Source organism: Talpa europaea (assembly GCF_964194135.1).
Source record: "Talpa europaea genome assembly, chromosome: 7".
Taxonomy (NCBI): Eukaryota; Metazoa; Chordata; class Mammalia; order Eulipotyphla; family Talpidae; genus Talpa; species Talpa europaea.
In genome coordinates, this window is record NC_140074.1 from 52,623,739 (window position 1) to 52,694,943 (window position 71,205).

The 71,205-nt window shown below is 45.8% G+C and overlaps 2 protein-coding genes across 2 annotated transcripts in view; both read left to right on the top strand.

Moving 5' to 3' along the window:
• LOC311173706 (stimulated by retinoic acid gene 6 protein-like) overlaps positions 1-6,078 on the top strand; it is a gene marked incomplete at its 3' end in the record, with an annotated part of 26,246 nt that extends 20,168 nt beyond the window's left edge. The window contains exons 11-17 of the mRNA XM_084237794.1: positions 867-948; positions 1,255-1,303; positions 1,729-1,846; positions 2,886-3,005; positions 4,231-4,394; positions 5,127-5,273; positions 5,948-6,078. Of these exons, the coding sequence (XP_084093920.1) occupies positions 867-948; positions 1,255-1,303; positions 1,729-1,846; positions 2,886-3,005; positions 4,231-4,394; positions 5,127-5,273; positions 5,948-6,078 (811 nt within the window). The remainder of the gene's footprint in view (positions 1-866; positions 949-1,254; positions 1,304-1,728; positions 1,847-2,885; positions 3,006-4,230; positions 4,395-5,126; positions 5,274-5,947) is intronic.
• Positions 6,079-10,875: 4,797 nt separating this feature from the next.
• On the top strand, positions 10,876-60,451 carry CCDC180 (coiled-coil domain containing 180; the record flags this gene model as incomplete). The annotated part of the gene is made up of 38 exons (XM_084237795.1): positions 10,876-10,944; positions 12,724-12,917; positions 13,682-13,770; positions 14,785-14,894; positions 15,920-16,045; positions 16,141-16,251; positions 16,381-16,476; positions 19,117-19,280; positions 20,627-20,746; positions 21,700-21,779; positions 24,083-24,171; positions 25,556-25,678; positions 26,641-26,814; positions 27,520-27,635; positions 29,975-30,101; positions 30,824-30,863; positions 31,025-31,076; positions 31,140-31,524; positions 32,987-33,216; positions 35,422-35,597; positions 37,081-37,261; positions 38,208-38,354; positions 38,971-39,115; positions 39,288-39,404; positions 41,530-41,628; positions 43,818-43,931; positions 45,532-45,704; positions 45,951-46,006; positions 46,125-46,200; positions 49,824-49,901; positions 50,290-50,356; positions 51,140-51,281; positions 53,723-53,883; positions 54,426-54,563; positions 55,062-55,173; positions 58,225-58,330; positions 59,539-59,674; positions 60,320-60,451. 38 exons carry the CDS (start codon positions 10,876-10,878, stop codon positions 60,449-60,451), a joined length of 4,851 nt encoding a protein of 1,616 aa, XP_084093921.1.
• Positions 60,452-71,205: the final 10,754 nt, after the last annotated feature.

The window sequence follows — 71,205 nt, forward strand, 5'->3', positions numbered from 1 at the left end:
GCTGAGCATAATCCCTTCCAGTTCTATCCATGTTCCTGCAAATTGCGTGAGTTTATCTTTTTTGATTGCTGAGTAATATTCCATTGTGTATATGTGCCACACTGCAATGAGATACCATCTTACACCAGTGAGAATGGCACATATTAAAAAAAACTAGCAACAACAAATGTTGGCGAGGATGTAGAGAAAAAAGAACTCTCCTGCTTTGCTGGTGGGAGTGCAAACTGGTCCAACCACTATGGAGCGCTGTGTGAAGATTCCTCAACCTGCTAAAGATGGAGCTGCCATATAATGCAGCAATCCCACTCCTGGGTAATTACCCAAAGGACATAGAAACATTAATTCACCCCTATGTTTATAGTAGCACTATTTACAATAGCTAAGCTATGGAAACAACCCAAATGCCACCTAATCTTTATGCAAAGGGCCAGGCAGAGACTAAACATGGGGAAAACACAGTGATTTATTGGGGTGGTAGAATGATGAGGGGTTTTTTTCACTTCCCTTTATGTTGTTATGAGGTAGCAGTATCATTAAAAATGGTTCGTTTTTACCAGTTTTAAAATATTGTTACATAAGAAACATTAAAAGAAAAGCTAAGAAAGTAGAGCAAAATGAAGGCAATATAAGCCACATACACATGCTCAACCATCAAATTCAGTCACTATTAAGACTAGGAAAATATACATTATTTTCACAAAATGTATTAAATTTGGAATTTTTAAGGCCAGCCAGAGCCCTCCAACTAGCTGTGGTCAGTGCAGGGGACTGAGATGCCACCCTGCCCTCTGTTTACATCTGTTGAGCTCTGAGTGCATCAGTTGTAGTTATGATCAGTGCTAATTTCTCATGTGCTTTTTCTCTAGAAAGCATATGAAAAGGTTGTGGGCAGGAAACAAACGTTTTCTCCCTTTGAAGTGGCATAACCCTTCCTCGTCAGAGAGTGTGGTAAGTCTGCAGACTAAATGACTCTCCAGAATGGGCTCTCCAGTGCCTGGGAGGGGGCAGCCTGCTGGGAAGGAAGAGCCCCAGATTGGGAGTCCATAGGCCACGCCCCTTGTCTTGATGGGTGACTAGGGAAAGTCACTGTCCCCAACGGGCCCTTGGTTTCCTCATGTGTGAAATGATCATGACACCTGATCAGTGGGCTGGTGGTGAATCTCAAATGAAGCTGGGTTATAGGCGTGTGTTCGAGGTCATCAAGGTTTACCTCCTCTGAGACCCCTTCTTCTTTTTTTGTTTTTTTACTCTCAGGTGGCTATTGCAAGGTACTCTGGCTGGCAAATAGCTTATATTCTGTGGGGTAAGTGCCATCACATGACCCGTTCGATTCAACACACATTCCCCTGCACCTGGGGAGAGGGAGGAGGCAGGTGATGCAGAAGCAGCCCTGGCTCCTGCTGTCAGTAGACCCAGAAGAAAGAGGGAAACACACACTCATCCAGGCTGCATCACCATCTGCCCTGGGCCCACTGGGCATATGTGCGATGGGTGGAGGTGACCCAGAGGAGGTCATCCGGGGCAGGGCACGGATGCTCGTAGTGGAGTTGATATTTGAACTGCACCGAGCAGGGCGAGCAGGGAATTAGCAGGAAGAAAAGAGGAGCCAAAAGAAACAGCAAAAGCAAAAGTGCCTGGGTCTTTGGCAGGAGAAAGTTAGAGGGTGACTGCAGGGAGGGACAGGATCATGGATGGTCATGAGTGACCACTCACTGCTTGGGCCCACAGGTTACCTCATTATCCACGTGATGCAGAGCCTGTGCGGCATGGTGATCATGTACAGCCTGGTGTTGCCCATCGTCCACAATGAAGGCCTGGAGATGCTCCGAGGGCTGGGCATTGGGATGTAAGTGCTGGGCGGGCTTCCTGTCATTGGCCAGGGCTTGGGAGTTAGTGGGTTCTCGCCACTGTTCTGCAAAATGCCCCTTTCTTTCTGGACTCTCAGCAAGCCCTGGACCCGTGCTCTCAGCTCTGACCCAAGGGCCATCAGAGCAATTCACCGAGGAGGGAATCTTAGCCAATTTTCTGCTCTCACTGTCCGTGTGTGTGTGTGTGTAATACATGTACCTCCATTGTATAGCTGGAAGATTAAGGTTCAAGGGGATAAAGTGAGAGCCAGACAGATAGCGGAACGAAAGAAGGAACCTGAACTTAGGTTTTAGGTCTGTTGTTTCACTGGGGTAATTTACTTCTGTGAGCCTCAGCCTCTTCACAGGGAAGATAAAAGTGAATGCTGGCATTGTTGAGAATTTACTGTGTCCTTTCTCTTAAGAACCCTTTGAGATTGGGGCTTGTATTAGCCCCCTTTTTTTTCAGATCAGGTGACAGAAGCACAGAGAGGCTAAGCAATTTGTCCAAGGAGCGGAAGAGGCAGAACTGAGAGCTGGGCAATCTGAAACCAGAGTGCCCCACACTGCCTGCACTTAAGGGTTTCAAAGACAGGAGTAGTGCTCTCTGGGGACCTCTCTGCTCTGAGCTCCTTGCTTCCACATTTGCCTAGAGCCCCTTGTGAGGGAGAGCCCAGGGAAGTGCCTGTCCACTCTCTTATGGCCTTCATGACATCCTCTAAAACCCCCATTGCTTTCTTTGGCTTCTGTGCTGTCACACCTACCACCTCATCTGCCAGCTCTAGACAAAAGAACATCCATTTCTGGTCTGGAGCCAGAAGACCTGACTATGCAGCTTTGGGAAAATCATCTCACTTTTAGCCTCACTGTCTCATCTGTGCAGTGTGGTTAGAAGATCTCTAGGCACAAATCTTTAGCTCCTGTGGCTCTTGGTCTGCAGACCATTGGCATCTCTCTCCTCTTCATCACTAATCATTGGAGAAGGACTTGGGAAGAGTGACCAAGGCTACCTCAGGATGGTCTCGCCCTTTGTTTCAGCCTCACCATATCCGTCGTCCTGGGTCTCATGATCCTGCAGGTGTGGATAGCTGCCAGCTTTTTCCTGCAGCCCAAGATGGAAACAGCTGACAAGCAGAAGCCCTTGGCTCTCAACAACAGGTGAGGCCAAAGAAGGGAATGGGCGTTATAGGGCTCTGGTGGTCTCTTGTTCCTTTCTATTTGCCCAAGGTAGGTTCCTGGGGTGACTCTGCACTTGGGGAGGGTGAGAGGCAGTGATTCAGGTGTGGGCTCTGGAGTCAGACTGCTGGGTCCACATCCTGCCTCCATCCCCTAGGAGCTATGTGATGTGGTGTGACCTTATTAGACACCTATGAACCTCAGCTTCCTCATTCTACAAATGACTATGCATACCTCAAGGAAGTGTTCTGAGGATGAAATGGGTTTAAATATGAATTTGGAACAGTAGTGCCAGGTGCCTGCTAACTATTTTTAATCCATTCAAAGCACTCACTCATGGAGGAAACAGTATGGGCACTGAGGCAAAGAGATATCCCTGTATGACTGGCCTGAGAGCAGCCCACAGTCCATGAATGCTGACAGACACAGACATAGGGACACTAGACTTCAGAGGGTGTGTAAGGATTACAGGAGCATCACAGCGACAGAGGAGAGGCAGGGTGTGGGGAAGAGGTAGGAATGGGTATATGGCTAAAGTGGGTAGAATGGCAGGATTCTTCCAAGAAGAGCTGAGGTGAGAGCATGGCTGGGAATCCCCACTGCATGGGTGAAGGTGGGAGTCATGGGAGGAGAGGGCAGGATGTGTTGTGAGAAACATGAGAATCCAGGCGGGTGGCCGTGTAGTGCTCTCAGCTGGTGAGGGGCAGAGGGGAGCAAACTCACACCACAAAGGCCCCTCTTGGACAGCAAGAAGCTCAGTGTGCAGAGTTGGGCCTTTTCCCATAGGCACCAGGAAACCATGTGACCAGGTGGTCATTTGGGAGGTTTCATCTGGAGAACTTGGAGCAAGTCCCACTGAGGACAAGTCACTGTTATGACAGTGGAAAGGCCAAACCTCTGCTACAATTGCAAATCCCATATGGGATTTCTTACTATACAGGACACCTCAAAACCCAGGGATCCTGTGACACATTATAGTAGGCACCGGCTATAGTGGTCCTGCTCTGTGCTCGGCGCTCTCTACACTCTGGGCCAGTCCTCACTCCAGAGAAACAGGAGCAATCAGCTCTCACTTGCAGCGTGAGGTCACAGCTAGCAGATGGGCGATGGAGGATGTGACCACAGATCTGGGGGGGTCCTGAGCCCCCTGCAGAGCCACCTTCTTCTATTGAAAGGGTGCTGCCCCTCTTCTTGCTTCCTTTTGCAGGAAAGCATTCCACAACTTCAACTACTTTCTGTTCTTCTACAACGTGCTACTGGGCCTGGGTGCCTGCCTCTCCAGGCTGCTCATCAGCTGCATCCTGGGCTCGTGGCTGATCGCTCGCATCGACAGGACCATCCTACAGAATGGCTACGAGGGAGCAGACATGGGTTAGTGGGCAGTTTCTTTCCCCCCTGCCCTGTGCCCCACACATCTGGAGAGGGTGGACTTGTAGAAGCTGCCTGGAGGCCAACTATCAAGGCCAGGTGTTTACACTCTTCACTTATGCTCAGAGCTTTTCTTCCCATGCAGGTGACAGCTGAGTAGGAAAAGCACATCTGGCCCAGTTGCCTGAAGGGAGCTGAAGGCTGTTAAATAACCCATATGTTTGACCTTTGAGGCATAATAGAGGTGATATGAGGTAGTGGGGTTCTATCTGAACAGTTAGGAGTTTAACTTATGCATGCACTGCTCTGAAGAATGTGAGAAAGAGCACATCTCAGAATGATTGATGTTGTTGCTTGGAAACTTACTGAGTGAAGAAAACAACAGCCTGCTCAGCTGAAATAGCCCAAAGTCATGTCTGTGGAGCAAAGGTCGCTTTTGTTCTCTTTCCGCCCTTGTTCATTTGCTCACTCATCGTCATTCGTTATGAGTGATGCCTTCTCCAGATCGGCCACAGTGGCTCCAGCCCCTTGGAGCTTCAAATTCCCCACCAAATGGACACGTAAGGAAGTAGTCTCTAAGACCCTTCCAGCTCTTTATTCCTTATTTTCTAGATTCTCAGCAAAGACATGGGCAATATTTAGGAACAAGTTGACACTACAGATGTATCATAAAAAGCACAGACTCGGACATCATCCTGGGTCATGCCACCCCCCAACTCACCTTCTGGATTGCAGGATTCGGTGCATGGATCGGCATGCTCTACGTGGATCATTACCATACCAACCCCGTGCTCGTCAGCTTTTGTAACATCCTGATCGTAGGCCATAGGGAGAGGAGGCTGCGGCGGTCCATCAAATATTGGTACCTAAGTCAATCAGTAGGTATGTCTCCTGCTGGAACCTCCACCGAGGTGAACCCCAGGAAACCAGGACCCTAAGGGATGCCCTCCCTGCCTCCCCTCCTCCACACCACATGCGCCGTGAATCTTGCTAAGGAGATCTGGAAGCTGAGCCCTTAGTCAGCTTGCTATGGGACCCCTAAGATTTTACGTCCTTGTGCTGCCAACTGAGCTCCTCCTTAGCCCCTAGAAATGAGCTTTATTTCTGCCCAGTCCCCATTTATTTGAGACCCCACCCATCTCAGGCTGCAGGCCTAATGTTCTCCAAGATGGGCTCAGTTTTGCTTAATCTGCCGTGCTGCCTACCACAGGATCTCTGAACATCAACTCCTGCCCCCTCAAGTCTCTATTGTATATTCCCACCCCTTCCACCCCTCCCAGTGCTCCCAGCCCTCATACTCTGCTCTGCCTTCTGCTGCTTAGCCACGTTTGCATGTGCACATTCAGCACTGATTGCGACTGCTGTGCCCAACACTGCAGAGACTCAGATCTGCGGGACAAATTCACTATCCTTCTGCCTTGCTCTGTCCCAGGAGTATTGGTCCAGTTCCTTCTTCTACACATCATACCTCCTGGGCAGCTTTTCCCACAGCTTCTGAGAAGGGCTGAGATAAGCTGCGTCCTACCCCCAAGCTCTCTGCTCTGACTCTATTCTAGGTCCCCGCATCTCGGAGAGGTCCAGGACGAGGTGGCTTCTTTTGCTAACCCTGATCAACAACCCCAGACTGGTCATGCTCAGAAAATCAAAGCTAGGCCAGAGCTCCCGGGACTTGAGCCAGTTCTACTGACATGCTCATAGAGCCAACTTTGGCCTACAGCACTGCTCTCCAGCCATTCTAGGATAACTACCCTGGAGAAAAGACCTGCCCAGACAGCAGTTGTCCTCTGCAATGTGATGGGATGTGCAGCCACTCTCTGCACACATTGCACATGGCACAGGCCCCTCGGGATGGCACCGGAGCTGAACAAGCACATCTCAGGTCTAATTCACTCCTTTGGCAACATGATCAAGAACCAAAGAGAATTTCTGTTGGACAAATTTTCCCAATAATGATTTCCTCTATCCATGATTAAGAGGCAACCTTGGGGAGTCCCATGTTGAGAAGGACTTAGCTTGACTATAAGGCAGAACTTTCTGTCAACAAAGAAGGTGGTAAAATTTTTATATCAGGAGAGTTTAACCATTTGACACAATTTTTCTCTGGAAGGTAGTATGGTCTTAATCCAACAGAGTCCTTATTGCTTCCTCCTTTCCAGGCTTATTACAAAGCAGTAGTAATCAAACATGCATCACTGGCATAGAGACAGGCATATGGACTGGTAGAATAGATTGAGTCCAGAAATAAACTGTATGTCTATGCTCACATTTTCAACAAATGATTGAATATCAATAAAGGGTCAAGACCAGTGAATGTGCATAACAGTATTTTGAACAAATGGTGCTAGAAAAACTAAATAGCCACATGTATAACCATATTCAAGAATTAACTCAAAATGGAGCAAACCTAAATTTGAGAGCCAGAACTATAAAATTCTTAAACCAAAAAGGTAGATATCATGATCTTGGATTTAGTAATGAAACCTTAGATAGAATATCCAAAACACAATGAAAAAAATATAGGTAAGTTCATAAGACTTAATCTATTGAGACTTCATAAATATAATAAACTTGTGCATCACAAGACAAGATCAGGAAAGTGAAAGACAGCCCATGGGATGGGAGAACATATTTTCAAATCATCTAACTAATATTCAGAATATGTAAAGAATTTCTTACAGGTTGTGATTATTAGTCTTAAATGTCAGTCGGCTAGGTTATAGTTCCTGGTTATTTAGTCAAGCAAATCTATAACCAGTGGACTTTAGAGGATGTTACCCTGGAAAATGGGTGGGTCTCAGTCACTCAGTTGAAACCTTAAAGGGAAAACAGGTTTTCCAGGGAAGAAGAAGTCATACTTCAGATCATAGTATAAAATTCTGTTGAGTTTCTAGTCTGCAGGTCACCCCAGAGGCTTCAACCCTGCCAGCCTACACAGCACAAGAGTAACTCCATGAGTTAAATCTCTTTGTGTGTGTCTCTCTATTCAGGTACCTATACACATGCATATGTCATACACATCAAGTGTATATAGACATACATGTTCTTATTATAAATATATATGTTCTTTTTCTCTGGAGAACCCTAACTGATAGAGATTTTTTTATGCAAAGGCTGGTTCTAGAAGAACAGAATCTCAGAGCTTTTCTCAAATGGTTCTGGGGTCTCTAGAATTCGTTCTCTGACCTGAATAAATTTAAAGACACTAACAATCCTATTTCCTTGGTCAAAGTGGGCACTGATAGTTCATGCATGTGATGAATGACCAGCTTGGTGGCATTCCCCTGCTGGACCCCAGACACCCACTTCTCTTATATCTTATCACTCAGAGACCCAACTAGAATGGCTTCCACCCCCATGATATAACCAAAGCACAAGACTGAAAAGGAACACTGCCAAACCAGGGGTGAGAAGCTCTAGGGGCTCAGGCCCAGATACCCCTTTAGGACATATGAATGACAATACAACTGAGTGTGTAAACTGTCAGTTGTCTGAGGCCATGGACCACAAAACCTCAGGGCCCCTCAAAGTCACCTGGGCCAGCAAGGGAGAGAGTCTTTTGCTGGACAGAAATACAGACACTTATCCTGACAAATGAGAGCTCACCTGTGATCCATGAGGTCCCAATCAGGGAGGAGCGGAGATGATGTATCTGAAGGAGAGGCTGTGAAGGAATTTCTGCCTTAAAAAAAATGTATGAAGAAGTGCAGAGATGCTGCTAGAATTCCTGGTTCATAACGTTAATAGGACAAGGCCCAAGTAGCCTCAAAAACTGCATCTTTCCCCTGCAAACAAGACAAGCAAGAAAGGGAGTTTGGAGGTCTTGGACAAGGATTCCAAGAGGATTCGAATCTAGGTAAAGGGTGGTCACTGAGTCCCTAAAAAGAACTGAGGATGGAAATGATCTTCCTCTGAACTTGTCCTTTTCATATGCAGTTTAATCTCTTCACATTTTTTCCCTCACCCAGAGCTGATACAGTTCCAGAGATTGAACTAGAAAAAGTTCCTAATTTGGCCAAAAGAAACCTCAGTCTTAAGAGAAACAGAAATGTTTCCTTTCCTTCAAAACTGCAGAGAGGCAATTAGTGTCCCGGGACAGGAAATGGTTAGATATGTGTTTTTTTAAAGACACCCAAATTTCAGTGGTTGTTTCTCCACCCCTGGGAGAGGCAGTGAAGACATCTTCTAAAGACGGACCTACGCCATGACTCCACAATTCCACACTCGGGCTAGCATCCAACAGAAATTCTGTATGTTCACCACGCAACAGAATGTTCAGAGCAGTATTATATGGTAGAGTTTCTCTAAACAGCAGAAAACCCAATTGTGCATCAATAATAGAAAGGACAAATAAAATGGTTTTTTGTATAATGGACTACTATATACAAATAAAAATGAACTCATCACGTTCAATTATGTTTGAAATTTACAAACATAATTTGAAGAAGTACAACATAAAAGTCCTGTGTGATCCCACTTAAATGAAGTTCAAAAATAAGCAAAACTCATTCAGAAGTTAGACTATTTGTTAATCTTGGTGAAGAGAGGGCAGTGAGAGTTTCATAATTTCTGAAACTAAACAGAATAGCCAATTGTTCCAAAAGTTGTTATAGGGAGCATTTATTAGCAATCGGAACAGGGGTCCCTGGTGAGGGAAGGGATTCTCCCAGGAGTTGGGCACCCCCATGTATGGAAACCCTCAGCCAGGTTCACTGTCATCCACAGCATTTTCAGCTCTAGCCATGCAGGACTCCAGCTGGCTGTGTGGGAAAGAGCCGAACTCTGCAAGCCTCAGACCAGGCTATTCCGTTTCCTGCCTTTACCCAGGGAGCTGTCATCTGTCTCAACTATGGGTGAGGCCCTATGCTAAGGGTGCTAACTGTTGAATAACAGTCAGTAGGGTGTGCTTGCCCTCCTGGAAACAGCTTCTAGAGCACGCTCTGAACTCCTGTAGCTGACAGCAACGAACATGCAGGCACACTGAGAGAGAGGAGGTGAGGGGTGAGGGAGGTAAGATGGATATCTGGGCTACCATCTCTGGTGTTGGGCTGGAAGTCTGGGAGGGCGCTGGGTGTGTGGAGACTGAAGGATCCAGCAGAAGAGCGGGATGGCAGGGGCTTAAGCAGGAAGAGAGAGGGCTTTGTTGAAGCAGGGGCTTCTGAGGTACACGGAGGCTGTGGATTGCACTTGGCGGTTTGTGAGGGGTCCCTGAATAGCAGAGGGGGTAGTCAAAGTTATATTTTAGGAGGGTTAAGTGGCAGTGGCTGGGTGGATGGCTGGAACTCAAAGTTCATATAAATTAGTTTTTTTTATTATAATTCCATTCAAATCTTGAGATGAGAGTTCTTAACCCTCAACCTTATTTAATCTGAGCTAGAGATCATCTCCTGAGAGATGCTGACTCTCATAACCAAGCATTTCCATGCTACATCCCAGTAGAGCTTTGTTTTAACCAAGGTGAGATAGATGGGATTTTCTTGACTATAATGACTCATAACTACACCACCCACTAGTTTCCAGGTCATTTAGTGTCTCTCTCGATGCCCCCGGCAGTCCTGAGGTGTCCCTTTGCACCAAAGAGAGACCGGGCTGGAGCGAAGGCGTTCACTAGGAGTCACTCCAGCACTCGGGTCTTTCTGGATGCTAAGGGTGACCGCCTCCCTCCCCGAAAAGGAAGTGAGGGCGGAGCCAGCGGGACTCCCGCCCCTCCCGTTGCCTTGGAGACGAAACGCGTCCTGCTGCAGTTGAGGCTAGACCCGCTCTCCCGGACTCACCGGAGTGGTTTTCTCGGCTGGTGGGGGCGCGACTGGGCCCCTGGGAGAGGGGACTCCTTCCACTTGTCCAAGCTTAGAGGGGACGTCCAGGGGCTGCCCCGTTCCTTGGTGCCGTCGGGGTGGGTGCCGCGAAGAGACTGCTGGATCTTTCTAGCTCACAGTTGGGGCCCTGGTAGAACAGTCGGGTTCAGGCTTTTCCCTCCACGTCTCCCTCCCTTGACCATTCTTGGAGGGGAGCAGGGGCCCTGGATCCCTGTTTCGTGACAGGGCTTAGGGGAGAGTTCAAAGCCGGTTTGAAATCTCAGTCACACCTTGGGTGCATTGCCTTTTCCCAGGAGAGCTTGAAGAGCAGAGCACATGCACACAAAAAACTTTAATTATTTTTTGTCCCCAAATTCCGCCTTGGATTTGCACCCCATGAGACTGAGACTCAGTCACTTTCTCAGGGAATTCAGTTTTGATTTTGCTTCTTTGCCTCCTCCCTTATTTTTGCTTAAAATAAGAGAAGAGGGGGTCTCAGATCTGCTGGTCACCCCAGCTGGATGCCTGGGGGGGGGGGGCTTGTCATCTGGGGATTACTTGTCCTGCGGGTGGGGGTGGGGGGTGAGGAGGTGGGGGGTGTCAGTTATCAACCTCTGGGTGGATGTGACCCAACCCCAAATATGATTCCTGGAAACTGGATTTCCAGCAGGAGCATTCAGCCAGCGACCAAGATGTCCTCAGTGGGCAAGGTAACCAAAGTTCCCACCGGGAAATTCTACCAGCAGATCTTCAAGGCTGAGGTAGGTCTGTCCCTCTGCTCTTTCTACTCCCCCTTTCCTCTGCTCCCCAAACTTCCCTCCCTCTGAAGTTTTCCTTACCGGAGAATCTAATGAAATAAACACTTCGGAATTGCTTTGCTTATTGGTTCTGAAAATATAGGGAAAAAAAATTAGACTATCTTGTCATTTTTTAAATATTGAAGTATAATTTGCATACATTATTTTAGTTTCAGGTGTACAACATTTGTATACATTGTGAAATGATCATCAGCTATATTATTGTTTATTGATAGTCCCCGTACTGTACATACTTATTTATTTTATAACTGAAAATTTGTACTTCTTTATCCTCGATTCACATTTTGCTCCCCAAATCTCCACTTCTCTGGTAGATATCAATCTATTTTCTGTCACTATGATTCATTTTGTCTATTTTTTTAAAGATTGCATATATAAGTGAAATCATACAGTATTTGTTTCCGTCTTTCTTTAAGGTCTATCCATGTTGTCACACATGGCAAGATTTCATTCTTTTATGTGATTGAGTAGTATTCCATTATATTTCCATATATACCACATCTTCTTTATCCATTCGTCCATTGATGGACACTTAGGTTGTTCCATATCTTGGCTTTTGTTAATATTGCTGCAATGAACAGAGGTTCTGCATATATCTCTTCAAATTAGTGTTTCATTTTTTCAAGAAAGTACTTGAAGTAAATTGCTGGATCATATAGTAATTTATTTCCAATTTTTTGAGAAACCTCCTTACTGTGTTCCATAGTGACTACACCAGTGAGAATGTTTATTCTTGAAAATTAGAAAATTTAAATTACTCAGAAATAGCCAGAGTTAATCATTGGATGCCCTGGGTCTTTTGCCTTTCAAAAAGGCATTTCTAATTTTTCTGTTTAAAAACTGGGTTTGATTCTATACTACTGTTTTGAAACCAGTTTTTCACCACCAACAGTATTTTACAGACCTTTTCAGTGTCTAAGGGCATCCATGTACTTGGTGCTTAGCGACACTCTCTTTGTTGATATTGGAGCCTCATAATTTATAACAGTAATACCCTCTTGACAGACACGTAGTTTATCAGAACCACCTTGTTGTCTCTAAAATTAATTGCACAGACAAAACAATATCTCACAAGAAACACAGATTCAAACTCTTCCTTTAAAGTTCTATAATACTTATTTAAAAAGTATTTTCATTTCTACTCTGAGCTCTAAATTATGCTGATATGGAAGTTGTAAAAGCATAAAGAGACCAAGAAACAAACTACACACATAATTTTGGTCCCCTTAGTTTCTCCCAGTCATTTATTTATACATTTAAAAATTTGAGATCATACTCTATGATTTTAGTTATAATTTTTAATTCATGCTTTTAAATGGTATATTTTATGGTGTATCATATCATAGGCATCTCCTTATGACATAAAAATCCTTTGTAAGTTCATTTTTAACAATGTCTAATATCCCATCAAGGGACATAACATGTTTACTCGATCAATTCCCTATTATTGGACAGTTCCATTTTTCTAATTCCTTGTGATTATAAAAAAAAAGCTCTGGGATGAGCATCTAAATGGTCCTCATTAAAATTTCTTGAAAGCTGCCTCTGGAGGCACAGGGGTCTCCCTGCAGGGAGTGGACCCTGGGGTTGAAGGGCTCTCTGTAAAGTTCCTTTTTGCCAGCTGATTCCCACTTGAACTTCTAAGACTGCACAGCACCCTGAGGACACTAGGGAGTATCTGTAGCTCGGACCACCCCCAACTCTGGTCTTGGGTGGATTCAGATGCAGCTAATCCATACCCTGGCGGCCTCCAGGAAGCAGGCTCTGGAGCGTTCCCAGGCTCTGGTGAAGAGTGGCAGGAAACCCTTCATGAAAAAGACAGATATTCCTGAGGGGGAGATTATGTCTCATCGGCAGCGGAAGTGGGTGCACAGTCTACCCAATGACTGGATCACAGAAAACCCTGTTCTCTACAGGTAGGTTCTGGTGGCCAGGCCACACTCCCACACACTGAGGTGGGCATTGGGGGTGCCATTCCCTGCGATGGAAGCAGATGGGATGGAGCAGGGAGCTCAGGAATTCCTAGAAGTTAAACTTGAGACTTCAGAGCATACCGTTTCAGTTCCCTGAGCTCAGAGTCCCCAAGTAGGAGGAAAGGGAAAAGAGGGGAAGGGAAGGAAAGGGGAGGGGAGGGGAAGGGGAAGGGAAAGAAAAAAAATCACCGTGTGCCAACCCAGTATCTTACAAAACCAGCTGGGCTGGCCACAGGTTGGGGGGAGGGGGCACCCTTGGGCAGGTGACTGGGTACCAGGAAGGTCTGGGCAAAAGAACAGGGGGCTCCCGGATGGGAGGGGACCGATTGTCCTAATGGGCGGGGTGCAAAGGCATGTCAGAAGAAGAGGATTTGGGGCAGGACGGGTCAGTGCCTCTCCGCCAGGGCACAGTGTTGGCGGGACTCGGGGCCACCACCTGCCCACCCCTGGCACCTGGGAGAATGTAGCAGGAGCTGGACTTAAGCTCTTTAAGCTCTGCACAGACATAAACTCATCTCTGGGACTCTGGAGGGCAGAGTGGGGGGAAGTCAGTTTCTCTACTTGCCTTTGTTTCATCCTTTCACCCCCTTGGAGCAGAGATCTGGGGGCTCTGGGCTTTTGCCAATGCTCAGAAGATAACCTCCTGTGCTCAGTTGCCCTGAGGTAGTGGGATGGGAGTTTATTGTTCTCCTGGGCTTATGCCTCAGGGAAAAGGAAATGATCAAGATGGAAAAAGCTCAAGAGAGCGAGAACACCATCGCTGCCCGAGAAGTGCGGGGCCTCATGGACACCATAGGTAAGCTCTATTCAGCCTCGGGCAGGCCTGATCTGGGCAGGAGAGTACAGCATGGGTTTCCTGGGAGCTCTGCCATGGAGCACGTGAAGCCCCTGCTATGTTCCTCCACTCAGTCAGAGAACCTTCTCCCTGCCTTCTCCAGTGGGAGCTGGGGAAGAGGAGGGACTCCTGCACAGCGGACTTTTCCAAATAACAGACAGTTAGCTAAAGGGTGTTTTCTGCTTTGTTGAGATAGCAGGGGTTTTCCGCAGTCTCTGCTTTCTTCCTCCATAGAGCTTTCTCTGAGTTTAACTTTATCCCAATATGGAGGTTCTTTTCCCTTATGATGAAAAACATAATATATGTTCACTGATTAAAGCAGAAAGTAAATGCTTTCTGCAACCCCACCCTAGTACCTGCTAAGTGCTATACACCTTTATTTACTCTTATTTGCATATGTATTTGCTGCTATAAAACTTTTTTAAAAAAACAAAAATTGTCCCTTTCTATACATACTATTTTGGAAATTTTTTCAGGTGTTTAACTCAATATGGGAGACTTTATTCCCCACAAGACTTAGGATCACGTTTGTCTTTTTTTTTTTTTTTAAGATTTATTTATTTATTTATACAAACACCGGGTACAGTCAGAAGCGCGGGAGGGTGAGAGGATTCACCAGAGAAGACAAAGCAGGGAACAGAGCAGGCAGACTGAGGAAATACACTGCTGAGGGGAGCAGCGGGCACAGCAGGAGAGTCTGTCACGCCATGTGGGACCCTTGCTGGTGGCCGGGAATCTAATCGAACCAGCACGCTGCAGAGGCTGCAGGCAGCTTCTCAGTCCAGCGCTCAACCACTGCGCCACCAGGGGAGGCCGGGATCACGTTTGTCTTTGACTCTTTTTCCTGAAACCTCTGACGCTGGGGCCTGGTTTGGAGTTCCCGTCACCTTTTTTACTTTGCTGTCTTTTCCTGGGTGCTCTCCCCTCACCCTGGCACTCTGAGACCACCTCAGCACCTCTATTTTTCTCTCCCAGTTCCTGAGAGAACCAGCAACCTCACCTCTCAAGTGGAAAGAGATAGCAAGAGGAAGGGCTACGAGAGTGCTCTGGGGAACTTTAAGGAGGAGATTGCTCAGGTTGGCATGGTAAGGACCCTCCCTCTTGCTCCTCTTCTGTTCGGGGGCTATTCTGAAGGTGGGCTTGGCTTGGCACCCTCCCTTTCTTTCCCCCCAGCTCAGTGTTCCTCAGTGGCTCTCCACCCTGTAGATGGAATCACAGTGGCTGTGTCTGAGTGGCTCATTAGGAGTGTAGCCTTATTGGGGGGTAACTTTCATTACCTATTTATAGATAAGGCCCAGAAAGTGTTGCCAGGACTAAGGCTAAAGCCCAGCCTTTGCTCCTTCAATTCTGTCATACTAATGAGGGGTTAAAAGGCCTGCCCTTCCATTGACAGTCTGTACCAGCCTCACTTGGTCCCCTGTACATTTCCAGAGACCTCATTTCCAGCCACAGTATGTTCTCCAGAATGTTCCCGAATGAGACCCTTTTCCTCTTTCAGGTCTTCTCTGAACCCCACAATTCACCCCCTAATTTTCTCTGACTCACGTGGTTTCCCTTGATTTTTTGAGCTGGCTGTATACCCAAAGCACCAAGAAGACGTTCCCCCAGATGGCTCATCACCTTCTGAATACATCCCAGATGGACACGAGCTCTGATTTCACCCATGAGCTCTGTGGCTTTGGTCACACAACCTAACTGAGCCTCAGTTTCCACAGCTTATGTTACCTTGGAATTCTTTCACTGACCACTTCTTTAATGAATATATGTTGAGCCTCAACCATGGGCCTGGCCTCATATCAGCACCTCTTCCATGGGCTGAGAGGACCGAGTGAGTCTGAGGAGAAATTCTTAGCATAGAGTAGAGGACCCAGCACATGGTATTTGTCCAACATGGTGGCTGCCCTAGTGCTCTGCTTGTGAACTAATTAGCAAATCTGAACAACATAGGTCTAGCTAGTGACTATTATTTTTGACATGGGACCATAACTGGCACTTCCCCATTATGGATGGGGGAGGGGGGTGGTGTACTCCCTACTACCCTGGGGGCCAGGGTAGATGATACACATCTGGGCGCCAGATGATACACCTTCATCCTCCTGACCTATTTTAGGAAATGGAACCACTCATCTTGGAGTCAGGAGCACTTCTTTTAAAAAAACTGACTGAATCTATTGAAGACATCAACCTTCTCTTCAAAGAGGTGGAGGATGGCAACTTTGAAAGCTACACTATCCAAGTAGGAGTCCCCTTGTGGCTGTGCCTCCTCCACCCTGGTCCTGCTCTTCCTTCCTCCATCCATTCTCCCAGCCCAACCAAAACTTCTTGGCACAGCACCTGATGGAGCTGTGGGACCAAGTTACTGAGAAGTACCTGTCTCAGAAGCAGGAGGTTAAGGAGCTGGATGAGACACTGCACTCGCTTGAATTCTCCCGGGCAGACAAAGTGAGTTGATCTGCAGGTAGACTTTTGGTGATTTTCTCTAGTGGGATATTATGGGGCATCACCTATTGTCTTTTATTTCTCCAGGGGAAAAAAAAAGAGTTATTAACTATGGTGTCTTGTCCTGTTTAGCTAAAAGCGGTGTTGAAAAAATATGTGGGAATCATAGAGAAAACTTCCTATCTCATGCAGCCAGACGTGTATAGGCTGATAAATAAAGAAGCCATGGTAAGTGGTTTTCATGCACAGGGGATCAACCCATGGGAGAAGGAGCAGGACCCCAGGATGCCCCAGAGTCTGGTCAGTAATGGGCTTCTCAATGTAATACTTCCATGTAACTCAGGTTGGACACAGAGGTGCAGAACCAGAGTCTTTGTTCAGTATTTGCAATGGAAATCTTTCCAAAGCACATTTCATGCTTCTCCGCTACCTTAATCCCGGTAACCTGGTGCAGCTTCATTGGCTTGAGAGCTGAGGATTTTATGTCCACCTACTGAGCCATGTCTTAGCTACATAGGCAGCACAACTGGTGCTGTGCTCTGGAGATATCATCTTTGGCAGTTTGTGCCTCAGAAGTCATCCCACTCTCCTGCTCTGTTGTCTAACTTTTCTATGGTTTTTGTCTCTCCTGCTGCTGATTAAGGGTGCCTATTGCTGAGCCATGCCTGCCTCTTAGCTCTGTGCCCACTGGTTCCCCCATCCTCACCCTCGGCCTCCACTAACTGCTTTCTTTGGAGTAAAAACCAAGAAATGCAAGGTTGTTATGATGTCTCTCCATCAGCTGAGTACAGCCTGACTCCACTGCCGCATTGAAGGTGGATTCTTTCGGCTATGCAGAGGGCCACTTCCTTGCATGGGTGTCCTGTCTGGAAAGCTGAGCTGGTCAGAAATGGGCCTCCTGGCAGCATGCAGGGTGAAGGGACCATGACATTCAGAACCATGATAAACTCCAGTCCAGATCTGTACCTGAGAGTCGTGAGCAAAGCACAAATAGGGAGTGAGCACAGACCTCCCTTTCCACTGCCCAGACATGAAAGCTCTCAAAACAATAGCCCCTGCACCGAGAACTCCTATCGATAACATGGGGATGATGCTTCAGTGTCATTACCTATGGGAGAATGATTAAAGAGACCTGAGTGATGGTAGCAAGAGTTTTTAACGGTGTCTGCTTGATCCATTAGGGCAGTCAGAGTTAGCAGTGCCTTGGTTATGTTTCATTGTTGGACTTCTCTGTATTTATTTTACTCATCATAACAACTGGCACTTGCTACCTGTCCTATATGCGTTTATCTCATTTGATTTCACAAAATGCCTATGCTATAAATAGCATGGTCTTTATATTGTGGCTCTGAAACCAGAGGCTCAGGAAGTACACTTTCCTCCAGCTAGTACCCTCCAGAAGTGTAGCTGCCATCAAACCTCTGTTCCAATGACAAGTGTTACTGGAATTTCTATCCACTGAGATTGGTTGTTGTCAGCCTGTCCCAGGGTAATGGCTAGAGGGCTTTGGGAAATGTGGGGAGGCATTTCAGCTGTGCCAGTCTCTGGGGCATGGGAGAGGCCAATCTGATCTAAGGGGGCAGGAATGCTAAATGTTAGGACAGACCATGTAATGAATTGTCCCCACTGTCATGCCAAGGGTCCCTAGAAGAGGACCATTGAGAGGAGTGCCAAGAATGTTCTAGCTCTGACTCCATTTGGTAATTGGGTCCCGTTTCTCATCATAGTCATATGTGGCTGGCCCCTGATGGCATGAGCACTCTGCTTTTGGAACAAATTTATAAGAAAAACAGCTAAACGCTGAGGGTCCACTGGAGCACTCCCCTCCAGTGAACTGAAATCACCTATTTTTTTTTTATAAGGACTTATTTATTTATGCATACAAGAGCTGGGGTTTAGGTCAGAGGTGTGGGGACGTGAGAGGTTTCACCAGAGAAAGAGTGGGGAACAGAGCAGGCAGAAGGACCGAAAACACTGCTGAGGGGAGCAGTGGGTGAGACAGGAGAGGTCTGCTGTGCTATATGGGTTAGCTCTCTGGCTGGGGATCAAACTCCTGGTGCAGTGACTACGGATAGCTTCATAGTGCTGAGACTTAGCCCCTTGCGCCACCAGGGAGGCCCCTGAAATCACCTTCTTTAACAATCTGATGTGACCTTGCAGCTGGGTTGGCGCTCACATGTTCAGGGCGTTACAGGGCAATCCCAATGTAGAGTGGGTTGGCCTAAGTGTGGGTCCTCACTCATGCACTTAAAAAAAAAGACTTATAATGAGACCCAACTGCAGCACACACAAAAGGGTTAAATAAGGGTTTATTTACAAAAAGGGGAAATGAAGAGAGGAATAACCCAGGGAGAAAGAGAGAGAGATAAATTGGTGAATGCATCCTACCAGTTCCCCTGAGCTGGGACCCCAAGAGTACACTGAAGACTGGCAAAAAACTAGCCCCCAAGGCCCACAGGTGAACTGAAATCCTCCAGCAATCCTCCCTTCAGTGGAAATGACATTATGGGATTTGCAGTCCTTGGTGCCTTGGATCTCCTTGGCCTGGGGTGGGGGTGGAATCTATAAAACCTGAGATTGTGGAGTTCACTCAGGACTTCCTCTCCCTGGCAACAAGGGTTCAGTTAAGCCTTCAGAAAACATCCTTGTCCCTGTTCCATGGCTGCTGAGCACCAGGCAGTTTCCTTAAGTGCCCAGCGAACCCTCAGCAATCTATAGCCACTGCCCTGCTGGTTCACACTGGGTCCCAGTCGCTCCCAATCTGTACCTCAGCTGACTTCTCTCTCCAACTGAGCCTGTTCTAAAACCCCTCCCCAGACATCCCCTCCCCAGAGCCTCCTCCCATCTCCTGCCCTCCTGTGCCCTTAGATCATCAACCACGCTCTGCTGGGCAACCGGAGGGCCCTCGCCCAGCTGTTTGTCAACCTGATGGAGGCCACGCTGCAGCAGGAGCTCGAGAGCCGCCGCCGCTGGCAGGACCTGCTCGAAGTATGGAAAACTCTCAAGAAGGAGTCTGTGGTGAAGAGTTTCTGGTCAGTGGCTGCCCACCCAAATGACTGGCACAGGGAAGGGGGTGGTGGGCTGCCCCCTCTTTGTCATTACTTTAAGGTGCTGTTGTTTTTCTTGCGGTAAAATTACTATGCATTCTTTTAAAAAAAATTAAAATAGCTGAAAGTATCAAGAAGAAATTTAAAATTACTACAGATCTCTCATCACAGAGAGAAGCACAGCTGATATTTCACATATTTTCTCCCAGGCGTTTTACATCTGCAAATGTAGATGTGTACCTCATTTTCTGAGCGCAGCACAAATTGTAAGCATTAGTCTGATGAGCTGCCCAATTTCCTCTCTCTACTTAGACACACAACTCTGTAGCACTGGGCCAAGGAAAAGACCATCTTCCAGGCTTTAGCTCCATCCTCCCCTCTGCTAGAAAGTGTACCAGTGAGGAAGGCTGAAAAAGGGCCCATCTCCATGCTTCCTCTGCCAGATGGGTCTTTGGTTAATATTGACACAAGGGTGCTGGAGATTTTGGCCAAAAATTATGGCTTGATTTTGCTAAGAAAGGGACACTTTGGGCCAACATATCTGAAAGTAACAAAGGGTGTCTGTCCATTTGTACTGCAGGTCTGGGTGCAGGTATCTGTGCATGTACATTTCCAGCGGGAAAGCACCAGATCTGGATCTGGTACTGGGGGTGAAGACAAAGTGTACCAAGGTCTGGCCCCACCTGTGCTTTCCCTGTGACCTTGATCAAGCACTTGAACATTCAGAGCCTTTCTCTCCCTACGCAACGTAGGCTCCGTGATAGACCTGCATTGGGATTTCTGTGACCAACTAGATACTGTGTGAAGTGCCTGACCTGGGCCTGGGAGGTTGTTATAAATGTCAGTCACTAATCATCCACAATGATGGCAGGAGCTGACATTTTCTGGGCAGTTCCATGAACCAGGTGTGGTGCTAAGGGCTTTGCTTATAATATCTCGCTGAGTTTTCATAAGTTCCAGATGAGAAAGGCACTGTAGTAATAGTACTATAGTAGCTGTATTACAGAAGAGGACACTGGGATTCAGGGGTGGGGCAGCGACTTGCTCCAGGCCACGAGGTGGCAGGACCCACATCTGGCTTTGTGTCTGCTGGTGCCATGCTCGTAGTGCCAGAGCTTCACTGGCAGTCCCTGGTTCTTTCCTCCCCTGCCACCTCCCTCTCTCCATTCCTTATTGTTCCTAAGGCCCAGGATGGGGAAGAAGTGTTGGGGAGTCATGTACTGATATAAGGGCACTGGAATTCTAAATGTTCTGACCATGGGTCTTATCCCCTGCCTCCAATCCACCCTACTCCTCCTCTCTTCATGATGCCAATATATCGGGCCTCCCAGTGAGTTCATGGCCAATGAGAGGACCCAGACGCCTCCATCTGTGAAGAAGCAGCTGGACATCATGCTGAAGAACCAGGGAGTCCTGCAGAAGAAGCGACTGGATCATCTCTGCACCATCTGGTACCAAGGGAGGACTCACTGGGCAGGAACATCTTTCGGGTTCCTTGGGGATGCAGGCCGAGTCCTCAGCATTGATCTTTCCCCTGAGTCAGAAGAAACAACAAAAGCACTTTTCGTGGCACTGAGAATTTTATCCACCTTATTAGTTTTACACCCATGTGAGAATGTTACTGCACAGGAGCAGGACGTTTCTGCCCTGGGAGAGACCTGTGGGGTCCCAGTAGTCATTGTATCCTAAGAGAACTTAAAAATATTGGTGGTAGGGATGAGACTTGCTTCTCATGGCCTCCAGGAAGTGCCCAGGAAGAGGAGAAGCATTTCCCAGCAAAGTGGCAGCCTTAGTCCTGCTTCCTCGTGGCAGTACAGGAGCAAATGCAAGACTCAGGTCCCAGAGGGAAACGTAGGATGCAGGGGCTCTGTGGCGTCATGCTTGCTACTTTCCCGTCAGTCAAAGCCAATCACATCACCAAGCCCAGCTCCCAGGGGTTGAGAAATAGACTCCTCCTCCTGATTGCAGAACTAATTATATTTGACTATTTTTCTATCTGCACTGTTACTGTGATTTTCAGGAGAGGATTCACTGTCCTTTATTTAGACAATACCCTATTGCTGGATATAAAGCTTGTTTGTGATTTTTTTGGTGTGTATTTATAAACATTGCTACTATGCAACAGCCTTAATGTATAAACTTTGTATATATTTCATATTGTGCCTAGTAGTGGCTTCACTAGAAGTCAAGTGGTGAAAACTTTTTTTCCTCATTGGGAAAATTTGCTTTTATTTTCTAATAAAAGCACCAGAAAGTCTCCAGCAAGCACCTTCCCTTCCTCAGAATTTGTGCAGATACTGTGCTGGAACTGCCAGTTTTGGTAAGCTTAAAGGTGCTACCAATTTTGGGAAGTGAGCATCTTATCCAAGTGTGGTTTAACTTGTCTTTTTTTTTCCCTCCCTAGTGACCTTCTGCCTCCCAATTACAGTGAAGCTCAGCTGACTGAATGGTTTTCTTCTCTCAAATCCCTGAATAAAAACATTGGTGAGTGAGCCATGTGGGGCTCTCCAGAACTCTGTTCAGGTAGTAGATTTGTAGTGCTTATCAGTCATCTATTTGAGGGTCTGTTATAAACTCAGGCATGGATGGCAGGTCAGTTCTCGGAGAGGAAGACAGGGTGTGAAGGGAAGAGTAAACTCTAAGGGTTCACACTGGACCTCCAAGACCTTCCCTGACAGAGCCTCCTTCGCCCTGCATGCCAGCGATGCACTGTGACCCTGGTGATGACCTGGCTCAGAGGCCAGGTCTGGGCATGTGAGGTTAGAGCCCATGACCCGGCTGACAGGAAGATGTGGGTTTGACATCCAGCTCTGCGCTGTCCCAACTCTATGACCTTAAGGAGTAGTGGTCTCTCACGGCCTCATATTCATTTCCCCCAAAATAAGGATCTCAAGAGGACATTTAGAGATCCCCACCTTGTGGAGTTGGTGTAAGAATTACGTGCAATCCAGTGAACTTCAGTTGTAGTTCACACAAGAACTGCTTACTAATGAATGGTAATGAAAAAATTGCCTTAACAAAGGTCCTTAAACTGGTCCATGGGCTACTGTCCTATCTGTTAGTAAATAATAAATTTCATTGCAACACAGCTATGCCCATTTGTTCACCTGTAGTCTCTGACTGCTTCTACTCTACAATAGCAGAAATGAGGGGGCCTCCCTGGTGGCGCAGTGGGTTGAGCACCACGCTATGAAGCTGTCCGCAGCCTCTGCAGCGTGAGTTCGATCCCCCAGCCAGCTGTGGAGATATCTGCATGGCGCGGCAGACCTCTCCTGTCTCACCCGCTGCTCCCCTCAGCAGTGTTTTTGGTTCTTTTGCCTGTTCTGCTCCCTGCTCTGTCTCTGGTGAATCCTCTCACCCTCCCGGGCCTCTGGCCTGTACCCCAGTTCTTCTATAAATAAATAAATCTTAAAAAAAAATAGCAGAAATGGGTAGAGGAAACAGAAACTTATGGCTTGCACAGCTGGAAATATTTTCTATCTAGCCCTTTATAGGAAAAGTTTACCAAGCCTTACTCTTGAAGATGTATACTATTTCCATCTTCTTTGAGGCCTGATGAGGCCAGTGGTGTCATTGTCCCTGTGATAGAAAAGGACTCAGAGGCACAGAGAAGTAAAATATCCTGTGCATAGCGCACAGCAAATGAAGTCTCACAGCTAGATTTGATCTGGGTATTTCAGTCAGTAGAACCCACCATTGCTCCCAGGGCTCTCGGCTTTATCATTTCAAAGTTATTGCAATTATATTATAATACTGAAAGGAAGAGCCCAGAGAACCTAAATAATAACAATGACAGCCATTCAGCAGGCTCCTCCCTGGGACAGGCATGTTGCTGGCCCTGAGAACCCACAGGCTGGATAATTCCTTGGGTGCTTTCAGTCCTGCACAGAAGCCATAGAGCAAGGAGTAGACAGGTCACCAGCTACGTGAGCATGTATTTGGGGATGTAAAAGGCTTTGCCAAGGAAGTGATCATGCATGAGACCCACAAGGCAAGTAAGAGTTAACTAATCCTAGGGGACAGGGACCTTCCCAAGGAGGAAGATTAGCATCACATGTGGGGAAGCTGAGAGGCAAGACAGAGCAGGGGCCATGGGGCCAAGGAGGAAGTGGCAGAGGTTGGAAGATGCCAAGGGGCCAGACTGTGCTGGCCATGTGGATAAGCTGGTGTGGACAAGCTGATTTATCCTGAGGGCAGTGAGAACCAGCGAAGTTTCTAAAGTGGGAATGACGAGGTTGAGGGAGTGAGTGGATCAGAGGGGCACAGGAGTGGAAGCACAGTGATCCCAAGGTGGCCGGGGAGGGTCCATCACAGTGATTTCACAGTAAGGGTAAGGATGTGTTGGCCTAGGAAGCAGCCCTGGGGATGGGAGAAACCAGCTTTAAAGTGTCTCCATTTCACAAGAAAGGATGAAATGCAGCTATTTTCAACAAAATGGAAGGTATTTGAAAAAATTAGATGCAGCAAAATAAGTCATAATGATAAAAACAAATATTGGATGTTCGTTTAATAGACAATTCAACAACGTAAAATAAAACACTTTCAAAAACTCCTGGGCATCAACCAACATCTTGAGGTCTCTGAGGTTAAGTGGGGGAGGGGAAGGGACTAGGAGACACAGCAGATGGTGGGGATGGGGCATTCGTCTCCTAACCAATCCTACTGAGACACTTTGCTGGGGAGAAACTGCCTCCCTACCCCGGCAAAGGGAAACTCCCCTTTCTGATTCCTCCTTCCACCCTCTCCTTTCTGGAAGAGCAACTGACTCGTTCTGTTCTCCCACGCAGACGACTACCACATGAGCTGCATGATGCAGATCCACTTGCTGTACGAGGACACCTGGCAGGAATGCCTGGCCCAGGTGCAGAAGAGCAAGGTGGGTGCCTAATATCCCCTCTGGGCCTGCTCCTGCCCCCTCCAGCCTGGATCTCTCTTTTCCTCCCTCACACACCAGACCCTTGTTGACCTCTGGGTACATTGAAGCTGTTCCCTCTGCCTGGAGCCTTCCTCCCCAGCAACTCCTACCCAACCCTCCGGTTGTAGTATGAGCTACTCCATATACATGAGCTCCTCCAGATACATCTCTTATCCCACCAATCAGAAACCTCACAAAGCTCTTCAGTAGCAATTCCCGATTTTCTGGGGTACAAAGAACTATATTGTCAAATGCCCTATCCTTGTCTTCCTGGTAAACCAGTGTAAATAAAAAGCCCCCAAAGCCTAATCATTTTGGAGATGTTCTCGGCCCCACCTGTCCTGTGTCTGGAAGTGAGGTGAGCAGAAGGCACAGGGAGTTGCATGGTATGTTTGGGTCCTGCCGCCTGTAGGCTGTGCCACATGTTGCCCTGGAATTTGACGGGTCCTGCAGAAAGCTGGCCGGCGGCCCCATCTGTTGATGACAAGACTGAGTTCATAAAAGGCCCAGGAGCTGCCCGAGCCCACAGGGCTCGTTTGCCCTGAAGCCTTTGGGACAACCTTGTGCATCTCAGTCAGATCCTCGGGGCATCAGGCCTCAGAAGGGAAGCCTGGAGAGAGTGTGGATGAAGGGAAACCGTGTGCCCTCTGAGGGCACCGCCCCTGGTGCCCACCCCTCTCTGCTGCCTGCTGCCAGGACCCCCTCCAGAGCCTGAGGGTCCTTCTGTGCCCATTCCCACTTTCCTTTGTCGGGCACATGCAGGGGATGAGTGCCAAACTAGCCACATACCCCAAGAGCACATTAAGTCTGGCAGAGGACCCTGGTATTCTTGTTCCGCAGCATTGGGATTCTACAGCCAGAGGTAAAAATGTTAAGTTGGGGGAGTTTGGTTTATTTTAGGTTTTGTGCATAAGCCAAGCTTTAATTACCCAGAAAGCCTGGTTATCAGGTGGCATAATTCAAAGTGACAGGAAATGGGAGCCTCTCTGACTCACAGCAAGACCGGACCATGTGGAATGGTGCTTTATGCCCACAGGGTCTGCAGTAGGATGGTTCTGAGTTCAGATCCAGCCCCATCCCTTGGCAGTGCGTGGGCTCCAGCAAGTTCCCTTGCTTCTCCAAGATTTGGTTTCCTCGTCTGTCACGTGGGGCTGATGAGAACACCTCTGGGTCATTCAGTGAGCCCACACGCGAGCCCCATAAAGACAGACCATTTCTGCTACTGTGAGGGTTTCCCCTGAGCTTTTCAAGAACAAATGGGAGGCAGCTCTCAGGGGGCAGGACCAGGCCCCTGAAGTGAAGCCCCCTGGAAACCTGAGTCAGGCTCTTCCTTGTCCCTCTCCAGAAGCAGCTGCTGGACTGGAAAGCCTTCACGGAGGAGGAGGCAGAGAGCCTGGTGAACCCATCCTTCTTCCAGATGGTGGGGGAGCTCCAGAGCAAGGTGGAAGAGGAGCTGGAGTGCTTGGATGTGCGTAGCTGGGGAGTGGGGTGGGGTCACAGGAGTGTTGGCTGTCAGAAGAGTAAGGGTTGGGGGCTGCCACCTCTCCTGTCACAAGTGAGTCCACCGGTGCTGCACAGGGCTCCACATATACAGTCTTGGGCAGTGAGTGCTTCCCAAACCCTGCTGAGTCTGAGCACTGAAAGGCCACCCAGAGCATTAAGTACCCCCCACCCCTGCAAAGAGGACATTTTCTGTAAAGGGTCAGAGAGTAAACATTTTAGGGGATGCTCCTCAGTTTTTTGTAACAGTTTCATTGCTCATACGCAGTCCTCAGCAATGTTGAAACAAATGGGTGCTGAACTGAAATTTGAATTTTATGTCATTTTCACACTAAATAGCTTCTTTTGATTTTTTCAGTCATTTAATAATGTCAAATCTGTGCTTGAGGGCCACACACAAAAAAGGCAGAGGACCAAATGTAGCCCACAAGCCACATTTGTAGACCCCTGACCCAGAAGAGAGCATAGGACACACATATTTTTAAAAGATGGGAGAGATGAAAATTTGAAAACAGACTAAGGTTTGACTCAGATGCAGAGAGTGCAGGAAGAAAAGATGCCCCAGGCCAAGGTCCACCTGAGTGCCAGGCTGGCATCTGGAGCAGATCCTTTTCTCTTCTTGGCACCACTCTTCATCTTCTTCCCATCAGTGACTTCAGTGAACATGAGCAGGTCTGGAATAGGACTTCAGGGTTGGCCAGTCTAGGGGCATGGCCCTAGCAGACTAGAAATGCTGTCCCAGGGGAGGGATGCCCATGAACCAAGGTGTGGCCTAGAGATGGCCTTAACGATGGTGCTCGGACGACCATGGCCTGCTCAGAGAGATGCGGGTCTTCCAGTGGCTGTCAAGGGACCCTCATGAGTGGGGCCCTCCTCCCCATTCTGGGCCAGCTGGCACTCAAGACTTCTTCTCTGGGTTCTTCCTTTCAGAAATCCTTTGAGGCCCTGGCAAAGCGAACAGAGTGGCAGAGCCTAGACCTCTTCAGCTACTTCCAGGAGGCCGTGCAGCTGTGGGAGGCGCATCAGAGTGACCTGTCTGTGCAGGAGGTGGAGCTTGAGAAGAGGACGGAGCACCAGCAGCAGAAATGCAGCCTGGAGGACAAGGTGTGCCCCCCGGCCCCAGTCATCTCTGCAGCAGATGAAGAGAGGGCTGTACCCAGATTGTCGGTTGCCCGATGATCTTTCTCAGGGTCCATGAACTCAGGATTTAGGTGTTAAAACCTAGGTGCAAATGTAAAACCTAAAGCTATAAAACCTGAAGAGTTGGGGAATTTAAGGCTCACCTTGGTCATAGGACCAGATGGGAGTAGAAATCTGCCTGAATCAGGTCTGGGTTTATGATGGGTTCCTGGATCCAAATGTGTCTATAAGAGGGCATGTGTGGGAAACAGACAGTTGGAGGGTGGGAGGCATATGAAGCATACCCTTTGCCCCCAGGACATGAGACCAGCCCCTCACCACCTGCCTTCACACCATAGTGGGTGGAAGAGACATACTCAGTATCTGATTTCCAGTGTGACAGGGAGGAGCAGATGCCATGGGGATCTGGGCAGGGACCTGCCCAGATGACATGGGTGTGAGAAATATGTCCCTGAGGAGTCTAGCTAAGCTGGGTCTCTAGGGATATAAAGAGTAGGCAGAGAAGAACATTCTAGGCAGAGAGTAGAACCCAGAGTCCCAGAGCTGTGGTGCCTGGACGTGCCTAGGCACCCGGACCTCACCCCCAGGGCCAGGATCTCTGTGTGTCACCTATATTCTGAGCTCTGGAAACTCACGCCTGCCTCTCCCTGTTTTGCGGTTGGCCACCAGGCCGAGGAGGCCCAGCTTGACCAGCTTGTAGACCAACTGCGGCAGCAAAGCCTTGAGGAAATGCTGAAGATTCACCTGGAAAGGGCCAAAGATTTTCTAAAGACTATGAGGAGCAGGTAGGCTGACCAGACCCTGAAAGACAGAGAAGCTGGCCTGGAACCCATATTCAGGGTCAGAGGCAGCCTGCTTAGGAGCCCATAGGCCTTCCCTGCAGGCTCAAGAATAAAATATTGCTTCCAACTTTGCAGAGTGTTGTGGTCCTTGGCAGCTCTGCTCTCAACTAAGAGAGATGATTCCAGGGAGAACTTTGGTCTGGAAAGTTAATGGAGGGAAGCTTCAAGGCCATGTAGTTTAAAGGCCAAGAGTATATCAGAGAAAAAAATGTCCTTCATTCCTGCCCAACAATACCCTTTCATGGACATATACATTTATATATAGTATATAAATATATTTTATATAGTATATGTATGGTTATTTACATAAAGATTGGATCATACTATGCAAATAGTTTTATAATGACAGATACTGTTCCATTTTTAAATGACCATATGGAATTCATTAGTGTGGATTTTTCTTTTTTCTTTTTTTGCTCTAGATTGCATTTATTTTTTTTAAATAATAAATTTTATTTTTATATTCCCCATACAATTGCAACCCCCCCATTTTGACCCCAATCCCTCCCCTCCCGCCGCCCACCCCCCAAAAAGTGTCTCTGGTTCATAGTTTTTTGTTGATTTTGATTTTCACTTTCTTATAGTTATTCTTTTTCCTGGTCCCTTATTTAAGTTTTCTAGATTCCTGCTACGAGTGAGACCATCCGGTATTTTTCTTTTTCTTTTTGGCTTATTTCGCTGAGCATGATCCCTTCCAGCGCCATCCATGTTGCTGCAAATTGCATGTGTTTATCTTTTTTGAATGCTGAGTAATATTCCAGGGTGTGTATGTACCACATCTTCTTGATCCAGTCATCTATTTTGGGGCATTTGGGTTGTTTCCAAAGCTTAGCTATTGTAAACAGTGCTGCTATAAACATAGGGGTGCGGGTGTTCTTTGGAATTGATGTTTCTGTTTCCTTTGGGTAAATACCTAGGAGTGGAATTGCTGGATCCTGTGGAAGCTCTATGTTTAGTAGGTCCAGAAATCTCCACACAGCTCTCCATAGTGGTTGGACCACTTTGCACTCCCACCAGCAGTGCAGGAGAGTTCCTTTTTCTCCAGTGTGGATTTTTCTTAACCATCCCTCAATGGAAGCACTTTTTTAGGTTGGTTCTAATATTTCAATATTAAAAATAGTTCTCTGGAACTATCTTATATCTTTGTGCCTTTTTAATAAAAAAATTGATAAGGGCCAATCACAGAAATGAAATTGCGCTGCCAGTTCACTGTAGTACTTAGATTCATTTATCTGGAGGCAAATAAGTAACTCTTGAGCTTTGGTCTTCTCATCTGAAAGAGAGGGGCCATAGGGCAGTGAAGGGTTTGATGGGATAATGAGGGCAAAGTTCAAGGACAGAGAGAGGAGAGTAGACAAGAAATGGGAACTCTTGTTACAACAACCAGAGAACTCGCTCATGTGCATTTACCAAACTTTCTACGAAGAGTGTGCATTCCCTGTGTAAAGAGAACAATAGCAAAGCAAACCAAGACCTGTTACTGTGAAAGGAAGCCTAAACAGCAGGCCTGTGCAGAGTGAAATGTCAGATTCCAGCCCATTTCGAGGGTCAGGACAAGACCCCGATTTTTTTCTTTCGTACATTATTCATTTTTGTACAGCACTTGATCTCTCCCCTGAGGTGTTGTCCCCATAACTCTCCCGCCACCACAGCACCCATGAGCCATCACCATAGTCCCTTGTGCTTTCCTTCCCTGTTTTGACCCTTTTCCTTCCTCTCCCCTGCTAGATGCCTCAGATCTCTGATCAGCTTGCAAATTTTGTCCTTTGATCTTTTTTTTTTCTCCTGATTTAATTTGCTTAGCATAACCCCTTCCAGCTCCATCCATGTTGCTGCAAATGGCATGAGTTTATCTTTTTGATTGCTGAATAGTGTTCCATCCCACCACATCTTCTTGATCCATTCACCTGTTTTGAGGCATTTAGGTTGTTTCCATATCTTAGCTATTGTAAATAGTGCTGCAATAAACATAGGAGTGCAGGTTTCCTTTTGAATTAAGTGTTTTTGTGTCCTTTGGGTAAATTCCTAGGAGTGTAATTGCTGAGTCATATGAGGTAGATCCATTTTTAGTGTTCTGAGAAACCTGCGCACAGCTTTCCAAAGTGGCTGGACTGGTCTGCATTCTCACCAGGGTGTAAGAAGGTTCCTTTTTCTCCACATCCTCCCCCGTATTTGTTGTTGCCAGTTTTTTTTTTTTTTTTTATTATGCCCATTCTCTTGGCTGGGGTATCCCACACAGCTGAACTCCCTTTAGACAGTGACCTTATTCCCCTCCCTCCCAGGCACGAGAGATCTCATGCCCTCCTGACAAAGGAAGTCACGGAGTACCCCATGATCATCCTGAAGGCGCTCAACTCCTACAGCTCCTCCCTCAGCAGACACTTCCATGTTCGTGAAATCTTTGAACAGGTGGGACAGGGGTAGTGAAAGCCCAGCCACTCACCAAGAAGCAAAGGGAAGAGTATGACTGCTTGTCCTGATTTGCCTCAATTTTGAATGCTGCCCTAAGCCCTTTTGGAGTTAGAGTTCAGGTCAGGGCATGAAGGAGGTAGATGCTGAAAACATTTCTAAATGGGACACTGACTACCCCCTCTGCTACTCAGGGACCCCTCACAAATTCTGCCAAGCACAATCCATAGGCTGCTAAAACAGGGTGCCATGTGCCTCAGAAGTCCCTGCTTCAACAATGGTAGCCCAGATCCCCATCTCATTTCCTTCACCCCTCACCTCCTCTCTCTCAGTGTACCTGCATGTTGGTTGCTGTCAGCTACAGGAGCTCAGAACATGCTCTAGAAGATGTTTTCTGGAGGGCAGGCACGGCTTCCTGACTTTTATCCAACATCAAGTGCCCTTAGCACAGGGGCTCACCCACAATTGAGACTGATGACATCTCCCCGGGCAGAGGCGGGAAGCCTGAAATGGCCTGGTCTGATGCTTGCAGAGTTCGGCTCTTTCCCACACAGCAAGCTGGAGTCCTGCATGGCCAGAGCTGAAAATGCTGTGGTTGACAGTGAACCTGGCTGAGGGTCTCCAATATGGGGGTGCCCAACTCCTGGGAGAATCCCTTCCCTCACCAGGGATTCCCATTCTGATTGCATCTTCACTCAGTGTTCCATGTTTTTCCCTTGCAGAACCTGGATGGGGAAGTCATTTTCAAAACCAGGGAACCAGGTAACACTTTCACAACTCAGTTCTGCTTGTTCCTGACTTCACTCTTGTGTTTGTTGCTGCATAGTGGTCTATGTCTGTATACTTGACTAGGCTGGGGAGGCAAATCCAGGCTATATTTGTAACCTATTTCTTCTTCTATTTGGGGGGCTGGTGATCAACAGAAGCACATGAAAAGCATTCCCAGGAGATAATGAGAAAACAGAGGAGAAAAAGGTGGTCAAAAGCAGAAGAGAGAAAAATAAAAATAACCGTAACAAGAGGAACAAGCTCTTCAAGTTCAGCAGAAGAAATAGGAAAAGATCAAGAAGCTGAGTCCTCCATAGCTGAAGAGATAGAATTGAACCAGCAGGAAGTCTTCATCCTGGGCGACGAGATAGATGATTTCCTAGAGAATGATATGCAGGGATCTGAAGAAATGCAAGCTGAAAAAGGAAGTTCCTTCGAACCATCTCTGAGCCAGGAAAATGTGATGGATCCAGAAAAGGAGGAGGTGGAGGAGATGAAGGAGAAGGTGAAAGAGGAAAATGAGAAGGAACAGGAAGAAAAGGAAGCGGTGAAGAGCAAAGAGGAGGAAGGAGAGGAGATGGGAGACCATGAGAGTTTATTTACGGACAAGGTAGGCTGGCAAGATTCAGTTTTGAATGTGAGGAAACTTTGCTGTGTTCACTCTGAAGACCTTTAATACAAGCCAGTAGTGTGGGCTTCACTGGAGTATATAAAAAGAATTAAAAAGGTGTGCACCCTGGTTGTTTTTCTTAACAGGGATTCAATTCTTTTTTTTTTTCAAGATTTATTTATTTATGCACATAAAAACTGGGATACAGGCCAGATGTGCAGGGCGTGAGAGGATTCACCAGAGACATAGTGGGGAGCAGAACAGGCAGACGGACTGAAAATACTGCTGAGGGGAGCAGCGGGCGCGACCATGTGTGTTTCTCCCATGTCTGCCGCACCATGTGGGTATCTTCCTGTCCAGCTGGGAATCGAACCCAAGCTGCAGAGGCTGCAGACAGTTTCACAGCTGTGCTCAACCCGCTGTGCCACCGGGGAGGTCCAACAGGGCTTCAATTCTTATCTCACAGCAATGTTTTGTTGTTGTTTTTTTTTAATTACCCTTCTTCTCTACACATCCAGTCCTATGACCTCTTCCAAAGTCACCCCTCAACTATATGACTTTGCTCATGTTTCCCTGGTCTTCTCTCTTTGTCAGTTCCTCTTTATTGTGTAGATCAACTTAGTCTCTCCATTCCTTCTCTCTTCCCATTCTTTGATTTTATAACAAAAAAGACCCATATCTAAGCCAACAGACAGAGCTCTTCTTAGAGGGTAGGGAAGTGACTCATAAATCTTATCCTCACAACACCCTCAATCTCACAAAACCAAAACAGTAACTTGAATTCCATAATGATGACATTGAAAGACACTTTTTTCCTTTATTGCTGTGGGAGAATTGGCATATGAGACTTCTTTCTGAGCAGGATCTCAAACTCAAATGTCCACAGACATGTAATAGAAAAGAGGGGTGGAGACCAAAAACGAATGCCAAATGATGAAGACCATTGTCTTAGTACATTCAGGCTGCTCAAACAGGTTGCCACAGACTGGGTGGTGGCTGTAAATAGCAGAACTTTATTCCTCACAATCCTGGCAGCTGGGATGTCCAAGGACAAAGAGATTTGGTATCTGGTAAGGACCCACTTCCTGGTTCATAGATGACCATCATCTTGCTGTGTCCTCACATGGCAGAAGGGAAAAGGGAGATCTCTGGGACGCTAACCCCATTCACGAGGACTCTGCCTTCATGACCTAATCACCTTCCAAAGGCCCTACCTCCAAGTACCCAGACATTGAGGATATGAACTTAGGGGCAATACCAGCGTTCAGTCTTTGGCAACTGTGTACTTATTACTCAGCTCCAGCCAATAATGCCATGTGGGAATGTGACTCAAACTAGCCAGATTCTCTGAGTTTTTAAGAGAAATCAAATTTCTATTTGGAATTTCCCAAGAGTTATGGGCAAGATTCAGCCCCCAGGTTTATAACCTCTGGTGCCTAAAACCCTGTGGTTTAGATCCCCAGGTCTGTTTGATGGTGTCAATTCTAAAGTCTTATTTTCTGCTTAGGGTGTAGCTGAGGAAGAGAGTGAAGAAGAGCTCTCCCAGGAGTTTATGGAGTCCTTTACAACCTCCAGTGGGAACACTTATTTTGTATTCCTGCCCCTGGAACAAGAAGAGGAGAATTGCAAGAAATCCCATTCCAGTCTTTTTGCTGTTCTCATCAACAACATGCCCAGCGCCAAGTTCCTAGAACAAGTGATCATTCCATCCAAACTCGTTTTAGAAATTAAGAAACAGTGAGTAGAAATCCCTTTATTCATATTCTCTCATGCCAAGTTTTATTAACAAGCTGAAATGTTAAAACAAAAAGTTGCATTAATTTCAGCTGGAAAAAGAAAATGTGTAGGTAACTGAGGGTAGAGGCCACACACACACACACACACACACACACACACACACACCCCAGAATGTCCAGGAATTCCTTGTAGGCACAGATATCCTCTGTAAGAGTGACCCCTTCTGCCTGTTTTAGGATGCCATGCTGGCATGGACCTTGTACATTAGATACAGCATAGCTTCTTTCCATCCAGACGAGATACAGCCAAAAAATACTACCAAAGAGTTTTCAAAAAGGGTTTTTAACATCCACCACAGTGTTCTGCTTGCTGCACAGCCCCACCAGCACTGGCATTCACAGTGTTTCTGTTAGCCATCCTCGTGGACATGTGCTCATGGGTCCATCATGGTTTGAATTTGGGCTTTCCTGATGAGTAATGGTGCTGTGCCACTCTTCAAATACTTGTTGGCATTTGGTTAACTTTCTGTAAAATGCCTAGTCAAATCTTCTGTCTTTTTTTCTCCCTGCTAGTCTGTCTTTTCCCTTGCTAACATGAAGGATTCAGTTAGTTTCGTATCCTATGTGGGTTTTTTTCCCAGATCAATATTTGGAAAGTGTTTACTCCCCTTCTGCTCTTCCCTTCTTACTCTCTTGGTGTAGTCTGATAAAGAGAAGCTCTTCATTTTTATAACGTCCAGCTTATAATTTTTGTCTTTATGGTCAGTTTGATTTGTGTCTTATCTAAGAAATCTTCACCTGCTCCAATGTCATGAGAATATTATTCTCTTATTTACTACATATGCTATTGTTTTAAACTTCTATATTTAGATTTAAAATCTACCTGGTATTGACTTGTATTACTATGTGAAGTAGTAACTTGGAAAACCAAGTGACCTCAGGCCATTTGACAAGACTCTCCATCCCCCACTGCACTTTCTTTACATCTCTGTATTTCTATTACCTTGCTTATTTGCTATAGCTTTCTATTATGCACTAATACTGACTGGTAAAAATCTTGCAATGTTGGTCTTCTCCAAGGTTGTCTTGATGGTGTCTTTAAAGGGCCTTTGATGCAGTCCTTTACATTTCTATATAAATTTGAAATCAGTTTTTTTTAAAGATTTTATTTATTTATGCATACAAGAGCTAGGGTACAGGCCAGAGGTGGGGGTGGTGAGAGGATTCACCAGAGACAAAGTGGGGAGCAGAACAGGTGGATTGACTGAAATACACTGCTGAGGGGAGCAGCAAGCAAGACAGGAGAGGTCTGCTGCACCATGTGTGTTGCTCCCTGGCTGGCCAGGAATCGAACTCGTGCTGCAGAGGCTGCGGACAGCTTCATAGGTGGCGTCTTAACTTCTTGTGCCACCAGGGAGGCCCTGAAATCAGTTTTTATAAGAAAACATTTGCTGATCTTTTTTATGTTATTGTATTGAATCTATAGAGAAATCTGGGGAGAACCAACATCTTAACAATGCATACCCAAAATATCATCATCGATTTTTAAAAGGAAGTAAGGTAAACTGGGAAAAATATTTGCAACTCACACCACAATCAAAAGATTTTATGTTCTCAATATATAAAAAGTTCCTAGAGATTGATAAGAAAAAAAAGCAACTAAATAGTGGAGAAGAGGGCAAAAGATATTACTGGATAGTATACAGAAAAAGAACGTAAATAGTCTTAAACACTTGAATATAAGCTCAGCCTCAGTGACAGCATGACAAAATTGTCTAATTCAAATGTTTGACGATGCACTCTGAGGCGATGGGGAAATTCATTGTTGGTGGGAGTTCAGCTGATCTTGTGATTGAATCAAGTCGACCTTATCTACCAGAACCACAGATGCAGTTTAGCCTTTGACTTAACAATTACAGTTTAGAGTATTTATTGCATAGAACTTCTTCCACAGTTGACATGTGTTCAAGATTAACCACCGCAGATAGTTTATTTGGTAATAACAAACAGTGAGCAACCACCCAGTGTCTTCCAGCAGGAGTGTGGTTCAATGCAAGTCGGTATACCCAGACAAAGAAATATCATGTCCTTGAAAATAAAAGAAGGAGTAGAGAAGGGGGAGCACTTATGACATCAGTGTGGGAGGGTCTATCTCTGGCACTGTTGCTGGCAGGGCTGACCCGACCCTCACTGGTCTTTCCCTCAGACTTAGAGCTGGTTTTTTTGAGCACCTAGAGAAGTGGTTTGACCAGCGTTCCCTTCACACCCGGGTCATCGTGTCCACCAAGATAAACCAGCTGGAGTCAGAACTGGAGCTGTATCTGCACCTGCACCAGCCAAGAGCCCAAAACATTGAAAAGGACATCCACAACGTCAGGGCAGGTACAGGGCCTGGCTGGGGAGGCTGCCCTGCCACCCTCCTTGGTGTCTGTGCCACTGCAGCTCCCTGCTCACCAGCTGCCCTCCTCGGCACCAAACAATATTTAGCATGTCATCACACCATGTGAGACATATGGAAGGGCTCGCACCTCCTGGGTTGGAGAGAAGGTAGTACTCAGAATCCTCAGCCAAGATTTTTTTTAGATTTTTTGCATTTTAAAAGAGGGCATTAGATGCTGAAATGAAGAATGTGTCCTGTTTTAACTATGTGGATCCTAGGTATACCTTCCTAATACACACCTGCATGGATGCTTTAGAGGCAAGTCTGACTCGGTGGGTCACCTGACCCCTCTGACTCCTTCCTTGCCTGCAGAAGGGGATGTTGCTGGTGGTAATTAACTCTCCTGGAAATGGTGCAGTGAGGAATCATGACCACCAAGTACAAACCACAGCCTCCAAAAATACCAATAAGTAATTTCAGCTTATAATTTAGAATGTTTAAAAAGAGGTGCCATTTCTCTCTCTTAGGCAGAAGACTCCATCAATGGGGAGGGGGACACACTCTCAGTTGGAGCCTTCAATGACCCCTGTAAGGTTTTCATTCATGTCATACTTCAAACTCCATTCTAGAACTGAAGCCCTTATACAAAGCCTCCACACGATTCCACCTACCTCCCATTGCCTGGAGCAGTGAGGAGTTGTGGGATCAAGCAACCTGGCCGGTGGCCTTGGGGACCTGCTTGACTGTTGTTCTCATCTATGTGCATTAAGTATAAATGTGAATGAAGATCTCTGAAGGCTGCTTCCTTCCCCTTTCCCGGCTCCCTGGCCCAATGCACAGTGTGAAAATCGAGGCCAGAGAAGCAAGTCCCAGAGTCATGCCATTTGTTTTGGGCAGAACCGGAACCATGGTGCCTTCACCACTCTAGGCAGTAGGGAGGTCAGATGGGGTGACCTGGGATTCTAGTTAGCACCAGAGAACTCCTATGTGAGAACTCCTGAAGGCCAAATCCTGGTTCCTTTCACTCCGCCTTAGAAGTCGCTTAGAACTGAGGTTCATTGGAAACAAGCTGGTGCTAGTACAAAGGAACAAACTCACACTGCCCAGATTTGTGCTGGTTGCTTTCTCCCAGGCCCTCTCACTGACATCCCCACCTCCCCAACACCCTTCACCTGCCCCACCTGCTCCCTGTTGCTTTCCTGGGGCTCCCCATCTCCCAGGCTTTGTTCTTCTGTAGGCACAGTGTCTGCACCAGCAGGAACCCCCTGCGCACAGCCAGGCAGTGCCTCTTCTCCAGTTAGATGCCCTGGGGTGGTCTCGGGTTGGCCTCTCTGAGATCTGCGCCCATTCCCAGGCCAAGCCCTGGTGAGGGCAGCAGTGGCAAGATATGGGACCTTGACCTAAGTGCCCTCTGCTCTGAGGCTGTCCAGGAAAGGCATAGCCAGAGGTGACTTGGGATCCCAGCACCCCCGTGTCCTTTTTTAGCCGAACTCTTGCTTCACCAAGAGCGGCTGGACAGCCACTGTGCTGGGGTGGTTGAGACACTGAAGAAGGAGAAGATGATGTTTCACCAGTTCCAAGAAGAGCAAAACATGAGGAGCAAAAACTTCCGCCGCAAGATTTATGACATGGAACACATCTTCTTGAATGCCACCAAGAGCCAGAGGTGAGAACCCTGGGAGCCTTCCTCTTGGCCTCATGGCTCTAGAATCCCAGCTCCTGGTGGACAAGGGGGTCAAGGTTTCCAGGCCCCACAGCAACCTCCACTTTGCAGTGAACTTCTCTCTAAGAGTAAGCATTCCACTGTGTGAAACATTGGGCGGGGGGCTGAGTGTTGGCAGGGGTGAGAACAACCTGACAGAAAAGGTACACTTGGTCAGACTGCAGGGCTGAAGATGACACGTCCCAGAATGTCCACAATGGGAAATACCACTGCCCTCGGGGGAAACCAGAAGAATTTCCTGCAGGAGGGTCTCTGGCATAGGATGGAGGAAGGTGTGAACAGGTGGAATTATCCCCCCAGAGAAGGAGGTTCTGCCCAGCTCAAGGTAGAGATGTGCTCAGGGCAGAGCCAGGGTTTCAGAGAGAACATTCAGTATTTGAGATGGAAGCTGTTACCCAGGAAAGGCCTCAGCCAGATAACAGGTGAGGGTCCTCTTAGCCACGTGCACAGCAGTCAGGTGCATAAGAGGCAGCTGGGGCAGGGAGTGCAGTGGGGTATAAAGACAAAACTTATAGGGCACTCTTGCTGGAGAGCAGCCTGACACAGGAGCCAGGCTGCTGGGTGTGGAGGCTCGTGCTGGAAGGAAGATGAAGACCCACAGGACCTGGGGATTCTCTTACCAGTTTGGTGGCAGGAGGCAGAGAGAAGAAAGGGGTGCCCTCTGTACACTCAGTACACTGAGTGTTCCACACTGGATCCTGCACACTGTTATAAACTTCCTTCCAATGCCTCTGCCACCCAGAAAAGGGGCCGTAGTTCTGGGGGCCCACAGCTGGGTGCAGTGTGTGGAGCAGCCTCCCAGGCTGCCCTCCATGCCCTGGATAGCGCTGTGACCTCTGTGTCCCCCAGGCTGGCCACCTGTTATCACCTGTCCCTCCCATGTCCCCAGGCTGACCACTCTCAGCATCACGCTGCACCGGGAGCTGCTTAGCTATGTCGACGTCATCCAGGTGTCCCTGCGCAGCTTCCGGCAGTACCTGGAGGAGAGCCTGGGCAAGCTCCGCTACTCCAACATTGATTTCATCAAGCAGTGCAGGTGGGAGCCAGCGTCCAGGAACTATTGAGAGCCAGTCTTGTTTCCCTCCTAATTTTTTGTGACAAAAATATCCATATTGTAAAATTGTCCATATTGGCCATTTTAGGTGTCCAGTCCGTTCACAGCGCTGTGCTACCATCCCCACCATTCACTTCCAGAACTTTGTCATCTTCCCTAGTGGAAGCTTTGATCACGCAAAACACTAACTCCCACTCTCCTTTTCCCCCACCCCTGCAACCACCATTCTCCTTTCTGTCCCTATGGATTGGGCTACTCTCGGGAGCTCACATAAAGGGAATCACACAATATCTGTCCTTTTGTGTGTCTGGACTGTCTCGCTGAGCACAGTGTCTCTGATGCTTACCCACGTTGTAGCATGGGTCAGAATTCCACTCCTCCTTAAGGCTGAAGATAATGCCATTGTGTGAATCAGCCACATTTGTCATCCCACTGGTCCCTTGATATACTTGGGCAGTTTCCTTGCTTCTGTCCTTGAACTACCTGCATTCATGTTACCATCATCTAAAAGCCTTGTCAACGCCATCACGCCGTTTGGGATGGATGAAAAAGTTTCCTGTCTCATCAGTGGCTTTTATTTCTTCCAAATTACCTTCAGATTGTTTTCAGAGGGAGGCAACTTTTCTTCCGAAGAAATTGCTTCACTGTGTCGTCGACTAGAGAAAGAAACTTCCCGGATAGAGTTTGTGGAAAATGTAATCATGATCAACATGGAGAAGATGGAGAATGAGTACCTGGATCAGGTGGGTGAGCCCTGCCCTGACCTCCAGGCAGGCTTCCAGGTTATAAGTTGGTTACCTTAGCTATCACAGGATAGGTATTTCCAAGCACTAATGGAGCCTGAAGCTCTCTGCTTAAATAGTCCTAAAGTTCCAAATTAAGCCCCCTCCCTCACCTTTTAATCTTTCTTTATAGGCCAATGATGTCATCAACAAGTTTGAAAGTAAATTCCATAATCTGTCTGTGGACCTTATTTTCATAGAGAAAATCCAGCGGTTGCTGACAAATCTGCAAGTGAAAATCAAGTGTGAGGTGGGACTGATTCACTCTCCATCTGGTGGATGTTTGTCACATGCAGTTGCAAACAAGGCAGTGTCCCTGGTGCTGGGGGTACTCGTGTGTCTCTTTCCTGTGGGACATGCACTCCAGCAGAAAGACAGAGGTTAAATCATTGAGTCATTATGCACCAATCTTCCGGTAAACTAACTTATTTTGATTAGCTCTATTGGTCCTCCCAAGAACTGCATGAAGCAAGTGCTATTTTTTTTTTTAACTAAAAGCATTTCTTAGAGCTTTTAATATATGGATTTTATTGTGATCACTTGTGAGGCGCTATACCATGCATTGTTTTCCAAAATTATTTGATAACCAGATCCTGTATTTTAGAAATTAACCAGTGTCCTTAAAAACATTTTTTTGGAAATGTTATACTAGAGGATATTCTCTCACTTCTCACTCCCAGTACCAAGGTCATTGGGTAAAAATAGATCAAAGAGAATTACAGCAAGCTTGAACCTTAAGAAATCAAGGTCCTGTTGCCTCAAGCTGGAGGGGCTGATGCCAGATGCCAAAACTGCAGACTGAAGGATCTAGATCTGAATTCAGTTCTGCTGGATAGATTTTTTTCTTTCATTTTCTTTTTACCTATGGGGGTTAAAGGCAAGGCCCATCTTTATCACATTTTAGCGATAAAGAAACAGGCAGAAAGTAATTCCATGGCTTAGGCAGTTATTTAAATGGCGGAGTCAGCATGTGACCCCAGGTATGACTGATGCCAGAAATCATGTCCTTAAACACGAACAGCTCACCCAGGCAACAAGAGGAGAAGAGGGCCAAGTGAAGTGTGTGGAGGGTGCAGGGGGAAGGATTTAGGCTAGACTTGCAATGTGATGCTCTCAAAGATGTGATGGAGAAGTAGGAATCACCCAGGCAGGTCAGTGGGGAGCAGTATCCTAGAGAGATCTGAGGAAAGTCCTGGGAGGCTGGAGTCAAAGGAGAAAGAGCTTGCGCACACACATGCACACAAACACAAACACAAACCAGGGAGCAATGAAGCGAAAGAGGTAGCTGGGCCAGTCAGCAGGGCCTTCTGTGTTGGGCTCTTCATGCTGAAATGATGGTCAGGGTGGTGAGGACCAGGAAGGGGTGTATGTGAGGGGAGCCTTCTGCCTGCTGGGTGCAGAAAGGTGAGGAGGTGTTAGGAGTGAGGCAGGCTGCTGAGACTAAGGCAGAGAGAACAGTGTCCTGGACAAGATGCCAGCAGGGACAAGTTCCATTTCCACGGTCGAGTGGTAGTAGGGTGGTGATTTTAATGAAGTATGAAATATATAAATACATATACAAATAGAGTACCAATAACATCATATAATATAGATATATAATATAAAGTTACATTGATAACATTTATATAAGATACATAATTATGTATGTTAATATATCACTATATTTATAATATATAATATACAAAAATAAAGTAATATATGCTTCTAATATATAATTTTGTGGCTTTATATATCAATTATAGCTCAATAAATAAGAAAACACTTTTTTCTATCTATGAAAATATGGGATAATATATGTGTATAAAACATATATATATTTATGCACACAATTATAGCCTCTTGCCATTTATTCAATTTTTTAAAGTTCTATAAGCTCTAGAGTTTCACAAACACCATTTTGATGGCTTCTTTTTCCTGGATGTTGCTGTTTTTACTTAACTGTTCCTTTTTTGGAGGAACCTTTAGTGGCTTTGCCTATGACCACACAGTGCTGTGGTGAACACACTCCTCCAGGTTAAGTCTGGGTGGCCACTCCCAGGGCTAGAGTGACTGGCTGGGGCCAAGAAGGTCAGCAGGTTATTGCTTTCCACGAGGCTTATACACACACGTTCTCTCAGCAGTAGAACTTGAAGGTGTCCTCCTAACTTCTCACTAGCATCATAGGTTGCCAATTTTATTTTTAGAACTAATCTATTTGATGGCTAAAAAAACTTTTTATTTTACCCTGATCTAGTTTCTGATAAGATTGCACATATTTGTGCTGATTTCATTTTTTCCAGTGCTAATCCGTCTCTCAGATAAGGTGTTTTGCTGAACATTTTCCTGATCAAAATAAGTATTCTAGAAACGAATCTCCAAACCTCTGGTTTGTCTAGGTGGCAAAATCCAATTTGCAAGCCAATGGATTAAATTCTTCTCTGAAGCAGCTTCAAAGCAAGGTAGAAATGTGTCGAAATTCACGGGGAGATAAAAAAGTAAGTGCCCCTATTGCTGTGTTTTGGTTGGGCCATTTAATTTAATTTAAATTGATTGGCAACATAAAAAACTTAGTAACAGCTACCCCCTTAAGAAAAAAAAAGTAAGCTCAGTAGGTAATAAACTATGAATAATAAAGATGCATCATACTAGAATCATAAATGGAAATAAGCTGACATCAGTGGTCAAGGTTTCTCTAGTATAGATGGCCTCTGAGCCCTCCTACTTAACCTGGTTTTAGCTGATGGAATTAAGGAAGGGGAGGGAACTCCATCGTCTACACTCCCGTGTCTCCCAGGCATTGGTATAGAGTCCAGGAAGCATGGGGCTTGGGTCTGACTTCACTGACCTCCTGGGTCACCAGGCATCCCTCCCCATAACTGGAACTCAACCCGGGATGAAGCACAGAAGCCTCTATCTGCCCCCTGCATAGCCACTTTTGTTTGATTTTTCATTTGTTTTGCTCTTTGCACATAAACTGGTCCCGTCCATTGATATCAATGTTTTCTGTGGTTATTCGAAGTTTGAATTAGTGCAAAGTTGGGAGGAAGATTCTAAATGTCGTCAGCCAACTCCCTGGTCTGCATAGTGGGGCTCCTGCTGTTTACTTGCTTGTTTTCCTGCCACTGATGCCCATCTCTGCCCTTCTCCATTCCCCCTGCCCTCTGCCTCTCCCCATAATATTTTCTCAACAGTTCATCCAGCGCCAGACATCCCTGTGGAAGTTTCTCACATGGGCCTTCCCTCCTCACCAAGTTCTGTCCTCTCTCTTCATTTCAGTGAGCATGTTGGTGGCACTGAGAGGACATTTTTTTTTCTATCTTTATTGCTTTTTCTTGCACAGTAACCCAAGCTTCTTGGAAAAAGTCAACACACACACACACACACAAAGCGCCAAGTGAGGAGTACCTAGCCATCTTGTTCTCATTTTCTGCATTCATGACCATGTTGCATATTTTCTTGTGAATGTTTCTACACATTCCTTGTGTTTATTTGCACCACAGCATGGGTGTTTCAAGGAAAGGTGGTTTTTCTATTTTCCCCCATGACTTGCCTGGTCTCACTTATGAACCCTACCAACCGGGGAATGGGGAAAATGAACTTAATCTGCTGTAACCCCTTCAACATTTGCTCTCCCTCATTTCTTCACTCCCCACCCCCACTGCATAGCCTCCCTGAAGATGTCAGAATGTTGGGCAGGGTGTGGGGAGCTCACCCTCCTCCTGCCTATGAGCCTGAGGGGACAGGTGATCTGCGCGCTGGAGGAGGCTGGGTGGTACCTCTGCAGTGATCAGCAGGGAGGGGAGAGCAGAACATCGAATGTGCAGTGGCATCAGGGCGGGCAGGGAAGGCAGAGGCCAGAGCCACGTGCTCAGGCTGCATGTGAGGAGCATCTCTGGCGGCTGGTGCAGAAAGGTAGGGAAATGTGTGGGAGTAGGCTCCGGCAGAGGCGGAGGGAATCGTGACTGGCCAAGGGGCTGGCAGAGACATGTCCTAGTTCCACAGCAGAGGGGTGGGATGGGCAGAGTGAAGCAGCCGTGGAATGAAGGAAGCAGGAAGAGGCCAAGGCACCTCCTGGCCTGAGTCATCTGGTAGGTCAGTGAGCCATTCAGGAAATAGCATGTGAGGCCTGGCAAGAGGTGTGTGGGTATGTGGTGAAGATGAGCATACTCGCAGTTGCCTCTCTGCACACCTATGGAGCTTGGTCTGTGAGATGGCTGCTCTAAGGGTGAGGGGTGGGGCATGTGTTTGATGTGGTCCTGGAGATGGTGAGTTGACCCATCTGAAAGGCTGTGGCTGCTTCACCCCTGCTCATCCTCGCTACCTTGGGCCAAACAGTTTCTTCTACACATAGAATGTCAGAGACAGAAGAGATCATAGGGAATGCTCTGTGTCCCCACCATGCAGGTGGGAGACTGACTTGAGTGAAGTTAACTCATTTACTCATAACAAACCCAGAGAAGCAGCAAGAGAACTTCTAGTCATGGAAGGAGCCACTATCTGCGTGCAGCTGCCCGTGAGAGGAATCCTAGCATCCCTCCAGCCCAAGACCCTCCCTGAGTGAGCTACCTCTGTGCAACCAAGAGGTGTGCTCACCAACTAGCCTCTGTCTCTGCAGTTTAGGTGGAATCAGCCTGCCCTCCCATAATTCATTTCCTGTGACTCTCTTCCTCCGTGTTCTCACTAGATGGTAAGCTCAGAAGACCTCCTTAACTTTGTCCAAATGTGGAAAGAAAAACTGAACCAGAGGATTCAGTACCTTGACTGCATGCTGGACATGGTCACTCAAGTGGTCTTTACTGTAAGGAATGGCATGGGGTGTTAGGACACGGTGGGTGAACTGTTGGGAGATCGCGGGGCTTAACAGAGCCTTAGGGAAGAGGGGATTCCCAGGGCCCTGCTGGACCTCAGGCCTACTGGGATGCCTTGCACATATCCCAGTGGAGTCACATCTGGGTTCAGAGATGGTCTGCTTCCCAACACTGATCTCTTAGGAGACCCCTCACCTCCTAGTACTACCTTTTTGCCCCCATCAGGACCCTTAGCTCATGCTACCCACCAACTCTCAAGCCAGCCTCACTACTTGGCCACTTCCTTCCCAACAGCACCGATGAGCAACCACTGGCTTCTCTCCACCCCACCCCACAGCCTCACTCAATGCCCCCATCTCTTGCCCACTGGCTGCCCTTATCCTCTTTCTTCCTCCCGTGCTCCATTACCTGAGAAGCAACCAAACCCAAGAGGTGTGCTTCTGAAAAAGGCCTGTCTTTTTACCATATCACCCTCCTGCCCTCAAGGACCTTTAACTGGATCCTCACAGCAGCCTCATGGTCTGCTTTCCATGTCCATGGTGTCTTCATTTCTCTGACCCCTCTCTTCCCAGGATCTCCTGGCCCTAGTAGCACATCCTGTTTCCCCATGAGCCCTCAAACAGTGCAGCAAGGTCTCCATCTTGGGGACTGTTTCCCTAGATTGTGTATCCAGGAGGGCAGAGCCTGTGTTGCCTTCACCCCACATTCAGTCCCTCACACATCAGGTTTGGAACATCAGAGGTGCTCCACCAACTTCTGGGGAGGGGAGAGTAAGTGGACCCTCCTCAAGTTTCACTGTGGCCATGCTGCAGCCCCTGCCTCTTACTGCCAACTTTAAAACCTCCCCTTTCTTGGGAGAGGGGGTGGTTTCCCTGACATGTCACCAACTAAGCCTCCATTGCACACCAGCCTCCACTGCCCCCAGCAAGAAAGGACTTGGATCACGCTAGTCCTTCCCTCAGGGACTTGCAGAGCCCCCACTGAGAAGAGACCCAGAGTCAAATAAGGAAGAGCCTGACTGAGCCTAGCTGTGCTATCACTGTGAGCCACTCCGGTCTTTCATTAAGATCCAACTTGTGCGGGAGGGGCCACTCAGTCATCTACACAGGGATTCACGCGCTCATTTGGGCCAAAGCACTACCTGGCACCATGCAGGCAACCTCATGCATCCATGACCCTCTGTCTCATAGATGCTGGAACTTTTTTTCACAGCACTGGTCCCAGTTTTGACCAAACATTTTCTTTGTAGAAGAGCATGTTCAATGTCTGTCTGACTAGACCGTAAGTAAGTTCCACGAGGACGGAGGTCTCATATGACCTCTTCACCATGCATCTCTGAACCCAGGCCAAACAGGCAGAGAACATTTTTGAAGGTCAGCATGTGAGCGTGAATGAATAAATGGCCCTCTGGAGGACAGATGACCGCTACCACTTTATAGCAGGGAAAACGGGCTCCGAGAAGCCAGGCTGCTGGCCTCTAACCACAGCACCCTGGCAAGATGGTGCTGGAACGGAACCCTTCCTGGCACATCTGCCTTCCTGGCACATCAGCTGAGTCCACACATTCAGGTCCTTCTCTCTGGCTCACAGGAAAACCTCCTGGACAACCTGGAGGTTGAGAGTGATGTTCTGGCATCTTCAGAAGTACTTGAAGAAGAATCCAAGGTAGATCAGATCATCCCTGAGTCCTTTGCCCAGCCAAGCCGCATGGGGAAGTCCATGATTGAAGACCCAGCTCTGGAGGTTCTTAAGAAAATTCTGCAGTGAGTCGCCCTTGGGTACAAAACAGAGCCCTGCCATCATGGCTCATGGCCATGGGGTCATGGCCTTTGGGGTCCCACAGACTGGGGTGTCCTTGTGAGCCCACCCCTGACAGCCTGTGACCTTGAGCAAGAAACTTCTCTGAAACAGGGCTTGTGTTAAGACAGATTCACATGGCGGAGGGAGTTAACGAAGATGGTGCTCATGGTTGCTGGGGGAAAACTTAACATCCTTTCCCTTGGTTTCAGACCTCCCATCTCGAAAGGCTCTACCCAACAGTATGAGAAAGATCGGTCCCAGACAGGTAGAGGCAAACAGACCTGTGGGTGTCAGGGAACTGGCTGTGGGGAAGCTGCTGGTGCTACCTGGTCCATCCTCACCTCTGGTCCTCTGCTTTTGCCCTGGGCGCTCATCCTCTGAAGGCTTGAAGCGACATCGGAACCGGGGAGAACACTGCCTGAAGGTTATGTCCAGTGCCAGTGCCACCTCACTAGGGAGGTAGGGATGCTGGGCTGCCCGGGATCTCCCCTTGCCACATCCCTGCCCTATTCCCTGAAATGAAGCCCAGAGACACCCTGTTGCTTTAATAGACTCTTTACTCAGGATGCGCTGCCTGTGCTCACAGCTCTAAGACTCCAAGGACCAGTGAGGGCCAGCTCTGACGCGCGCGGTAGTCAGATCTGGGCTCCCTGCTGCTGAGTGATGCAGCTCACCCGGGCTTCTACCTGAGAATCTGACTGTGAGTGACTGTTGGTGGATCTGAACCTGTTCACAGTGGTGGTTCTGATCATCACTACCCACCCCCACACGTAACAGAAAGAGGGACATAGGAGATGGCTCCCTTGGGTGCCATCACAGAGACATAGGAAGAGCCTGGGCCTCTGAGCTTGCCCACTGTGCCCCATCAGGGTTGTTAGACTCACGGTCCAGTGAGGATGGGCCCTGCTAACCCCAGACACCAACTTTATAGAAGGTGGACAACAGAAGCCCCATGGCAGATTCAACTTTCTGGGTCTTCTGGGAGCCCTCATTGATGTGACTTGATTCTTTTTTTTTTTTTTTTATAGAGGCATGTTTTATTTATTTATTTATTTGTTTGTTTGTTTGTTTTGTTTTGTTTATACATGCACTGGGTACAGTCAGAAGCGCGGGAGGGTGAGAGAATTCACCAGAGCCAGAGCGGGGAGCAGAGCAGGTAGAAGGACCGAAGTACACTGCTGAGGGGAGCAGCGGGCGGCAGGAGGGGTCTGCGCGCCATGTGGGACCCTCCTCCGGTGGCCGGGGAGCAGCCGGGGATCCAACCAGCGCCGCAGAGGCCGCGGGCAGCTTCGCAACCCAGCGCTCAACCGCTGCGCCACCGGGGAGGCCCGATGTGACTTGATTCTTGACTTTGAGAAAGGAACAGTGAGGAAATCCCTGCTTTGTGTTCCCCCACAAGGTCTTTTTGAACGTGATGCCATCTGTAATGTGGAATTAAACAAAGACCTGCTAAATGAGAAAAGCAAAGGCTGTTCATTCAGAGTTTGCTACAACAAGGGAGTCACCACCACTTTCATTCTAGCAGAGGCTCCAGGGCTAGTGGAGGAGGAGACAGAGTCACGATTCTGAAACGGGGCTTGTGTCAAGATAGATTCACGTGGTGGAGGGAGTTAACGAGGATGGTGCTCATGGCCACTGGGAGAAAACTCACATCCTTTCCCTTGGTTTCAGACCTCCCATCTTGAAAGTGTGACAAAGATCGGTCCCAGACTGGTAGAGGCAAAAAGGCCTGTGGGTGTCAGGCAACTGGCAGTGGGGAAGCTGCTGGTGCTACCTGGTCCATCCTCACCTCCCCAGGCTGCAGAGGGGAGGATAAGGCTGCAGGCATGCCCTGGTTGGAGGCGGAGCCAGGGGAAGCTGGAGGCAGCCAGGTAGCTGCTGATGTCCTGTGATTGGCTACGAGTACATATTTGACTTCTGCAGTTGGTCCCAAGTTGGAAGCAAGGATGAAATTTAGGGCAGCTATCAGTTATTGACCAAGTCCTGGCCATGTGGGGCCAGTTGTTACAAGAGTTGTTCAGCCTGGCTGCTTTCAAGTCTGACTTGCCGTAGGCTGACTTCTCAAATTGTCTATTGTAGAAAAGGGGTTGGTTTCCTGGGCAGGTTTCCTGGGCAAGTTATGGGTCAGAGCTGTATATTTATATATGGTCTAGCCATTGGCCATTAGTATATTACAGAATGAAGTATGTGTTGCTTAGGGATGCCCAGCTACATTTGAATTTCAGGTAAAAACAATATATTTAGTAAAAGTGTGTCCCCAATATTGCATCGGACATACCCTAAAAAAGTTCTCATTGCCTATGTGAAATTCAGGTTTAACTCAGAATATTCTATTTTTATTTGAAGGACCGACAACTCTACATGTGACTCAATCTATTTTTCCTAGCGTCCTCATCACAGGGAAACAAGGATACAAACAAGGGCTCTGGCATTACCAGAAAGATATTCGTGGTTGTGTGCCATGGGTAACATGAATATGTCACAAGAATGCAATGAGGACTTGGGACCCCGAGTGGGGGCAGAATGCCGCGGACCAGCCCAGCGGCGGCGGGAGATTGAGACAATCTCAGGGTTTGAGCGAGAATGAGCAAAGGGTGGTCGAAGGAATTAGGGCGAGGGACAAGAATGACACACAGACACACTCAAGGGAGAGTGAAAATCTGAGTGCAATTTATTAGGATCAGCCATCTCTTTTTATACATTTTCACAGTGATTACTTCATTATGTTTTTCACAGTATGTGGTTAATCATTTATCAGATTGTTCGTAAATGCAGTGAAACATGAACAACATAACATCTTGTTTATTATTTACCAAGAAATCAGGAACAAATCAAGAACATTTCATATTTTACCCCCCTCAGTGGAGGTCTGTTCTAGGTCTTGCGATTCACTGTTATGATTATACATACCTATCATAATCTTACTTTTATAGCTCCCATTTCTACTTATTATTCCTATAATTCTACTTGGTTACACGTTTACTGAAAACAATAGAACCAGTTTCCTTGGCCATGATTGCTTTCCTTTATTGTGAAACTACTGCCTAGTAATGATTAACAACATGACTTGGTTGTGCCTCAACATCTTCCAGGCCTGTTTTCCTAGTTATTTTCCATAAGTGAAAGGTGGGAACCATTAAAATCCCCTTGGGGACTGCGTCTGTCTTAGGTTGTCAGAAACTCCTTTCTGATCTTACCCATCATTGACTGTCCAGTCCAGCATACAGGGGAAGAGGGACTTATGTACCATAACAGCACAGCCACTCTGTTTTAATGAGAAATTGTGGCAATAGTCACATTGCTCTCAGGAGCCGCCACAGCAGAAGAACTAGGGTTTTCTGTCAGTGGTAGAGCACACATCTAGGAGGAGACCCTTCAGGAGGAAGGTCTCCAAGCAAGGCGCAGCTTCGCTTTTGATTAACAAGCAGGGTGGCAGGGCCAGGCTTCCGGTGCAGTGGGGGAGCAGGAAGCATGCTCTAGTGGCACAGGTGCAATGGCATAACAGGCATTCTCATATGTCACACAGCCGGAAAATATAGGCCAAAACCTGCTCAGAGACAGGGTTTTAATGCTATTATAACACATCCCCAGCTACTGTGGGTCACTTTTGGTCTTTCTGCGCATGCCTTGTGATCCAGCTCTGACCAGTTTGGGCTCAGGGTCCTGCAGCTTCTTTCTTTGATCTGCAAGGGGTTGGATATGATAAGTTATAAAAATAGCTGAAGAATGCATATGTTGCAAAAAAAAAAAAAAAACAACTTAGTAATAGAAACAATGGGTCAAAGAAACCTGCCGTGGGGCTTTCCAGAGCCACCTCTGTCTCGCTGGCATCACTACTTCTTGGCCCCTCAGTGCCTTGGTTGGGTTTTAGCAGTAAGGGCTTCATCCCCATAGTAAGTTTTGCCTTCAGAGCTGCTGAGGAGTGAGGAGGCATTTTGAAGGACTCAGCTCCAGACATGGGTGTCAGGTCCATGCAGGTAGGTTCTGAACTTCCAGCAACCCAGGTTGGGCTTCCACAGGCTCCGTTAGATGCCTGGGTCTGTTCCCACCTTTCAGAACACCAACCCTCCCTTGTCCTGCAGCTTCACTAGGCACACCAAGCCCAACCGAATAGACAGAAAGTACCAGGTGCTCGGGGAGAAGCCACCTCCTCCTTCTGAGTAAGTGACAGTGTCTTAGTCTTTATTTTTATCCTGTTGTTTCCATGGTGGGAGGAGAGGGTGTGGGCAGGGTGGGGGTGGGGAGGGAGAGAGGAGCTAGACCTGACTCAGATGAGATAACAGATGTGGTGAGGGGCACTGATAAAACAGAGAAGAGTCAGCGAGGGAACTGTAAGCTAGGTACCAAGCTGGTTTTCCCAAGAGGTCTTCAAAAGCATTGGCTCCATGAAGTCAACCTTAGTTACTTAAAGTTGCTTGGTCATATCTGATTCTCTGCATCATTCTCAATATGACATTCCAGTCAACAGTCTCAGTTACACATCAGTGTTTCTAAACATGTTCAGTGCCATAAACAAGGCCTCTCAGGGATCTGTCTTGTGTGTTGCAGGAATTTTAAAGGGATCATCCTGAGTCTCCTGTGGGAGAGCAACGAGCATCTGCTGTTGGTCGCAGAGGTGAGGGCTGCCACCCACGGGCCTCTGCCTGTCCGTCCCCCTGCCAGCTGCTGGCCATGCATCCTCAGTTGTCTCTGCCTTCTGCTGACAATGGCCTTGTGGGTGAATCTGAGGAAAGGGGATTCCAACCCCCATGACATTAGTCACCCAGCTTCCGTGATCTCATGTGATGATTTTCATCATAGAAACTGAACTTCATTCACTTATCTATTTATTCAGCCACCAAACACTTCTTGGATACTAAGTATCTATCAGGTTCTGGGTGTTCCAAGAGAAACACACCTGTCTCTGTCCCAGAAAAGCCAGCACTCAACAAGAGGGCAAGTCATGACAGCACCACAGGTGGGGCTGAGGGAACAGGCACCTGGGGATTCCCATTGGAGCTCCCCAGCTCCCTGCTCCAGCACACCTCACAGAGAGGTGTGTGCATTGTCCTGCCTGCCTCCCACTGGACTGTGATTTCCTCAGATCAGGGACTCCAACTCATCCATATGTGTGTCCAGTGGCCTAGGACCCAGCCCGGGGCTTCACAGAAATCTTTCAACCTTATTGCTGCAATGAGAATCCACTGGGTGTTGAAGGATGAATAGATTTCAGTATTTCCTCACTTGTGCCTTGCATGACAGTGGTGGAAAGGGTAGACAGGTAGGAGAGCAGCCCCAGCACAGGGGCAGCAGGTGAAAGGGCTAGGTGGTATCAAGGCAGGGTGGGAGAGTCCAGGAGCTTAGGCCAGAGTTCCATGCTGAGGGTCTCTACCTATCCACTGCCGTCCCTCTCCTGCAGGACTTCTACCGCAAAGAGAAGCGCTCTGTCACCAGGCCTGAATGCATGTACGAAACCTTTGACCAGTGTGCAGAAAACATTGGCAAGAAGACCTTGGAATACCTTAGTGAGACAGCTGAGTACCACAACTCCTGCCTTATAGGTGGGTGCCAGCAGCGAGCCTATGGGTTAGCCCATGGGCCTGTGGGACAGGCAGCAGGCCTATGGGAATGGCATGAAGCCACTAAGCCTGGCCTGGGCCTAAAGATCAGGAGGGCACCCTCCACCCTGGATGTCACAGGCAGAGGCAACTCCCTGTGAAAAGCTAATGGATTATAATTAGGTAAAAACCTTGATCAGATTTAACCAGGGAGAAACAAAAATGGAAAAAAAAGGGGGGGGATTTGTAGCCCTGAAAATGTTTGGTTCCTTGCACCGAAGTTTTGGACAGCTTTATTGAGATGTTCGTGAATAAACAACTCACCTGTGTAGAATGTACAACTTTATGAATTTTAGTTGGTTTAGAGTTGTGTGGCTATCCCCACTGTCAATCTTAGAGCCCTCTGTCCTCCACCATGTCCGCTACTCTAAGCAACCACTAATCAACCTACTTTCTGTCTTTGTAGATTTCCCCAGTTCAGGCTTTCACACAAATGGTGCCAAGTATATGTGGTCTTTTGGGACCAGCTCCTCTCATTTCATACAGTGTTTCCAAGGTTCATCCCTGTTGTAGCCTGTATCAGCACCTCATTACTTCTTATAACCAAAGCAAATGCCATTATATGGATACACCACATTTTGTTTATCTATTAATTCACTAATGGGTATTTGCTTGTTTCCACCTTTTTGGCTAATATGAATAGTGTTGCTATAAGCACTTGTGCACATTTATGTGGACATGTGTTTTCATTCCTTTTGGGCACATAACTAGGAGTGGAATTGCTAGGTCGTATGGTAACTCTATATCCTATGTGACTGTACATCCTAATTATTCCATTTCTAAAGTCAGAGAAGCTGAGGGCCCACTGCAGACCTGCTGTGTTCGTTGATGGGTTGCATGGATGGGTCGCATGGATACAGAGGGAAAGGTTTAGAGGACAGCCAGCCCTGGATGAAGACCTAGGACTGCTGTCTTCCAGCTGTATGACTTTAAAATGCTTGAAACTGGGTAAAGATGAAGGAGAAAAATTCCAGTGAGAATCTATAACCATAGTCAGCCCGTATATGGCTTCTAAACCTGAAGTTGCCCTGAAATAAACCTCAACTCAACATTGATTTTGTGAATCATACAAAAGACCTTTGACTAAGAGTTCAGCTTTAAAAGATCTGGAGTTTGCCAGGGCCAGATGCTTGTTTAGTAGAGGCACTTCAAATCCTTTCAAGAAAAACCCAATTTCAATTCATGCCTTCTAGGATTCCCACAAATGAAATGCCCAGAATAAGAGCTTACAGGAAACAAACAAAGAAAACATACAAGCACAGGGAGAAAGTCACTTGGGCATCAGACAGCAGAGTGAGACCAGTAAAGACTTCAGATATATCAGGCCTAAAATATAAAATAGCATATTTATTAGCATTAAAAGAAGAAATTAGGAACATCAATAAGGATGCAAGAGACTATTAAAAAGATCAATTAGATACAAAAGAGAACCAAATAGAAAGAGATCCAAATAGAACTTCTGGATTGGAAAAAGAAATAGATGAGATTTTATTTTATTTTTTTGTGTGTGTCTTTTTTTATTTTTTAATTTAAATTTTATTTTTATATTCCCCATACAATTACAACCCCCTTATTTTTACCCCAAGCCCTCCTTTCCCCACCCCCAACCCCCTATCGAGAGTCTCTTGTTCATAGTTATTTGTTGATTTTTATATTTTCTTTCTTATAGTTATTCTTTTTCCTGGTCCCTTATTTAAGTTTTCTAGATTCCTGCTATGAGTGAGACCATCCGGTATTTTTCTTTTTCTTTCTGGCTTATTTCGCTGAGCATGATCCCTTCCAGTGCCATCCATGTTGCTGCAAATTGCATGTGTTCATCTTTTTTGAATGTTGAGTAATATTCCATGGTGTATATGTACCACATCTTCTTGATCCAGTCAGAAATAGATGAGATTTTAAAATTATGAATGGCTTTACAAACAGATTATTCACAGATAGAGGTGAAATCAGTGAACTGGAAGGCAGATCTAAGGAAAATATTCAAAATGCAACACAGAAAGACAAGGACATGTAAACTTGACAGATGAAGATATATGCCTGAAAAGAACAGATCTAACTTATAGCTATTTAGAGGCTCAGAAAGAGAGGAAGAGAGGCTGGAGTCAAGACAATATTGGAAGAGATAACAAGTGAGGACCAAGCTGGTAAAGGCAATACATGTAAAATAATCAGGAAGGTCCTGTAGAGTATGGAACAGAAGACCTTTGAACTTATGTAATCCAGCATTTTCTCTACTTGTTTAATCACAGAACCCCTTTTCATGAAATAGCTATTATCTCATTGTAGTCCCAGTCTCACTTCAGGCTTTTGTTGGAGACAGTATCACAGGAACCTGGCTCTGTTCTGTCCCTCTCCCCTGACCCCTCACTTCCTAATTCCTACAGAATTACGGGCCCAGATGAGGAGATTTGAGGAACTGCTACCCCAGGTGTGTTGGCTGGTGATGGAGAATTTCAAGGAACACCACTGGAACAAATTTTGTACCTCTACCCAAGAGATCCGGGAAGAGTTCTCGGAGTATCAGAAACAGGTGGAAAAAAGTAAGGTGAGGGCCTCAAGACTAGCCCTTCCTGTCCAGGACGGGGAGCCCTGTGGAGTTAGAAACAGAAGCAGAATATTGACAGTCCAGCGAAGGAGATGGGCCAGGATGGTCGCTGTTGGGTGAGGCCTGAGGGACGTGAGACATTTGAGAAAGTAGGGGTGAGTCAACAGCGTCCTCACAGAAGTCATTCGTTCATCAACTGCTTGTTGGATTTAATGGGTGTCTCTCCTGGGTTCTAGGGGGTTTTGGTTATTGAGATCAACAGTGATTGCTTGGTGCTTGGGATGTGGATGCTGTTGATTTTATTGCATTACAGCCCTGTGATGGGGTAGATGCTCAGCACACCCTCCCTAGCCCTCAGTGTCAGCTCCAGCCATGCCCCCATCTTGCCTTCTCTGCCTTTCCTCTGCCCTTCTGTGCCCTTCACACACCAGAGTTAGAGCACACCCTCAGTCTGGCCATTGCCATAACCAACAGAGGACTGTTGGTCCTGACCTCAAGGCTCGATCAAAATCCCTGCTGATTTCTGGAGTGTTTGATTGAAGGATGAAAATGCCCAGAAACTTCACCCAAATCTTGGACACCCCACACATTACCAAGCAATGGCATCTCTGTGTCAAATGGAAGAGAAAAGACAGGAAGATTTGGACGAGATGATTGCGGCAACCAGGGAGAAGCTGGAGGTCAGTGGTGCCATTGATTCCCAAGCCCAGAAGCTGAGAGCAGCACTGCCCTCCAGGGAGATTGCCCTACTGACAGTCCATCAATGGCTCTAAGCATGCCCTCTGCTGGCACATTGGCTCAAGTGGGGCCTGAAAGCAGTTTTTATGGTTGGATATGGTCATTATTATTTTAACTTGCATTTAAAAAAAAAAATCCTGAATTACAAAATTACTAATGAGAATTCCACAACCACCCGCCCCCACCCAAGATCCAGGTCTAGTTTTATTTCCTTTTTGGTGTATTGTCTATGTATAGCCATTTCTAAATTTTTCCCCATCTTTAAGCCAAGTTGCCCCTTAGGAGAGGTCTCTAAGTCAGGACCAGATGCCAGTGAATTTGGACACAGCTGACCCATGGCTTTGGTTTGTCTCACCTGCTGACTCTCCAAACCCCCCCTCTGCTGGGTTTTGGGGAAAGTTCCTTTCCCTGCAGCATTGGGCTCCCTGTATTTCCTCCAGGAAATGACCAAGAAGAACGGCCGGTTTTTCATAACCAGCTTGGCCACCTTCACTGAGAAGTTCCTGGTGCAGTTGGATGAAGTGGTCACCATTGATGACATTCAGGTTGCCAGTAAGTGCTGCCACTCACCCCAGAGGGTTGAGGTCTGACTCCAGGGGGTGGTGAGGTGTAGGGTGAGAGGCCTAAGGGGTCTGCTTTCCCCTACCTCCTCCAGAGTGAGAGAATAGTTTCTCCATCGAGGGGACTAATAAGGTTTTGTTTATTAAAAGTAGTATTTTTTTAGGGCCTCCCTGGTGGCACAAGGGGTTAAGCACCACACTATAAAGCAATCCTCAGCCTCTGCAGCATGAGTTCGATCCCCGGCCATCCAGGGACCTACCCACATGGTGCAGCAGACCTCACCTGTCTCTCCCACTGCTCCCCTCAGCAGTGTATTTCAGTCAGTTTGCCTGTTCTGTTCCTCACACTGTCTCTGGTGAAGCCTCTCACCCCCTGCATCTCTGGCCTATACCCCAGCTCTTGTATGTATAAATAAATGGATCTTTTTTAAAAAAGTAAAGATTTTAAAGATTTATTTATGCATGCATGCAAGAACTGGGGTGTAGGCCAGAGGTGTGGGGAGGTGAAAGGATTTACTGGGGAGAGTAGGGAGCAAAACAGGCAGATCTACTGAAATACACTGTTGAGGGGAGCAGACAACAAGACAGGGGAGGTCTGCTGCTCCATGTGGCTTAGCTCCCTGGCCGGCCAGGGATCAAATTCATGCTGCAGTGGCTGGCAAAGCTTGATAAAGCTGTGACTTTAACCCCTGCACCACCAGGGAGGCCCAAAAGTAATATTTTTATGAGCAAATCCCAAATAAGTCAAATATTATGTGTAAAAATGAAATCTTAATGGTAAATATTTTCACATTCTTGAGGTCAGGGCAACTTTCCCAAGTAGGAGCTGAGAGCCAGAAGACATAAAGGAAATGGCTGACACTTCTGGGTAGCCAAAACTAAAAACAAGAAAAATATTAAAAGAGGGAAAGACAAATGACAAACTTGAAAATAACTTCCTAATAACCTATAGGTCAGAGAAAAGCCTAATCACCCTGTGATTCGGAGAACTCTAACAGGTCACATTTGTATGAAGAGACAAAAGACAAACATATGTCTTTCTAAAGAGGAGTGATTCATAGGTCCTATAATTACCTGGCTTCATGGATGATGAAAAATTTAATATAAACATTAATTTATATATAGACATTACTGTAATGTCATATAAACATTATTAAGATAACATTTTCCACCCACAACCTGGCATGGTTTTTAATTTTGATGATGACTAGCACGGGTGAGGATGTCAGAAAGCCCAAGCCCCACGGAGACCCTTGGAGAGGGGTAGAGGATGCTGCTCTTCCAGAGAAGCCTGTCAGTTCCTGTCAAAATTCTGGATGTGTAGTACCTTTGACATAGTAGTTCTAGCCCTAGGAATTACCGGACAGAATTTTTCAAAGGTACATTTTCAAGCACATATATATATTTATATACATAAATATAAAATATATATATTTATATAATAAATATATATAAATTTAAATATATTTAAATATAATGTAAATATACATATACATATAAATATATATATTTCAAGGTATAAATCATAGCACTGTTTGAAATTGCAAAGAATTAGAGACATTGATATTTATGTATTGGGGAGAGGTTGGATTAGTAAATTATGGTCCCAATGTGCATGTGGATGGCTGTTAAAGTGAGTGGAACTGGTGTGTAAGTGCCAGCATGAAAGGCATGAAGGAATACAGTTATGTGAAAAGACAAGCTGGCAATCAGTACTTACTTATGATACCATTTTCAAAAACGCATATGTAACATAAACATGCATACTTACATCTGTGCAAATGAATCTGTGTGAGGGAATGAGAGAGACAGAGCTGAGAGACAGGGACAGTTGTGGGTGAGGGGTACCTCTGGTGGTGGGCTAGTGACACTCCTAAGTAGGTAATGATCAAATTTTTTATAATGTGCATGCTACTTGTATACTCTACAAAAATTGAAGTCAGATATTAAATGTTAACTATTTTATCACTAATCAATTAAAACTTTTTTATCTTTGAAAGTTTGTATTACAAAGATAATAGATATTTATTATAATAAAAAAGGCAGTTCAATATAAATTACAAAAAAAAAGTAAAGAACGCAGTTCTCCCACCAAGAAATAAATGCTTTTTGCTGTCCGTTCTTCCAGTCCTTTTTGTTAGACCCAGGTCTGTGGGTGCTGTGTGTGTGAGTGAGTGTGTGTGTGAGTGTGTGTGTGTGTGTGCGTGCTCCCAACCAGTGGGGGAAACATTGACCAATCCAGTCGATTACCTTGACCGTTCTCAGTTGCTGAGCATTGTGATAATTGATTAGCCCTCTCCTGCTGAACACGGACCACTTCAGTGATAGTGCTGAAAGGGACATCTGCATCCATATATTTCTGTTTGGGGCAAGAGATTCCTAGGAGTGGACTTAGTAGGTCAAAATGTATATGTATTTTTAGGTATTGATCACTTCTCAATACTGAAATATCTTCATAGAGAAGTGTGAGCTTTGTTTGGAAAAATGGGACTTGCAGAGACACCGGGGTTGAGATCCAAGGGAGCATGGGCAGAGGACTGGCTAGGGAGGTCAAGAACTATACCTTGGAAGGAAACACTGAGCTGGGAGGAGCCCCTGCACCTAGTCCAAGGAGCCCTCTCCTGCTCTGTGTCCTCTGAGCCAAGCAGCCAGACCCTGCCCTTCATTGCAGACCAGGCTGCCACTCTCACTCCAGCCAGGAAAGCATATCCAAGGGCGGGTCAGCAGGAGGGACGTTAGAAGGACAACCTTGAATGTGTTCATCTATGGGTACTTCTTAATTCCAGATCCATTTGAGCTAGTGAAAGCCAAAGCAGGCTTTACCCAGCTATCAGGGGCTGATGGAAGCAGTGAAGGCAGAGCATTATGCTCGGGGCTTTGGAGGTGGGAACAGTACCCAAATCAGAGCTCAGGTCCTCTGACCACTGTCACCATCCCTCGTTCCCCCAACCTATCTGACATATTCAGTCTCTTGGGGTGGGGGGCATTGCTTCCTGCTGGAGACTCTGAGTGATGACTCCAAGTAATCTCTCTTTCCTGCCAGAGATGGAGCCCCCCAAACAGAAAACATCAATCCTCATACGGAGGAAACTCGCCGGACACTCCCTAAAGGAAGAGAGTGAGAAGCCCCTAATTGAACGTGGGAGCAGGTGAGCACTAAATCCCATGAATGGCTGCATTTGCCTGGGAGGGGGAGGAGAAATAATGCTGTAAATATTGGTTTCATGGAGGATGAAAAAAATAATATAAACAATTTATATAGAGACATTACTTTAATGTAATATAAATATTGTTAAGATACAACTCTCCACCCATCACCCAGCAAGGATTTTAAGCTCAACAGTAACCAGCACTGGGGGCAGTACAGTGACGTGGTTAGGGACACAGAGCTGAAGTCAGACAGACCTGGTAATGCTGGAAAGGCATTATGTCCTAAGCCTCATTTCCTCATCTGTGAGTTGGGCATGGCCACCTGTCTTACATGGTATTATGAGGCAAAAATAAAATTGTACCTGTAGTGTCCCTGGCACACACTAGGGCCAGTGTGTCATAAGGACCCATAAAGGGGCTCAAAGAGATCAGGGAGGGCTGTCCCACTGTGAGGCACATTCTCAGGTCATATTGGCTCTGAGACGTGATGAGAGCCAAAGTGCTTATCTCCTTGGCCCCAAGAATGTCACTCTGGATGAAGACATAAGGCAGTGATTTGCCCAGAGAAATTCTTTAGCAGTGGCTGTCACAGAAAAGTGGGGAAAATGGGCCAGAGGCTGCTGTCTGACGGGTCATCTGATGAAGAAACAGGCCCAGACAAGGGGAGCCACTGGAGGGAGGGCATTCTCCTCCCCCAGCAGAACCCAGGGCTGTGTGCACATGTGGATTTATTTTTTTTTAAAGATTTAATTTTATTTATACAAGAGCTGGGGTACAGGCCAGAGTTGCAGGAGGGTGAGAGGATTCACCAGAGACAGAGTGGGGAACAGAACAGGCAGATGGACCGAAAGCACTGCTGAGGGGAGCAGTGGGCGAGACAGGAGAGGTCTGCTGCACCTTGTGGGTAGCTCCCTGGCCAGCCGGGAATTGAACCAGCACTGTGGAGGCTGCAGACAGCTTCACAGCACTGCGCTCAACCCGCTGCACCATCGGGGAGGTCCCACACATGGATTTAAAGAGTGTGGAAACAGGAAGAGAACCTGGAGAAGCTTAATGTTAACTGCTCAGTAGGGCTTGATTTTAGTTAAGATGTTTAAAGCATGATAGTTTTCTCAAAGGAGAAGCTAAATTTTCCCACTGTTTTGGGGGGTGCTCTGTGATGGTGAGGACAAGCCTCTAGGGCCTTTCCATGCACGTTTGCTTGTAGGAAGTGGCCAGGAATCAAACCGACCGAACTCACCATCCAAACCAAGATTCTCCTCCGGAAAACATCATCTATCACCACCAACAAAACGACCCTGGGCCACCTGGCAGCTGTGGAAGCCCGAGATACTGTCTACCTGGTGAGTGGGGTAAAGGGTCCGGATGCGCGCATCCCAGGGAGCACAGGCCGCTCAGCATGGCTGCCTTGGGAAGGAGGGAACATGCCATAGCCTGGTGCCCTGACTTTGGCCCTGGTGCCCCAGGGCAGTGCCAACACCCAGGACAGTCTTGTTACCGGGCATAGGGACATGCATCAGAAGTAATGTCCAGTCCCAGTGATAGCGATGCTGGGCCAGCTCTTTCTGAGCTGTCGCGCAAGCTCTGTGCAGACAGACAGTTCTGCCTCCTAAGTGCAGGTAGAATTCAGTCCCTGCAGGAAGCCAGCACCCCTGAGCTCCAGGGAGGCGGCAGCACAGTACAGTGGTTAGGAAGGAGTGCAGAGTCCAGAATCAGGTAGACAAGGTCCTTGTACCTGCTCAGCCTCTTTTTAACTGGGTGAGCCCTGGCAAGGCTCTGAGCCTCAGTTTCCCCATTTATGAAATGAGGAAAACAACTGGACCTACCTGATTGTGTTGAGGAAAATACATGAGACATGGCTTGTGGAATTCTTGCCAGGGCCTGGAGTGGGTAAAGAGCTAGTCCCAGTAGGTAACAGCATATTCCTCTAAGGCTTAGGGTTCAAAAGTCCCTCCCCATGTGTCCTCCTCTTGCTGCCTTACTCCCAGAAATATTTAGCATTATTTGAGGAGGAGTTGAAGAAGATCCAGGATGAGAACACAGCACAGGTGAAAGAAGCTCAGTGCTGGAAGGACAGCTGGAAGCACTCTGTGCACATCATCCAAGGCCTGTACTTGTGACTCCCTCAACCCACACAAATAAAGGTTCACTGTATATGGACTCCCTCTCTGTCCATCCATCTGTTCATCTGTCCATCCATCCAACCATCCACCTGTCCATCTATCTGTCCATCTATCTATCCATCCGGTTGTCCATCCAGCCTCCCACATGTCCCTTCTCTGCGTCCATTAGGTTCCTCCCATGTAAAATATCACTTCCAATTAGGTCCACAGAGATGATGGGGGTGGGGGCATGACTTCTAAGGAGGAAGCCAGCGGTGAAAGGGGAGTCTCCACATGGTTTTCAGGAATGGTGGGCAACAGTACCTCAAAGGAAATAATTTCCAAATAGCATGTTTGACATTTCATCTTGGAAAATAAGATAAAACTTATAGGAAAGAATATATTTTACATTTAACAAAAACATAGGTTATAATTGCAACTGTGATTTCTAGAACCAACAAAGAATTAATCTTGTGTTCTTTGGGTACCTGTCTGGAGACTTGCCTGACCAAATGACAGCCACTTTCATTTTCCTTAGGACTGCTTTCATTCTGTGAAACTCAAGTTATTCTCTTTGAAAACCTCCATCTCAGTCCTCCTTGTCAAATTTCTCCTCCTTGGCAACTTCTCAAGTCATCTAGGATACCAGGTCTCACTTGTCAGCAGCTTTCTATGTCAGTTTCTCAGGCTGCTCACATCCCATCCTCAACTTCATGACTCCTGGATCTTGTACCTAATTTGCATCTGCACTTTCTTTTCATTTGCATTTTCATGTCTTGATCTTTGTAATGACTTGATGAGGAAGGCTCTTGCCTCCGTTCTACATACAGGTTCACAAAATCAAGTCTAGAAGGTCAAGATGAGCTGCTCAGAGTCACACATCCAGTGTAGAACCTCAGTAGAGTTTTGGACTACCCAAAAGCAAACAAGGACGTGGGGGCAAGTCCTTTGTCTTGGAGATGATCCCAAGAAGCGTGAGTGAGGACATGTGGAAAGGGAGCCTAGAAAGAAAGACTCTCACCCTGAGCTTTCCTGAGCCCAGAGCCTCTGACAGTCAAGATATGGCAGGAGAACATCTTGCTCTCTTGAGCGTCTCTCTCCTAGTGAGCTGAATAGGGCGCTGTCCCTCCAATGTGGGTGCCTGGTTACTGAGATCTAAGTTCTGCTGGGGTCTATCACCAAGGAAGTGAGGTCATTTTTTCAAGATTTCGTTACTTGTGCCTTTACTAAAAAAGAAAAACAAAACAAAACCCCAAGGTCATTCTGGATTACCTCTGCTATCTCTCCTCTCCCTGCCATCTCTCTAATGCCACATAATTAGGCACTAAACCCCATAGTCTTTGGGAAGGCAGCTCATAGACCCAACTGTGAGGAGACAGAGCTGGGTTCTGAATCTCCTCTTCCTGACTGTTCCTGGGACCCTAACAAGTCTTTGTGCCTTTCAGGAGCCCCTAGTTTCCCAGCTTGCTCCATAGATATTACATTAGCATCTACTTCCTAGGGACATAGTCAGGTGAAGACGAGATGATAGCCATAAACCCATGCACAAACTTAGAGATGGAAGAATTATAAGGAACAGCTAGGCGTGGCATGGAATACCACTCAAAATAAGCCTGGACTCTAGCAGTGTCATCTTGGGAAAATAAATTTCTTTTTTGTCCTCATTTCCTGACCTGCACCATGAAGCAGGTTAACTAAAAGGAAATTCAGATATTGTCATCCTCTGGCATAAAACCTTCCAATAAATCTTGTATCTAGAATCATACCCAAATGCTTCATCTCAGCCTATGAGGTGGGCAGGCTCCACAATCATGCCTAGTGACCTCACCTCTGGGTCTCTACTTCCCCATGTAGCCACACATGGCTGATACCTGACTTCTGCCCAATAGAGTACAGCCAAACTGATGGGATGTCATATCCACGATTCAGTTAAGTTTGTCATTTCCCTCTCACTCCTTGTCTTCCTTTCCTCCAGTCCCCCTCTCTATCACATTTCTCTCTCCCTCCTCCCAAGCCACTGACAGTTACTGGTATTTCTACTCTTTCTATAGCTTTTGCCCTTTCCAGAATACAAATAGTTGAAATCACATAGTGTGTAGTCTCTTCAACTGTCTTCTTTCATTTAACAATATGATTTGAAGGGACTCCATGTTGTTTTGTGGCTAGATAGCACTATTTTTTTTAAAGATTTATTTATGCATACAAGAGCTGGTGTGGAGGCCAGAGGTGTGGGGGGTGAGAGGATTCACCAGAGACAGAGTGGGGAACAGAACAGGCAGATTGACTGAAATACACTGCTGAGGGGAGCAGCAGGTGAGTCAGGAGAGGTCTGCTGGCCTTGTGTGTAGCTCCCTGGTTGGGGGTTGAACTCGTGCTGCAGTGGTTGCGGATAGCTTCATAGGTTTCATCTTAACCCGTTGCACCACCAGGGAGGCCCTAGATAGCACTTTTTATTGCTGAATAATAGTCTATTGTATGGAAGTACCATCTATCTAAAGACATCTTGATTGTTACTAGTCTGGGACAATTATGAATAATGGTGTTAAATATTTGTTTGTAGGTTTCGGTGTGGGAATACATTTTCAATTCAGTTGGATAAACATCTAGGGGTGTGATTACTGGACCACATGGTACAACTATGTTTAACTTTGCAAAAAGTTGCTGGTCTGCTTTCCAAGGTGGCTGTACCTTTTTTACCTTCCAACCAACAATGTTGTTCCACATCGTTGTCAGCTTATGATAATGTCCATTTTTTCCATTTAGCCCTTTTAGTAGGTGTGTGGTGGTATCTCATTTTTGTTTTAATTTTCAACTCTCTAAAGAAATGTTGAATATCATTTCATATGCTATTTGTCAACTGCTTTTGTTCTTTGATGTGGTATCTGTTCAGATCTACTGCCTATTTTTTAATTTCTCGAGTTAGTGTTTCTTGAGAATGTGAGTTTGTTTTATTTGTAAGACTTTATTGAGCTATGTTGCCTTCTAGGAATTTTTTGTATATTTTTGGATATGCCTATTTGCCATCTTTATATCTTCTTTATTAAGATAACTGTTCATATCACTTGCCCATTTTTCACTTGAATAATAAATTGTTTTCTTTTTGCTGTATTTGAAGAATTCTTTGTATATTTTGGATATCAGTACTTTATCAGATAAGAGTTTTGCGAATTTTGGGCCTCCCTGGTGGCACAGCGGTTGAGCGCTGTGTTGCGAAGCTGCCTGCAGCCTCTGCAGCGCCGATTCAATCCCTGGCTGCTCCCCTGCCACTGGAGGAGGGTCCCACGTGGCGCGCAGACCTCTCCTGCCGCCCGCTGCTCCCCTCAGCAGTGTACTTCGGTCCTTCTGCCTGCTCTGCTCCCCACTCTGGCTCTGGTGAATTCTCTCACCCTCCCGCGCTTCTGACTGTACCCAGTGCGTGTGTAAAGAAAAAAATAAATCTTAAAAAAAAAAAAAAGTTTTGCGAATATTGCTCCCAATCTGGAACTTGTCTTTTCACTTTCTTTTTTTAAATATTTATTTATTTTTTTATTATTTAAATTTTATTTTTATATTCCCCTTACAATTACAACCCCCTTATTTTGACCCCAAGCCCTCCTTTCCCTGCCCCCCACCCCTCATAGAGTGTCTCTGGTTCATAGTTGTTTGTTGATTTTGATATTTTCTTTCTTATAGTTATTCTTTTTCCTGCTCCCTTATTTAGGTTTTTTAGATTCCTGCTATGAGTGAGACCATCCGGTATTTTTCTTTTTCTTTCTGGCTTATTTCGCTGAGCATGATCCCTTCCAGCGCCATCCATGTTGCTGCAAATTGCATGTGTTTACCTTTTTTGAATGCTGAGTAATATTCCAGGGTGTGTATGTACCACATCTTCTTGATCCAGTCATCTATTTTTGGGCATTTGGGTTGTTTCCAAAGCTTAGCTATTGTAAACAGTGCTGCTATAAACATAGGGGTGCAGGTGCTCTTTGGAATGGATGTTTCTGTGTCCTTTGGGTAAATACCTAGGAGTGGAATTGCTGGATCATACGGAAGCTCTATGTTTAGTAGGTCAAGAAATCTCCACACAGCTCTGCATAGTGGTTGTACCAGTTTGCACTCCCACCAGCAGTGCAGGAGAGTTCCTTTATCTCCACAACCTCGCCAACATTTGTTGTTGCTAGTTTTTTTAATATGTGCGGTTCTCACTGGTATAAGATGGTATCTCATTGTAGTTTTGATTTGCATTTCCCTGATTACAAGTGATGTTGAACATTTTTTCATATGCCTGTTGGCCATTTGCCTTTCCTCTTCAGAGAAGTTTCTTTTTAGCTCTTCTGCCCATTTTTTGACTGGATTATTTTCTTTGCGTTTGTTGAGTCTCATCAGCTCTTTGTAGATTTTTGTGATCAGTCCTTTATCATTACTGTTGTGTGCAAAAATGTTCTCTTTTGCACAGCAGACGTTTTTAATTTCAATGAAGCTCAACTTACCAATTTTTTTTTTCTTTCATGGATTATGCTGTTGGTGTTTTATCTCAAAAGTACCCACAGATCCAAGGTCACCTAGATTTTCTCCTGTATTATCTTTTAGGAGTTTTACAGTTTTGCTTTTTATATCTAGGCCTGTGAATGGTTTTGAGTTAATTTTTGTGAAAGGATTGAGACTCCTTTTTTTTTTTTTTTTTGGCATGTGGCTGTCCATTTGTTTTACCAGCATCATTTGTTGCAAAGATTATAATTTCTCCATTAAATTGTCATTGTTCCTCTGTTAAAGATTAGTTGATTATATGTTTTATAGGTCTATTCTGGGTTCTCTATTTAGTTCTGTGGGCCTATCTATTCTTTCACCAAAACCTCATGATCTTGATATTGTGGCTTTGTAATAAATCTTGATGTCTGGTAGTTTCATCCTCTGACTTTGTTCTTTCAATATTGGGTTAGCTATTCTGAGTTTCTTGCTTTTCTATACAAACTTTAGAATCATTTTGCTGATATTCGCAAAATAACTTTCTGGGATTTTGGTTGACATTATATTGTATCTACAGATCAAGTTGAAAAGAACTGACTTCTTGACAACATTGAATTTTCTGATCCACGATCATGCAATATAGCTGCATTTATTTAGTTCTTCCTTTTCTTTCATCAAAATTGTAGTTTTCCTTATAAATATCTTCTACATATTTGTTAGATCTCTTTTTTTTAATAATAAATTTTATTTTTATATTCCCCCATACAATTGCAAACACCCCATTCTGACCCCAATCCTTCCCCTCCCGCCCCCCACCCCCCAAAAAGTGTCTCTGGTTCATAGTTTTTTGTTGATTTTGATTTTCACTTTCTTATAGTTATTCATTTTCATGGTCCCTTATTTAAGTTTTCTAGATTCCTGCTATGAGTGAGACCATCCGGTATTTTTCTTTTTCTTTTTGGCTTATTTCGCTGAGCATGATCCCTTCCAGCGCCATCCATGTTGCTGCAAATTGCATGTGTTTACCTTTTTTGAATGCTGAGTAATATTCCATGGTATATATGTACCACATCTTCTTGATCCAGTCATCTATTTTTGGGCATTTGGGTTGTTTCCAAAGCTTAGCTATTGTAAACAGTGCTGCTATAAACATAGGGGTGCAGGTGCTCTTTGGAATGGATGTTTCTGTGTCCTTTGGGTAAATACCTAGGAGTGGAATTGCTGGATCATACGGAAGCTCTATGTTTAGTAGGTCCAGAAATCTCCACACAGCTCTCCATAGTGGTTGGACCAGTTTGCACTCCCACCAACAGTGCAGAAGAGTTCCTTTTTCTCCACAACCTCGCCAACATTTGTTGTTGCTAGTTTTTTTAATATGTGCCATTCTCACTGGTGTGAGATAGTATCTCATGGTAGTTTTGATTTGCATTTCCCTGATTACAAGTGATGTTGAACGTATTTTCATATGTCTGTTGGCCATTTGCATTTCCTCTTCAGAGAATTTTCTTTTTAGCTCTTCTGCCCATTTTTTGACTGGATTATTTTCTTTGTTGTTGCTGAGTCTCATCAGCTCTTTGCAGATTTTTGTGATCAGTCCTTTATCATTAGTGTTGGGTGCAAAAATGTTCTCCCAGTTGGTGGGGTTTCTCTTTGTTTTTGTTATTGTCTCTTTTGCTGTGCAAAAGCTCTTTAATTTGATATAGTCCCAGCTGTTTATCTTTGCCTTCACTATCGCTGCTTTGGGTGATGTGTCTGTAAAGATGTCTTTGATGTGCAAATCCCGTAGTGTTTCGTCTATATTTCCTTCTATATATTTTATGGTTTCAGGTCTTATGTCTAGTTCTTTAATCCATTTTGAGTTGGTTTTTGTGCATGGTGTGAGGTAGTAGTCAAGCTTCATTCTTTTGCATGTAGTGACACAGTTTTCCCAGCACCATTTATTGAACAAACTTTCTTTGCTCCAATGCATAGTCTTTGCTCCTTTGTCAAAGATTAGTTGACCATAAATCTGTGGGTTTATTTCTGGATTTTCTATTCGATTCCATTGGTCTGTATGTCTGTTCTTGTTCCAGTACCATGCAGTTTTGATGATTATGGCTTTGTAGTATAGTCTGAAGTCTGGGAGTGTGATGCCTCCATTCCCTTCTTTTTTTTTCAGGAGAGCTTTGGCTATTCGGGGTTTTTGGTGATTCCATATGAATTTCATCAATAATTGTTCTATTTCTTTGAAGAATACCATTGAGATTTTGATTGGAATAGCATTGAATCTGTATATTGCTTTTGGTAGGATGGCCATTTTAATAATGTTTATTCCAATCCATGAGCAGGGGATGTCTTTCCATTTCTTTGTGTCTTCTTCTATTTCTTTTAACAGTGTTTTATAGTTTTCTTTGTATAGGTCCTTTACCTCTTTTGTTAGATTTATTCCCAAATATTTGATTTTTTTGTTTCGATAATAAAAGGGATGGTTTTTTTGATTTCTTCTTCTTCAGATTTATTGTTTGTGTATAGGAAGGCTACTGACTTTTGCGTGTTGATTTTGTATCCTGCCACTTTACTGAATTGATTGATGAGTTGAATTAGTTTTTCTGTGGAGATTTTGGGGTTCTCTATGTATATTATCATATCATCTGCAAATAGTGATAGTTTGACTTCTTCTTTTCCTATTTGGATTCCTTGGATGTCTTTCTCTTGTCTTATTGCTCTGGCTAGGACTTCCAGTATTATATTGAAAAGCAGTGGTGAGGGCCTCCCCGGTGGCGCAGCGGTTGAGCGCTGGGTTGTGAAGCTGCCCGCGGCCTCTGCAGCGCCGGTTCGATCCCTAGCCTCTCCCCAGCTACCGGAGGAGGGTCCCACACAGCGCGCAGACCTCTCCTGCCGCCCGCTGCTCCCCTCAGCAGTGTACTTTGCTCCTTCTGCCTGCTCTGCTCCCCACTCTGGCTCTGGTGAATTCTCTCACCCTCCCGCACTTCTGACTGTACCCAGTGCTTGTATGTATGTATGTATCAATCAATCAATAAATAAAAAATCTTAAAAAAAATAGATTTAAAAAAAAAAAAAAGCAGTGGTGAGAGTGGACATCCTTGTCTTGTTCCAGATCTTAATGGAATTGCTTTCAGCTTTTCACCATTGAGAATGATACTCGCTGTTGGCTTGTCATAGATGGCCTTTATGATGTTGAGGTATGTTCCTTGTATCCCAAGAATTTCAAGGGCTTTTATCATGAATGAGTGTTGCACTTTGTCGAAAGCTTTCTCAGCATCTATTGATATTATCATATGGTTTTTATATTTCTTTTTGTTGATGTGTTGGATAACGTTGATTGATTTTCGGATGTTAAACCATCCTTGTGCCCCTGGAATGAATCCTACTTGGTCATGGTGAATTATCTTAAGGATACATTGTTGGATTCTGATAGCTAAAATTTTATTGAGGATTTCTGCATCAGTGTTCATTAGGGAGATTGGCCTATAGTTTTCCTTTTTTGTGTTGTCCTTATTCGGTTTTGGTATTAGTGTAATATTGGCTTCATAGAACGTGTTTGGTATTGTCCCTTCCTTCTCAATTTTTTGGAAGAGTTTGTGAAGGATAGGCTCTAATTCGTCTCTGAATGTTTGGTAGAATTCATTTGTAAATCCATCAGGTCCTGGGCTTTTGTTTTTGGGGAGGTTTTTGATTACCATTTCAATTTCGCTGCTTGTAATTGGTCTGTTTAGGTGTTCTATTTCTTCTTTATGTAGCTTTGGGTGATTGTAGAGTTGTAGGAATTTGTCCGTCTCCTCTAGATTGTTGAACTTGTTTCCATATAACTGTTCATAGTAGTTACTGATTATTCTTTTGATTTCTGCTGTGTCCGTTGTGATTTCTCCTCTTTCATTTATGATCCTATGTATTTGTGCTTTCTCCCTTTTTTCCTTTGTGAGCCTGGCTAGGGGTTTGTCTATTTTATTTATTTTTTCAAAGAACCAGCTCTTGGTTTCATTGATCTTTTGGATTTTTTTTTAGTTTCAATTTCATTTATTTCTGCTTTGGTTTTTATTATTTCTTTTCTTCTACTGGTTTTGGGGTTTTTTTGTTGTTCTTTTTCTAGATCTTTGAGCTTCGAGATTAGGTTGTTTCTTTGAGTTCTTTCTTGTTTTTTGATGTGAGCTTCCATTGCTATATATTTTCCTCTTATTACTGCTTTTGCTGCATCCCATACATTTAGGATATTGGTGTCCTCCTTGTCATTCAATTCAAAGAATTTTTTAATTTCTTCTTTGATCTCCTCATTAGTCCAGTGGTCTTCCAGTAGTGTGGTTTTTAATCTCCATGAGGTAGGATAGTTCCTTGCCTTCTTTTTATGATTTATTTCTAGTTTGATGCCTTCGTGGTCAGAAAAGATGGTTGGTATGATTTCAATCTTGGTGTATCTGTTGATGTTTGTCTTGTGCCCCAGTATGTGATCGATCCTGGAGAATGATCCGTGTGCGCTTGAGAAAAATGTGTACTCCGTTTTTTTTGGGTTTAGTGTTTTATAGATGTCTGTTAAGCCCAAATGCTCTAGGTCCTTATTTAGAGCTTTAGTTTCTTTACTTATTTTTTGTCTTGTTGATCTATCCATTGTTGATAGTGGTGTGTTGAAGTCTCCCACTACGTATGTGTTTTCTCTGATGTCTGTTTTCAGAGAGGACAACAGTTGTCTGATATATTTTGGTGCTCTTTCGTTTGGTGAGTATATGTTAATGAGTGTTATTTCTTCTTGAAGTATTGTCCCCTTAATCATAATGTAGTGACCATTGGGGTCTCTTTTTATTTTTTTGAGTTTGAAGTCTGTTTTATCTGATATAAGTATAGCTGTTCCTGCTTTCTTTTTTGGCCCATTTGCTTGTAGGATTGTTTTCCATCCTTTGACTTTGAGCCTATTTTTATCTTTTGTAGCTAAATGTGTTTCCTGGAGACAGCAAAAGGTTGGGTTTTGTTTCTTAATCCAGGCTGCAACTCTGTGTCTTTTTATTGAAGAGTTTAGTCCATTTACATTTAGAGTTAATATTGATATGTTAGCATCTGTATTTGCCATTATGTTTGTCTTTCCTTTGATTTTATTTATTTATTCTTTTAATAACTTTTTTTTTTTTGGTCTTCTTTCATTGTTATTCGTCTCTCTGAGGTTCTGGCTTTAGGATTCCTTGTAGTATTTTTTGGAGTGGGGGTTTAGTCGTAATGAAATTCCAGAGTTTCTCTTTGTCTGGGAAGGTCCATATTCTTTCTTCATGGAGGAAAGAGAGCTTTGCAGGATAGAGTATTCTTGGTTGGCATCTGTTTTCTTGGAGTCTGTTGACTATGTCCCTCCACTCTCTCCTTGCCCGTAGTGTTTCTTCAGAGAAGTCTGATGTCAGCCTGATTGGTTTTCCTTTGAATGTTATGTTTCTTCTCTCTTGTCAGCTTCATTATTTTTTCCTTGTCCTGGATTCTTGGGAGCTTTACTATTATGTGTCTTGCTGTGTTTTTCCTTTCATCGTGGAAGTTTGGTGTTCTTCTTGCTTCTTGTATATCAATTTTCAGCTCCTTCTTCGCATTTGGGAAGTTCTCTTCAATTATCTCCTGGAATATTTTCTCTGTTCCTACATCTCTCTCCTCTCCTTCTGGAATTCCTATAACTCTTATATTTCCTTTCCTCATGAAGTCAGATAGTTCCCGAAGTCTTTCTTCATTCTTTTTCCTTCGTACTTCTCTTTCCTTTTCTGTTTTTGTTCTTTTTATTTCTGTGTCTTCAAGAGAACTTATTCGTTCTTCCATTTCATCTATTCTGCTTTCATTGCTTTTCCCAGAGTTCTTTAGTTCCTCCATTAATTCTTTGATCTCCTTCATTTCTTTTACTTCCCTCTTTAGGGACTCAATTTCATTCTTCTGACCATTGTTTTCCCTCTTTAGGGACTCAATTTCCTTCTTCTGATCTATCACTTTTTTAATCATGGCAATTTTAAATTCTCTTTCTGGAAGGCTCAGAAGTTCTTCCAATTTGCTGTCGTTGCAATCTGGGGAGTGGTTTTCTTTTTGTGGTGTGCTTCTTTTCTGAGGAGTTGTTAGGTTGCGTGTGGTTCTTCTACTCCCTACTGTCTGTTTTCTAATTTGTCGTATGCGTTGGGACACTGTGTTGCTCGGACTGACTGGCATCTTGGGTGAACTTCTCCGCTCTCCTCTGGCTCTTCCAGGAGCCATCTCTGTCTTCTGGGGGAGCTTTCTGCTGGTTTTAGGCAGTTTTTACTGAAGAAATGTCCCTGTTCTAAAATGGTGAAGCGGGATGCAGTCCCTGCGCCTCCGGTTTCAGGCACACTCTTCTGCGC